The sequence below is a fragment of the Eriocheir sinensis genome, chromosome 14, assembly GCF_024679095.1.
Source record: "Eriocheir sinensis breed Jianghai 21 chromosome 14, ASM2467909v1, whole genome shotgun sequence".
Lineage (NCBI taxonomy): Eukaryota > Metazoa > Arthropoda > Malacostraca > Decapoda > Varunidae > Eriocheir > Eriocheir sinensis.
In genome coordinates this window covers 58878-130966 of record NC_066522.1, presented here as the reverse complement: position 1 = coordinate 130966, position 72089 = coordinate 58878, and positions in this window count along the sequence as shown.

Sequence of the window (72089 nt, the reverse complement as noted above, 5' to 3'; positions counted from 1 at the left end):
AAACCCACACAGATAGACATACACCCTGGTGATCTCCTAGCCTTCTTAACTAACTCTTGGTCATCCTCTCTTAGCCGTTTCGGTGAAACTTTGCTATTGCGCTGGACATATCAAAAGCTTTGATAGGGTCTGGCACAAATCTTTGCTTTCTAAACTACCCTCCTACGGTTTCTATCCTTCTCTCTGTACCTTTATCTCCAGTTTCCTTTCTGATCGTTCTATTTCTACCGTGGTAGACGGTCACTGTTCTTACCCTAAATCTATTAACAGTGGTGTCCCACAGGTTGCTGTCCTATCTCACACTCTTTTCTGTTGTTCATTGATGATCTTCTTTCCAAAACGAACTGTCCTATCCATTCCTACGCCGATGATTCCACTCTGCATTATTCAACTTCTTTTAAGAAGACCCACCCTTCAGGAACTTAACGACTCAAGGCTGGAGGCTGCAGAACGCTTAGCCTCAGACCTTACTATTATTTCCGATTGGGGCAAGAAGAACCTGGTGTCCTTCAACGCCTCAAAAACACAGTTTCTCCACCTATCCACTCGACACAATCTTCCAAACAACTATCCCCTATTCTTTGACAACACCCAGCTATCACCTTCCTCAACACTAAACATCCTCGGTCTATCCTTAGCTCAAAATCTCAACTGGAAACTTCATATCTCATCTCTTACTAAATCAGCTTCCTCGAGGCTGGGCGTTCTGTAAAGTCTCCGCCAATTCTTATCCCCTGCACAGTTGGTGTCCATATATAGGGGCCTTGTCCGCCCTCGTATGGAGTATGCATCTCATGTGTGGGGGGCTCCACTCACACAGCTCTTCTGGACAGAGTGGAGGCTAAGGCTCTTCGTCTCATCAGCTCTCCTCCTCATACTGATAGTCTTCTACCTCTTAAATTCCTCCGCAATGGTGCCTCTCTTTTCATCTTCTATCGATATTTCCACATGACTGCTCTTCTGAGCTTGCTAACTGCATGCCTCCCCTCCCAGCCCCTTGCACTCGACTTTCTACTCATGCTCATCCCTATACTGTCCAAACCCCTTATGCAAGAGTTAACCAGCATCTTCACTCTTTCCTCCCTCACGCTGGTAAACTCTGGAACAATCTTCCTTCATCTGTATTTCCTCCTGCCTACGACTTGAACTCTTTCAAGAGGAGGGTATCAAGACACCTCTCCTCCCGTATTTGATCTTCCTTTCGGCCACCTCTTCTGTTTCTTTTTTAGGAGCAGCGAGTAGCGGGCTTTTTTTTTTTTATTATTGTTTTCTATTTTTGTGTGCCCTTGAGCTGCCTCCTTTGTTGTAAAAAAAAAAAAAAAAAAACAGACAGCCAAAACCCACACAGATAGACATAAACCCACACAGCTAGACATACACCTACAGACAGACAAAACCCACACAGATAGACAAAACCCACACAGACAGACAAAACCCACACAGATAACAAAACCCACACAGACAGACAAAACCCACACAGATAGACAAAACCCACACAGATAGACAAAACCCACACATACAGACAAAACCCACACAGATAGACAAAACCCACACCGACAGACAAAACCCACACAGACAGACAAAACCCACACAGATAGACAAAACCCACACAGACAGACAAAACCCACACACAGACAAAACCCACACAGACATACAAAACCCACACAGATAGACAAAACCCACACAGATAGACAAAACCCACACAGACAGACAAAACCCACACAGACAGACAAAACCCACACAGATAGACATACACCCACACAGATAGACATACACCCACAGACAGACAAAACCCACACAGATAGACATAAACCCACACAGATAGACATACACCCACAGACAGACAAAACCCACACAGATAGACATACACCCACAGACAGACAAAACCCACACAGATAGACATACACCCACACAGATAGACATACACCCACAGACAGACAAAACCCACACAGATAGACATACACCCACAGACAGACAAAACCCACACAGATAGACATAAACCCACACAGATAGACATACACCCACAGACAGACAAAACCCACACAGATAGACATAAACCCACACAGATAGACATACACCCACAGACAGACAAAACCCACACAGACAGACAAAACCCACACAGATAGACATAAACCCACACAGATAGACATATACCCACACAGATAGACATACACCCACAGACAGCCAAAACCCACACAGATATACATAAACCCACACAGATAGACATACACCCACAGACAGACAAAACCTACACATACAGACATATACCACTCCCATACATACACCCACAGTAACAGACATACACAAATCCCATGCATACGCCCACAGACAGACATATACACTAACATAAGACACACTGACACACACCACTTAGTACACACTTAGTACACACACACAGGCGAAGAAATTCACATATACATAATTTTTAATATCTCAGACAGGTGTTGATCGATCGATCGATCGATCGAGAGAGAGAGAGAGAGAGAGAGAGAGAGAGAGAGAGAGAGAGAGAGAGAGAGAGAGAGAGAGAGAGAGAGAGAGAGAGAGAGAGAGAGAGAGAGAGAGAGAGAGAGAGAGAGAGAGAGAGAGAGAGGCAAGGATTGAAACCGTACGAGGGGAATTATGCTGTTATTGACTGACTGGTTGGGTATGACCTGTGTGGCATAGGAAGTAAAGGAGAGGGATTAAGATAGTAGAGGATGGAGGGCGGAAAGGAGGGAGGGAGGGAGGCAAGAAAGGGCGTCTGACTGTCTCGCAAACTGGCTGGCTGGCTTGGATTGGTTATTATAAGACAATTTGAATGATGTAAATGGGTCTTCCTTTTAGAGTTTTTTGTTTACGTTTTCAAAGGACTATGGATAGGAGGATGAAGGCCTTTTCCGATGATTTTCAAGGCAATAGGAGTAAGAGGACTGACTGATTTTGCGGGCTAGGTCATATTAGACGAGGTGTTGGCTATAAATGGGCCTTCCCTTCAGAATGTTTTTGTTTACGCTCTCATAAAGACTGTGGATGGGAAGCTAAAGCCCTTCTCTAGTGATTTTTAAAGCAATAGGAGGGACGAGACTAGCTGTTTTGGGGTTTGGTTATAATGGACGAGGTGATAGTTTAAATGGGCCTTCCCTTGATTCAGTTGTTGTTTACGGTTTCGAAGTACTGTGGATGGGAAGGTGAAGGACTTTTTTGGTTATTTTGAAGGCAATGAGAAAGACAAGACTGACTGACTTTTAGCTTTGGTTATATTAGACAAGTTGAATGTTCTAAATGGACCTTCCTTTAATGTAGTTTTTGTTTACGCTTTCCAAGTAGGTACTGTGGATGGGAAAATGAAGGCTTGTTCTGGTTATATTGAGGGAAATGAGGAACAAGACTGATTTGCTGGCAAGCTAAATTTGTTTTTGTTGCATGAACCAGGATCTCAGGGCCATAAAAGGACCATGTTTTGAGAGCTGATATAACCAAACTGCTACGCTTCTAAGGACGGTGTAGAGGTGGACGGACGTCGTGGAGAAATTAGGAGAGAGGAGAGAGATAAAGAGCCCTGTGACTTCCTGACTAACCGGCTGCCGTGGTTTGGTTATTTGGACAGGGTGAAACCAATGAATGGAACGAGTTTTAAGGGCGCCTACCCACGCTGTTACGCTTCCATAAGATATTGAAGAAGAAGGTGGAGGTCTCGTTTGATGATTCTATGATTATTGGCGTGGATGGGAGATATGGCGGGGAGGGAGGGAGGGAGAAGGCGGCGGGTTGAGAGGACACAGCTCGACGAATCGGTCAGTGGCGGTGAACATGAGTAGACCAAGACCAAAATAAGACCACAGACCAACATCGAGACCAGACTTAAGGAGAAGAAAAAGGTAGAGTGAATGTGAGAGGGAAGTTTTCTCTTTACTTTGCCTCCGTTTAGAAATGTTAATCATATTCCACTCGCTCGTCCAATAAATCTATGTAATGTTATCGCCTTAATTTCACGTCCGCTCAGACTATACAACTGTGTTCGTTATCGCACAGTTATATTATCAAGGAGACTCAGGATGTCACGTAGTTTTTTTCAACAAGGACTTGAAGAAATATTAAAACAGGGGGAGGAGGAGGAGGATATGAAGAGGATTAAGAGAAGGAGGAGGAGGAGGAGGAGGAGGAGGAGGAGGAGGAGGAGGAGAATAAGTAAAGGTATAGGTAAAACGGAAGGGAAAAAGAAAGGGAAAGGGAAGCGTTAAGGCAACGAGAAAGGGAAAGTGAAAGGAAGAGGAGGAGGAGGAGGAGGAGGAGAATAAGTAAAGGTATAGGTAAAACGGAAGGGAACAAGAAAGGAAAAGGGAAGCGTTAAGGCAACGAGAAAGGGAAAGTGAAAGGAAGAGGAGGAGGAGGAGGCGAAGCAAAACATAAAAACGCGCATTACTCAAATAGGACGCCACGTTTAAGTTGCAGAAACGAAAAAAAATATCAAGTTGGTTGTTGAGCACAGCCACTGGCGAGGTCTGGGCTAATGGCCTGTCTTGTGAAAGCCATAAGGTGCCTTACACAACACAGCTCCCTCAGAATGGAGGTCGTTAAAAAAAAGTAAATCGTGTATAGCAGGAGTAAGTAGGAAGACACCTACCGAACGGGCACAAGCCACTCCCGGTGAGGTATAAATGGGAGGTGAGAAGGGAGCTGAAGCCCTCCAAAGACCCTTCCCATGTCCTCACTAACCGTTTCCCTATTGTCTCACCAACACCGGAGAGTAGTTCAGCATGCTCTCTAAAGACAGATCCTCTCTCTATCCACACCACACTACATTCACACAACATATACACCTTTTCCCAAAATCCAAATTTCAAAATGGCGCACCTACATCAATCCTCGGAGTCCCCGCCTGGGGGGGGGGACCACAAGGTCCCCCCCAGGGAGGACTCCCCTTCTGGCTGCCGACCCGAGAGGTGTCTTGATAACTCCTCGAACCTCTTTCTTCTCAATTTCTGCAACATTCGCGGTCTTCGCTCTAATTTTCATTCTGTGGAACACCATCTCTCTTCCTCTAAACCTCACCTTCTCTTCCTCACCGAAACACAGGCTTCTGAGGCTACTGACAGCAATCTCTACTCTGTTCCCTCCTACTATCTCATTCCTAAATTTCAATCCATAGCTGGATGTTGCGCCTACGTGCGCAACGACATCACTTGCTCTCGTGCCCACAACCTTGATTCTTCAGAATTTTCCACCATCTGGCTAAGACATCATTGTCATTCTATTACTAAATACATCTATGCTGTTTATCTCTCACCTAACTCTACTAACGATGTAAAATTCTATGACTATTTGAACTCTAAAGTGGAGCACATCTTGACCCACTCTACCTACGCTGAAATATCCATTCTAGGAGATTTCAATGTTCACCACCAGCTTTGGCTTTCATCTTCTTTCACTGACCAGCCTGGTGAACAAGCCTACAACTTTGCTATCCTCAACGATCTTGAGCAGTTGGTCCAGCACCTTACACGTATTCCCGACCGTCTTGGAAATCGGCCTAACATTCAAGACCTCTTCCTTACCACAAACCCCTCTGCTTATTCTGTCAAACTGTTCTCTCCGTTGGGCTCCTCCGATCACAATCTTATTTATGTATCATGCCCTATCGCTCCTGTACACCTTCTGGACCTACTGAAAAGGCGATGCTTCTGGCATTTTGCTTCAGCTCGGTGGGACGACCTGAGGATGTACTATTCCGATATCCCGTGGAATGATTATTGCTTCCAGTATAGAGACCCCTCTGTGTATGCTCAGCGCATCACAGAGGTGATTGTCTCTGGAATGGAGGCATACATTCCACATACTTTCTTTACTCCTCACGCTAAGAAGCCTTGGTTTAATCACGCTTCTTCTCGTGCTGTCAATGATAGAGAGGCAGCTCACAAAAGGTACCAGAGCCTTCAAACTAATGCTAACTATGAACTTTACATTTCTGCCACGAATCGTGCCAAATCGATTTTCCGACTAACCAAAAACTCTTTTAATAGAAAATGCCAAAATCATGCTTTCTCTAACGCTTCCCGTGACTTCTGATATCTAGCCAAACACATCTCCTCCAACTTCACTTCTTACTCTTTCCCTCCACTCCTCAGTCCTGACGGCAACACGGCCGTCTCATCTGTCTCTAAGGCTGAACTTTTCTCTCAAACTTTTTCTAAAAACTCCACTCAGGACGATTCTGGGCATATTCTTTCAACTCATCCCCCCTCTGACTCTTTTATGCCTGTTATTAAGATTCTTCAAAATTATCTTTTCTTTGCCCCCTCTGGCTTCAATCCTCAGATGATTTATGGACCTGATGGAGTGCCTCCTATTGTCCTTAAAAACTGTGCCTCCGTGCTGTCACCCTGCCTGGTCAAACTCTTTCGACTCTGCCTGTCAACATCTACCTTTCCTTCTTGCTGGAAGTATGCCTTCATACAGCCTGTGCCTAAGAAGGGTGACCGCTCCAATCCCTCAAACTACCGTCCTATCCCTTTATTTTCTTGTCTATCTAAAGCTTTTGAATCAATCCTTAACCGGAAGATTCAAAAGCACCTTTCCACTTCTGACCTTCTATCTGATCGCCAGTATGGGCTCCGCAAGGGGCGTTCTACTGGTGATCTCCTTGCCTTCCTAACCGAGTCTTGGTCATCCTCTCTTAGCCATTTCGGTGAAACCTTTGCTACTACGCTGGACATATCAAAAGCTTTTGATAGGGTCTGGTACAAAGCTTTGCTTTCCAAACTACCCTCCTACGGTTTCTCTCCTTCTCTCTGTACCTTTATCTCCAGTTTCTTTTCTGACGGTTCTATTTCTGCTGTGGTGACGGTCACTGTTTTTCCCCTAAACCTATTAACAGTGGTGTCCCACAGGGTTCTGTCCTATCTCCCACTCTCTTTCTGTTGTTCATTGATCATCTTCTTTCCAAAACGAGCTGTCCTATCCATTCTAACGCCGATGACTCCACGCTGCATTACTCAACTTCTTTTAATAGAAGACCCACCCTACAGGAACCTAACGATTCAAGGGTGGAGGCAACGAAACGCTTAGCCTCAGACCTTACTATTATTTCCGATTGGGGGAAGAGGAACCTGGTGTCCTTCAACGCCTCAAAAACACAGTTTCTCCACCTATCCACTCGACACAATCTTCCAGACAACTATCCCCTATTTTTTGACAACACTCAGCTATCACCTTCCTCAACACCAAACATCCTCGGTCTATCCTTAACTCAAAATCTCGACTGGAAACTTCATATCTCATCTCTTACTAAATCAGCTTCCTCGAGGCTGGGCGTTCTGTACCGTCTCCGCTAGTTCTTCTCCCCTGTACAGTTGCTATCCATTTACAGGGGCCTTGCCCGCCCTCGTATGGAGTATGCATCTCATGTGTGGGCGGATCCACTCACACAGCTCTCCTTGACAGAGTGGAGTCAAAGGCTCTTCGTCTCATCAGCTCTCCTCCTCAAACTGATAGTCTTCTACCTCTCAAATTCCGCCGCCATGTTGCCTCTCTTTCTATCTTCTATCGATATTTTCATGCTGACTACTCTTCTGAACCTGCTAACTGTATGCCTCCCCCCCTCCCGCGGCTCCGTTGTACACGACTTTCTACTCATGCTCATCCCTATACTGTCCAAACCCCTTATGCAGGAGCCAACCAGCATCTTCACTCTTTCATCCCTCACGCTGGTAAACTCTGAAACAATCTTCCTTCATCTGCATTTCCTCCTGCCTACGACTTGAACTCTTTCAAGAGGAGGGTATCAGGACACCTCTCCTCCCGAAATTGACCTCCCTTTTTTGACACTCCTTTGACCTCCGTTCGGGAGCAGTGAGTAGCGGGTTTTTTTTTTTTTTTTTCTTTACCCCCTTGAACTGTTTCCTTAGCTGTAAAAAAAAAAAATCACTATATAGCTTTTCAAGGTGCTCAGTAGTGGGGGAGGAAGGCATTTTGCTTCAGCTCGGTGGGACGACCTGAGGATGTACTTTTCCGATTTCCCGTGGAATGATTATTGCTTCCAGGATAGAGACCCCTCTGTGTGTGCTCAGCGCATCACAGAGGTGATTGTCTCTGGAATGGAGGCATACATCCTTCGTTCTTTCTCTACTCCTTACGCTAAAAAGCCTTGGTTTAATCACGCTTGTTCTCTCGCTGTCAATGATAGAGAGGTAGCTCACAAAAGGTACCAGAGCCTTCAAACTAATGCTAATTATGATCTCTACATTTCTGCCCGAAATCGTGCCAAATCTATTCTCCGACTAACCAAAAATTCTTTCATTGATAGAAAATGTCAAAACCTTGCTTTCTCTAACTCTTCCCGTGACTTCTGGCATCTAGCCAAAAACATCTCCTCCAACTTCACTTCTTCATCTTTCCCTCCACTCCTCAGTCCTGACGGCAACACTGCCGTCTCATCTATCTCTAAGGCTGAACTCTTCTCTCAAACTTTTCTAAAACTCCACTCTTGACGATTCTGGGCATATTCCTCCTACTCATCCCCGCTTTGACTCCTCTATGCCTGTTATTAAGATTCTTAAGAATGATGTTTTTTATGCCCTCTCAGGCCTCAATCATTAGAAGGCTTATGGGCCTGATGGAGTGCCTTCTATTGTCCTTAAGAACTGTGCCTCCGTGCTGTCACCCTGCCTGGTCAAACTCTTTCGCCTCTGCCTGTCAACATCTACCTTTCCTTCTTGCTGGAAGTATGCCTTCATACAGCCTGTGCCTAAGAAGGGTGACAGCTCCAATCCCTCAAACTACCGTCCTATTGCTTTACTTTCTTGTCTATCTAAAGCTTTTGAATCAATCCTTAACCGGAAGATTCAAAAGCACCTTTCCACTTCTGACCTTCTATCTGATCGCCAGTATGGGTTCCGCAAGGGGCGTTCTACTGGTGATCTCCTAGCCTTCTTAACTGACTCTTGGTCATCCTCTCTTAGCCGTTTCGGTGAAACTTTTGCTATTGCGCTGGACATATCAAAAGCTTTTGATAGGGTCTGGCACAAATCTTTGCTTTCTAAACTTACCTCCTACGGTTTCTATCCTTCTCTCTGTACCTTTATCTCCAGTTTCCTTTCTGACCGTTCTATTTCTGCCGTGGTAGACGGTCACTGTTCTTTCCCTAAATCTATTAACAGTGGTGTCCCACAGGGTTCTGTCCTATCTCCCACTCTTTTTCTGTTGTTCATTGATGATCTTCTTTCCAAAACGAACTGTCCTATCCATTCCTACGCCGATGATTCCACTCTGCATTACTCAACTTCTTTTAATAGAAGACCCACCCTTCAGGAACTTAACGACTCAAGGCTGGAGGCTGCAGAACGCTTAGCCTCAGACCTTACTATTATTTCCGATTGGTGCAAGAAGAACCTGGTGTCCTTCAACGCCTCAAAAACACTGTTTCTCCACCTATCCACTCGACACAATCTTCCAAACAACTATCCCCTATTCTTTGACAACACCCAGCTTTCACCTTCCTCAACACTAAACATTCTCGGTCTATCCTTAACTCAAAATCTCAACTGAAAACTTCATATCTCATCTCTTGCTAAATCAGCTTCCTCGAGGCTGGGCGTTCTGTACCGTCTCCGCCAGTTCTTCTCCCCTGCACAGTTGCTGTCCATATACAGGGGCCTTGTCCGCCCTCGTATGGAGTATGCATCTCAGTGTGGGGGGGCTCCACTCACACAGCTCTTCTGGACAGAGTGGAGGCTAAGGCTCTTCGTCTCATCAGCTCTCCTCCTCATACTGATAGTCTTCTACCTCTTAAATTCCGCCGCAATGTTGCCTCTCTTTCTATCTTCTATCGATATTTCCACGCTGACTGCTCTTCTGAACTTGCTAACTGCATGCCTCCCCCCCTCCCGCGGCCCCGCTGCACTCGACTTTCTACTCATGCTCATCCCTATACTGTCCAAACCCCTTATGCAAGAGTTAACCAGCATCTTCCCTCTTTCATCCCTCACGCTGGTAAACTCTGGAACAATCTTCCTTCATCTGTATTTCCTCCAGCCTACGACTTGAACTCTTGCGAGAGGAGGGTATCAGGACACCTCTCCTCCCGAAACTGACCTATCTTTCGGCCACCTCTTTGGATTCTTTTTAGGAGCAGTGAGTAGCGGGCTTTTTTTTTATTAATGTTTACTTTTTTTGTGCCCTTGAACTGTCTCCTTTGCTGTAAAAAAAAAAAAAAAAAAGTGTTCTACAACGCGCCCGAACAGCCAGTTCTGCACGTCTCTTATTTATAGAAGTGATCTTTTAAACTTTCTTCGTTTGGCTTTTTTATCCGTTTATAAGTCCAAGGTTTTCTTCTTAGTTTGACGTCCGCTCAGGCCTTATTTCACACGCCGGCTCTGGCTTGGCTGCAATACGGAGCCAACTCGGGATTATGAAAGGAACGCTGAGGGGTTCCTCCAAGGCGGAGGATCACATTGATTATCATACATATTTATGTTATCAGGGAACTACCCGCGAGACTCGAGACTTTCCCGAACTCATAGTTAGTGGGCGCAAAAATAAAGTTTACCCTATGCTTTTTTGGGTTATAAAACACGAAAATAGTTTTAAAGTTTGTTATATTGTGTCCTTATTGATACAATTAGTACTTTGTCATGTTCCCTCGAGTTTTGAGCACCTGTTCGATCCTCTTTGGCATAGATATTGCTAAATTTTCGAAGTATGAGACGTCCATTGTCACCCACATCTTCTTCAGGGCCTCCTTCAGGGGGACGATTGATGTGGGGCGCGACTTGGCTAGGTCGTTTTTCATCTTGTTCCAGGCGTTCTCAATGGGGTTTAAGTCAGGGGAGTTACCTGGCCAGTCCAAAACCTTGATGTTTTGCTCATCAAGGAATTTTTTGACTGCTCGAGACCTGTGTGCCGGGGCTCCGTCGTGCATGAAAAATTCCGTACCGTGAATTTGATATGCGGGGAGCAGGTGTTCCTTCAAAACATCGATGTAATTGGCTCCCTTCATGGTTACATTCTTTGGGAGGAAGTAGAGACCTCCCCTGCCAATCTTCCCACTGAAACAGGCCCATACCATTACGCTATCTGGGTGTTTAACTGTCTTGACCGTGTAGTGGGTGTCATATCTGCTCACGGTGCTGGGCCGCCTCACCAACTTTGAGCCACCCCTGACGAGCTGAAACGTGCTCTCGTCACTCCACATCACACTTTTCCATTGCTCAGGTGTCCAGTCACGGTATTTCTTGGCAAACTGCAGTCTCTTCTTCCTCATGGTGTCTGTGAGAAGCGGCTTCTTGGCAGCACGGCGGCAGGGCAGGCCTAGGTCTTTTTGCAGGCGGTGTTGTAACGTACGGACAGCGACATCTTGGAGCAGGTCTGGGTGTTTTTTCTTCAATTCTGCTGCTGTAATGGATGGATTTTGCTTCACCTCTCTCACCAACATCTTGTCAGTCCTCTCTGAAGTCTTTCTCTTGCGCCCACATCCCAGTTTGCGAGGTGGTGCCTTCCCGGTAGGCAGGGACGCAGCAGACTTTTTAAGCTTGAAGAGGGACACTCTGCTGACATTTAATTTGGCAGCAACGTGCTTCATCGGCATTCCCTGCTCTATTAGGGCAAGGGCCCGGGCCTTTTCTTCCATTGTAAGCTTCTTCCGACCCATTGTGATGCTGTGGTAGTGTTTGGTTTGGTTTTGTGTTTGGCACGTGGACGGGAAAGTGAGGGCCCGTGGAGCAGTGCATCATAGGTGTGCTCTGCTTCAGCTCTGAGAGCGCACTAACTCACTCATGTGTCAGGGAGTGGTGGGTGAGGTGGAGGTGGGGGAGCACGCGTCATACCACGCTCCTCCCGCCACTCACATCGCGGGTACTTCAAATACAAAGTGGCCTTGAATTATGCGTTAACTTTATTTTTGCGTTACAGGGGTAAACTTTATTTTTGCGCGCACGTTATTATGGAATGTTATGTTAACCTTAACCTAACGAATGCGTGTAAGTACAGAGGGAGGTGAGGAGAAAATCAAAACTCTATGTTACTGCGACGGTACGTTAAAGTCGTACAAATGATAACATTAATATATGTGAAGTAGGTTGGTGACCACAGCCATTAGCGAGGTCGGGGATAATGGCTTGTTTTATGGTAGACAGAAGCTGTCTTGCACAACACATTTCCTTCAGAATGGAGGTCGTTTGATAAAAAAACTAATCAGATTTTCACTGTATAGCTTTTCAAAGGGTAAAATAGTGTAAATGTTAAGGGACTGGACGACAGAGAAATTTACTCGTTATGATAGAGGTGTTATTTGACGAGCCAAGTTTATTTATTTATTTTTTTACAACAAAGCAGACAGCTCGAGGGCACCAAAAAGTAAACAAAAATATAAAAAAAAGCCGCTACTCGTTGCTCCTATAAAGAATCCAAAGAGGTGGCCGAAAGGGAGGTCAATTTCGGGAGGAGAGGTGTCCAGATACACTCCTCTTCAAAGAGTTCAAGTCGTAGGCAAGAGGAAATACAGAAAAAGGAAGGTTGTTCCAGAGTTTACCAGCGTGAGGAATGAAAGAGTGAAGATGCTGGTTAACTCTCGCATAAGGGGCTTGGACAGTATAGGGACGAGCATGAGTAGAAAGTCTTGTGCAGCGGGGCCGCGGGAGGGGGGGAGGCATGCAGTTAGCAAGTTCAGAGAAGTAGTCAGAGTGAAAATATCGATAGAAGATAGAAAGAGAGGCAACATGGCGGCGGAAATTAAGGTAGAAGACTATCAGTAAGAGGAGGAAAGCTGATGAGACGAGGAGCCTTATACTCCACTCTGTCCAAGAGAGCTGTGTGAGTGGAGCCCCCCAACACGTGACATGCATACTCCATACGAGGGCGGACAATGCCCTTGTATATGGATAGCAACTGTGCGGTGGAGAAGAACTGGCGGAGTCGATACAGAGCCCCCAACCTCGAGGAAGCTGATTTAGTGAGAGAGGAGATGTGAAGTTTCCCGTGAAAATTTTGAGTTAAGGACAGACCGAGGATGTTTAGTGTTGAAGATGGTGACACCTGAGTGTTGTCGAAGAATAGGGGATAGATGTTTGGAAGATTGTGTCGAGTAGATATGTGGAGAAATTGGGTTTTTGAGGCATTGAAGGACACAAGGTTCCTTTTGCCCCAATCGGAGATGAAAGGTCTGAGGTTAAGTGTTGTGTAGCCTCTAGCCTGGAGTCATGTAATTCCTGTTGAGAGGGTCTTCTCTTGAAAGAAGTTGAATAATGCAGTTTTTTTATGGAAAGAAGATCATTGATGAATAACAGGAAGAGAGTGGGTGATAGGACAGAGCTCTGTGGAACAACACTGTTAATAGGTTTAAGGGAAGAACAGTGACCCTCTACCACACCAGAGATAGAACGGTCTGAAAGGAAACTGGAGATAAAGGAACAGAGAGAAGGATAGAATCCGAAAGAGGGCAGTTAAGAAAGCAAAGACTTGTGCCGGACTCTATCGAAGGCTTTCGATATGTCTAGCACAACTGAGAAAGTTTCACCGAAACGGCTAAGAGAGGATGACCATGAATCATTTAAAGGAGCAAGAAGATTGCCAGTAGAACGCCCCTTGCGGAACCCAGACTGGCGATCAGATAGAAGGCTAGAAATGGAAAGGTGCTTTTGAATCTTCCGGTTAAGGATTGATTCAAAAGCTTTAGATGGACAGGAAAGTAAAGCTATAAGGCGGTAATTTGAGGGATTGGAACGGTCACCCTTCTTAGGCACAGTGCTTGAGGAAACGCAACATAGGCTGCCCCAGCAACACGCCGGCTTCACAAGGGTGTCTGGAATAAAAGGCCTTTAGATCCGCGTTCCTTTAGGATAGATATTTTTTTTCATGAGGAAACTATTTTACATTACGTAGTCTTAGGGAGTACAGTCCGCGTTAGTGGTGGGAGTTTTAAGGGAAGATGACTGAAGACTCGAAAAAAGATGATTCGAGAGAAAATGACGACTAATGTCAACTGTGTGATGACTGTGGTTGGGTTCATGGCTAAAGCAAAGGGCGAACTGTAGGGTGAGCATCCTAGGAGATTTCAATGTTCACCACCAGCTTTGGCTTTCATCCTCTTTCACTGACCATCCTGGTGAACAAGCCTACAACTTTGCTATCCTCAACGACCTAGAGCAGTTGGTCCAGCACCCTACACGTATTCCCGACCGTCTTGGAGACCGGCCCAACATTCTAGACCTCTTCGTTACCTCAAACCCTTCTGCTTATTCTGTCAAACTGTTCTCTCCGTTGGGCTCCTCCGATCACAATCTTATTTCTGCATCCTGTCCTATCGCTCATGTACACCCTCTGGACCCACCGAAGAGGCGATGCTTCTGGCATTTTGCTTCAGCTCGGTGGGACGACCTGAGGATGTACTTTTCCGATTTCCCGTGGAATGATTATTGCTTCCAAGATAGAGACCCCTCTGTGTGTGCTCAGCGCATCACAGATGTGATTGTCTCTGGAATGGAGGCATACATTCCTCGTTCTTTCTCTACTCCTCACGCTAAAAAGCCTTGGTTTAATCACGCTTGTTCTCGTGCTGTCAATGATAGAGAGGTAGCTCACAAAAGGTACCAGAGCCTTCAAACTAATGCTAATTATGAACTTTACATTTCTGCCCGAAAACATGCCAAATCTAATCTCTGACTAACCAAAAATTCTTTCATTAATAGAAAATGCCAAAACCTTGCTTTCTCTAACTCTTCCCATGACTTCTGGCATCTAGCCAAAAACATCTCCAACTTCACTTCTTCATCTTTCCCTCCACTCCTCAGTCCTGACGGCAACACTGCTGTCGCATCTATCTCTAAGGCTGAACATTTCTCTCAAACTTTTTCTAAAAACTCCACTCTGGACGATTCTGGGCATATTCCTCCTACTCATCCCCCCTCTGACTCCTTTATGCCTGTTATAAAAATTCTTCAAAGTGATGTTTTCTATGCCCTCTCTGGCCTCAATCCTCAGAAGGCTTATGGACCTGATGGAGTGCCTCCTATTGTCCTTAAAAACTGTGCCTCCGTGCTGACACCCTGCCTGGTCAAACCCTTTCGCCTCTGCCTGTCAACATCTACCTTTCCTTCTTGCTGGAAGTATGCCTTCGTACAGCCTGTGCCTAAGAAGGGTGACCGCTCCAATCCCTCAAACTACCGTCCTATAGCTTTACTTTCTTGTCTATCTAAAGCTTTTGAATCAATCCTTAACCGGAAGATTCAAAAGCACCTTTCCACTTCTGACCTTCTATCTGATCGCCAGTATGGGTTCCGCAAGGGGCGTTCTACTGGTGATCTCCTAGCCTTCTTAACTGACTCTTGCTCATCCTCTCTCAGCCGTTTCGGTGAAACTTTTGCTATTGCGCTGGACATATCAAAAGCTTTTGATAGGGTCTGGCACAAATCTTTGCTTTCCAAACTACCCTCCTACGGTTTCTATCCTTCTCTCTGTACCTTTATCTCCAGTTTCCTTTCTGACCGTTCTATTTCTGTTGTGGTAGACGGTCACTGTTCTTCCCCTAAATCTATTAACAGTGGTGTCCCACAGGGTTCTGTCCCATCTCCCAGTCTTTTTCTGTTGTTCATTGATGATGATCTTTCCAAAACGAACTGTCCTATCCATTCCTACGCCGATGATTCCACTCTGCATTACTCAACTTCTTTCAATAGAAGACCCACCCTACAGGAACTTAAGGACTCAAGGCTGGATGCTGCAGAACGCTTAGCCTCAGACCTTACTATTATTTACGATTGGGGCAAGAAGAACCTGGTGTCCTTCAACGCCTCAAAAACACAGTTTCTCCAACTATCCACTCGACACAGTCTTCCAAACAACTATCCCCTATTCTTTGACAACACCCAGCTATCACCTTCCTCAACACTAAACATCCTCGGTCTATCGTTAACTCAAAATCTCAACTGGAAACTTCATATCTCATCTCTTACTAAATCAGCTTCCTCGAGGCTGGGCGTTCTGTACCGTCTCCGCCAGTTTTTCTCCCCTGCACAATTGCTGTCCATATACAGGGCCTTGTCCGCCCTCGTATGGAGTATTCTTCTCATGTGTGGGGGGGCTCCACTCACACAGCTCTTCTGGACAGAGTGGAGGCTAAGGCTCTTCGTCTCATCAGCTCTCCTCTTCATACTGATAGTCTTCTACCTCTTAAATTCCGCCGCAATGTTGCCTCTCTTTCTATCTTCTATCGATATTTCCACACTGACTGCTCTTCTGAACTTGGTAACTGCATGCCTCCCCCCCTCCCGCGGCCCCGCTGCACTCGACTTTCTACTCATGCTCATCCCTATACTGTCCAAACCCCTTATGCAAGAGTTAACCAGCATCTTCACTCTTTCATCCCTCACGCTGGTAAACTCTGGAACAATCTTCCTTCATCTGTATTTCCTCCTGCCTACGATTTTAACTCTTTCAAGAGGAGGGTATCAGGACACCTCTCCTCCCGTATTTGATCTTGCTTTCGGCCACCTCTTTTGTTTCTTTTTTAGGAGCAGCGAGTAGCGGGCTTTTTTTATTATTGTTTTCTTATTTTGTGTGCCCTTGAGCTGCCTCCTTTGTTGTAAAAAAAAAAAAAAAAAGTTGTACGGGCGCAAGTTTTTGCTCATAGAGACCTGAGCCCATATTATGTGCCCTCTCTTCCTTGGCCATTCCCTTGACATCAGTGCCAACATTTCATAATACCAAACCTCTTTCACGACAAGGTTTTTATGAGACACTTATACACGTTAATAGCTACATCAAACATATTGTAATGCCGGACGTGTTACTTGGGTTCCGTGTCGCCGTCAGGAGACTCCGTGGGAGGGAGATATGTAAACACTTTGCACAGCTTCTGTAGTTTAATATTCTTCTTTAGTAGTACACTTCACTCGGACTCTTCACTTACCACTAGCTTACTATGACTGGGACTGACTCTCTCGCCCTCTTCTCCTATATATATCCAGAACAGAACAGTCTAGAATATTACAGTATATTTCAGATCATACAAGAACATGTAGCAAAAATATATGCGAGTTGGCAACACTTCCCGCCTGGCGCCTGGCCGCGCCCCGTGGGGCGCGGACGGCTCGCCTTGCTCCCCGCCCCTTTGCTCGTTTCTCCGGGAGCCTTCTAGAGGCCTATGGTCGCCGGGGGAAGCTTCCGGCACAACACTATCCCCCCCTCTTAATTGTGATCGTCCCGATCACACACTTAACTATGTACAAACATAAGAGAATTAATCAAAAACATAATAATCGTCGTATCGCTGTGGACGCCTGCGTTGTCTCTGTCTTCTGCTCGGTGCTTCCTGCGCGTCTGTCTCCTGGTGCGCCTCGTCGTCGTCCGCTTCTTGGGGTGTCCCTGGAACATCTGCCGAAGCCGGGAGGTTATCTCCCTCGGCTGAAAGGGCCAGGAGGCCTACGTCGTCGTCGACCTCCTCTCGGTCCTGGACGTCCCTTGCGTTTTCGTCGGCTGCTGGGTGTCTGTAGTTGTTCCAGGTGTAGTTTCCCGGACCGTGGTACCTCCATAGGCGGTTGACGTGGACAACTTTCGGCTTGGTCTTTTCCGTTCTCCGGATTCGGTAAGTCACGTCGGAGAGGCGTTCTAGCACAGTGTAAGGGCCTTCCCAGGGGCTCTGTAACTTCGGAGACTGTCCTTTCTTCCTCTGCGGGTTGTAAAGCCAGACTCGGTCTCCTTCCTTGAAGTCAACGTGGCTTGCCCTCATATTGTAACCGCGCTTCATGGCCTCCCCGGAGAACTTCAAGGCACCTCGGACTTGATGGTGCACCTCTTCCAGCCGTTCCTCTAGTTGACGGGCAAAACTGGAGGCGTCCCTTGGAAGGCTTTCCCCAGGAGGCCTTCCTGTCAGTAGGTCCACCGGCAATCGTAGCTCACGTCCAAACATCAGCTTTGCCGGTGAATACCCCGTAGTCTCGTGGGCGGCAGACCTGTAGGCCATGAGAAGCGCAGGCAGCTTCTGATCCCATGAAGACTGATCATTGTTGCACTGCTTGGCCAACTCCTGGCCCAACGTCCAATTAAACCTCTCCACCATTCCATCTGACTGTGGGTGCAGAGGGGTGGTCCGGGTCTTCTTGATACCCAGAAGCTTGCAGCACTCAGCAAGGACTGTTGACTCAAAATTCCTTCCCTGGTCGGAATGGAGCTCGTTAGGCACACCGAAGCGACAGAAGAACTCCTCCACCAAAACCTTGGCGATGGTAGTGGCTTCCTGGTCAGGGGATGGCGTAGGCTTCCGGTCACTTGGTGAAGTTATCCATTGCGACACAAATGTACCTATTTCCGTTCGTCGTCAGAGGCAAGGGTTCTGCTATATCCACTGCCACCCGTTCCATTGGGACTCCAACCTGGTATAGCTGCAATGGGGCACGGTGACGCTTCTTGTGGCCCTTCTTTGCAGAGCACACCTCACATGCGTGACACCATTCTTCCACATCCTTCCTCATGCCAACCCAGTAAAACCTTTGGCGCAGGCGACTCAGTGTCTTCTTTACCCCTAGGTGTCCGCTGGTGATGCTGTCATGCATTTCTTTCAAGACGCCTTCCCGGGACTTCACAGGTAACACCGTGGACCAGTATTGGTCAAGACCATCATGAGAGACCCAGCGTCGCTGCAACACCCCGTCGTCTATCCGAAGAGTGTCCCATTGAGTCCAGTAATTCTTGGTGGTAGGGTTTTCTCTCGAGATTACCTCCCACCCAGGTCGCGTTGACGACTGACTCAGCCACTCCATAATTGGTCGCAGATCTCGGTCCTCCCGCTGCAGTTTTCCCAAGTCTTCCCATGGCACCTCAGCTGTCTGTTCCACTGTAGTGCGGCGGCACATATTCTGGACGCTTTCCCTCTGGAGGCAATGTTGACACTCCGGTAGGCATGGGCGCCGGCTCAAGCTGTCCGCGTTACCGTGTGTTAGTCCAGATCGGTGCACAATAGTGTAGTGATGCTGCTCTAGTTTACCTATCCAGCGAGCAAGCTGGCCCTCAGGGTTTTTCAATGACTTCAGCCACCGCAATGCAGCGTGATCCGTGCGGATGGTGAAAGTTGCACCGTACAGGTAAGCATGGAAAAAGTCAAGGCTCTTGACTACTGCCAGGAGTTCTTTCCGGGTCACGCAATAGTTTTTCTCGGCTGGGGTGAGCTTCTTGCTGAAGTAGGCCACAACCCGTTCCATGTCGGCACATGCCTGAGATAGCACTCCACCAATCCCCTCATCACTGGCATCACAATCCAGTATAAAAGGCTTAGAGGGGTCTGGGTAGGTGAGTACGGACGAGCTGATGAGGGCCTCCTTGAGCTTCTCAAAGGCAACCTGAGTTTCCGCTGTCCACTCAAACTTGCGCCCCTTCTTCGTCAGGAGGTGCAGTGGTGCAGCAATCGTAGCGAAGCCTTTCACAAACCTGCGGTAGTATGAGCACAACCCGAGGAAGCTCCGCAGCTCCTTCACGTTGGTGGGTGTCGGCCAGTCCCTTACCGCAGCGACCTTCTCAGGATCAGTGCGTACTCCAGACTCGCTCACGATGTGTCCCAAGTATTGGACCTCCTTTTGGAACAGACAGCATTTCTTCGGGCTGAGCTTAAGGTGTGCAGCTCTAAACCGGGCGAAAACCTCTGATAGCCTTTCCATCTCCTGCTCGAAGGTCTGGCCAAAGACAATCACGTCGTCGAGGTAGATGAGTGCCGTCTTCCAGTGAAGTCCCTCCAGCACCCTCTCCATCAGTCCCTCGAACGTGGCTGGAGCGTTGCAGAGGCCAAAGGGCATAACCTTAAACTGCCACAGACCTTGACCGTAGGAGAAGGCTGTTTTCTCTTTGTCCTGCTCCGCCATTTTGACTTGGTGATACCCAGACTTCATATCCAGTGTTGAAAACCACTTGGAGCCCACCAAAGCGTCGAGCGTGTCGTCGATCCGTGGGAGTGGGTATGAATCCTTGATGGTGAGATCGTTGAGGGATCGGTAGTCCACGCAGCACCTGAGGGAACCGTCCTTTTTCCTGACGAGCACTACAGCAGACGCCTACGGGCTGCTGGACCGCTCGATTAACCCCTGTTGCCGGAGATCATCCATTACCTCATCCATCTCCTTGCGACGGGCTGGTGCCATCCTTCGAGGAGCTTGCTTCACTGGGCTGTGGCTACCTGTGTCGATGTGGTGCTCTACCAGGTCCGTACACCCCAAGTCCAGGTCTCCTGTGGAAAACACATCTGCATTCCTCACGAGAAGCTCCCTGAGCTGTTCCACTTGGGGCTCCTCTAGACACTTGGAGCTCCTGTCAAACAGGTCGCGCAGGTAGTCGGGCAGCTCCTCTTGGGGCTTCGTCAGGGTTCTCCTGCAGACACAGGTTCTCGGTTCCTGGTCGATCTCTTGGCACAACCCCACCATAGTCCCTTGTTCTATTTTCTTTGGGCACGACGACAGGCACTTCCGCTGCAGCAGGGTCTACCAAAGTACTGCCTACAATCACCCCGTTGTCTACCGGGCATCGACTTCCAATCTCTACCACAAACAGGCTAGTCGGGGGGGCACCCGTAATTTGACAGGGTAACAGCATCTCCGACCTCGGAGGAATAATGGTGGTGCGCTTGACCGTCACTGGCAGGTCTTCCTTGTTCACAGTCGTCAGTGGCACCCTCCTTCCCCCTACAGTCAGCTGCTTAGCGCGGAAGTCCAGCTCGCACCTGTGGGAGACAAGATAATCCATACCTAGGATGCAGGGGTCGTCCATGTCAGCCACGTAGACAGAGAAGAACTCTTCCTTTCCTCCGAGCTCAAACTTCACGTCCACTGGGCCTCTGAGCTCTGCGTAGTGTCCTGTGACTCCGCACAGTCGATACGGCGTCTTAGGAAGTCGACGATGACTCACCACGTCAAGCCGCACCAATGTGCGTTCCGAGCCTGTGTCGACGACCACAGGCCACAGCACTCCGTCAACCTTGCCCTCCACTTGGCAGCTTGTCATGGTGGTTCTCCTGCACACTGATATCTTCGGGGCATGTACAGAACAGACTGGTCGTTGCCCACGTGAACCAGTCCTTCTTAGTTTCCCGAGTGGTGGTCCCTCGTTGGGGGCACATTTTTCCGACACTCATTCTTCCAGTGCCCCTTTTCTCCACAGTTCCAGCACTTGGGTCCTTCCCTGGGCTTCTTCTTAGCGCCACCTTCATATTTCTTCTTCCTCTTATAGCATTCGTTCTCCTTGTGCCCAACCTTCTCGCAGTACCAGCACGTTCCTTGGAACCTGTCTGCGTCGCTGACAGCGCCCTTTCGTGCCCTAAAGCCAGAAGTCGAGTCGTCCCTGTAGCTTGACAAGCTAGACCTAACAAAGGACTCAAACTCCATGGCACGTGCCAGAGCTTCCTGCATTGATGTTGGCTTAGCTTGGTTCACTTGTATCTTCAGCTGAGGGCTGTCCAGGGCATCGATGAATTGATCACGCAGCAAAATCGTCAGCAGGTCAGGGGTGGCACCTGGGTATGCCTTGTGCGCCATGCTCTCAAGGTCCTGAACGAGATCCTGAAGAGACTCGCCGTGCCTCCTGTTGCGGGTTCTGAACCTAACCCTGAAGAGCTCGTTCTGGTGCTTGGTCCCATATCGTTGCTCCAGCGCCTGTGCCAGCCCGCTGTAGCTACCCTTTGTCGCATTGTCGAGCTGAGCAAGGACCTCCAGCGCCGCCCCTTTCAGGCTAGTGGCCAGCTGTACCGCGCACTCTTGGTCATCCCATCCGTTCCGGGCTGCCAACAGCTAAAACTGAGCGCGGTAAACCTCCCAGGAGACCTTGCCATCAAACTACTGAAGCTTTTTTCTAACAGGCGAACCCAGCAGACTCATGGGGCTGGCGAAACTTCTTGCTGGGATAAACTCAGGCGAAACAGGGCTCAAACTACCCCGGACTTGCGTAGGAGAAGCATCTTGGGTACAACTAGCCCCTGCAGGCACTGGCTGTCCGTTTCCAGCCAAGCAGTCTTCAAGGGCCTTCACTCTGTCACTTACGTCACAAACTGCCTGTTCAGTACGGTTCACCTTTCCCTGCACTTCTAATATTTCTTTGTGTGTCGTCTCCCGTACCACCTCCATCTCTTGATGAAGATTCGTGTGTTCTTTCTCCACTTCCATCAGGCGTTGTCCTAACTTCGTGGTCACATCAGTCATTCATCTTCGTACTGACTCACTTCCATCTTGTACTGCTTGTAGCTGTTGCTGTAATCCCGTGAAGCGATCTTCTAGCTGTTCTTTGAGTTCTTGGAGTGTTCCTTTTTGTTGTTGCTGTGCTCTTTCTTGTTGTTCTTTGAGTTCTTGGAGTGTTCTTGTTGTTCTTTGAGTTCTTGGAGTGTTCTTTCTTGTTGTTGCTGTGCTCTTTCTTGTTATTCTTTGAGTTCTTGGTGTGCTCTTTCTTGTTTCTCCCCCTGTAGTCTCAAAGCTTCCAGGAGTTCAGTCAACACGTCGTCCCTCTGGGCAGCTTGGGAAGGAGTCTCAATGGCGAAAAAACAAATGCCTACACTCCTGACGCCAATGTTATGCCGGACGTGTTACTTGGGTTCCGTGTCGCCGTCAGGAGACTCCGTGGGAGGGAGATATGTAAACTCTTTGCACAGCTTCTGTAGTTTAATATTCTTCCTTAGTAGTACACTTCACTCTAACTCTTCACTTACCACTAGCTTACTATGACTGGGACTGGCACTCTCTCGCCCTCTTCTCCTATATATATCCAGAACAGTACAGTCTAGAATGTTACAGTACATTTTAGATCATAAAAGAACATGTAGCAAAAATATATGCGAATTGGCAACACTTCCCGCCTGGCGTCTGGCCGCGCCCCGCGGGGCGCGGACGGCTCGCCTTGTTCCCCGCCCCCCTGCTCGCTCCTCCCGGAGCCTTCTAGAGGCTCATGGACGCCGGGGGAAGCTTCCAGCACAACAAATCAATCAATCAATACTACTGAAGGTAAAACTCGTTTACTTAAAGTATTACTACAATATTAGGCTAATGGATCAAACTCATTGTGGTTTTAATATATGGTAGTAGCCTTTTGGGGTGTCTGGGATGAATTCATGCCCTTGCATTTACTAGCAATTTACGTCTTGATGCTCCCGGCGGGTCCTCCCACGTGTGAACGTACTTGCTCCGGAGAGCACCCAGCTGGTCTAGCCGCTAGATCGTCGCGGCTGTATTACCGGCCAGGAATTGCCAGATGTAAAGCCGCCTTTAAGAATACTAAGCTAGTATTTTGCATTTAGGAAACTAGGCTATTATTTTGCATTTAAGAATACTATGGTAATCTTTAGCATTTAGGGGTACTAGGCTATTCTTTTGCATTTATGAAACTAGGCTATTATGTTGCATTTACGAATAGTAAGTTATTATTATGTATTTAAGAAAACTAGGCTATTATTTTGCAGTAGCTTTTTTCTTAAGATAAATAATTTTCTCTCTCTCTCTCTCTCTCTCTCTCTCTCTCTCTCTCTCTCTCTCTCTCTCTCTCTCTCTCTCCTTCAGGAATTCCACCTCCACTTGTTTCCTCACATCCTTAAAAAATTAAAAAAACATCTTTTATAAATTCTTCGTGGACTTATGAGTGAATAATGTGTTACAGATAGCTATTCAGAACTGGTGTCTAATATGAGTAACAGGGAGCATGAAATGGGATAAGAGTTAAGGATAATAAGTAAAAAAAAAAATATATATAAATGCACTATGTCCGGAGTTGTATTAGGCTAATATTTTCTAGTATAACTACCCTCTCTCTCTCTCTCTCTCTCTCTCTCTCTCTCTCTCTCTCTCTCTCTCTCTCTCATGCAAGAGTGGCTTAAAAAGCAGAAACTGAGCGGGCAGAAGAGATGTTAGTGTTGTGTTTTAGGCCCCGTTCACACTGTGCCGACTCTGGGATAAGACAACCCACCACTCCAGGGTACACGAGGTCTTGGGTGTTGATGTGAAAGGGTCGGGCATGTCTTGAAAGAGGTCTTGAGACTGCTGCGCCGACGTCGTGACGGGAGTCTGGAGTCGTGAGGGGTAGCGCAAAAAAGTATTCAATGCGAAGAAGATGGCGCCACTATAAATACTTGCCTGCGCCATGACGGGCTGGGGCCGACTACCATCCAGGCCCCTCAAGCAAGCCTTCCGGCGCAATAGGCGGAGACGTAAAAAAAATAAAAAAAATAAATAAAAATGCTAAACTTTCACAAGAGTCGGCAAGAGTCTGGACCAATCGTCACTTAAGGTTGAGGTCTGGGGGAGGTCTGGGGCAGTCGTGACGACTGTCGTCAACAGTCTTGACTTGTCTTGAGACAGTCGTGACGACTGTCGGGGCCATTTTTCAAATTTTTACCGTTTCCTGTCGGCATAGTCGTCTGTGCCGACTACTTAAGAATGATGAAGGACTGTCGTGACGACAGTCTTCGCCTAATGAAGGACGTTCGTGACGACTGTCGGCTCAGAAATATTGGCTAACACTGCCGCCATCAAGAAATTTATATATTTATTTTGCAATCACATGCACAATAACAACTGGGCATGGTTGCGTTTCGCTGGCACAAATTTGGGAGCCGCACAGTACGCATGCACGCAATCCTTTTGCCTCGATCTCTCTTGTGTTGAATAACACAACTAGGGTTGCCACCCTGAGGTCAGAAAAATGTGGAATGCAACATCTCACTCTCCAATACGGAATGGATCCATACTTAAAGGAACGGATGGCATCCCTAAAATTTCTCGAGCATGCAATGAGTGACAGCCGCAGCACGCTGCTGGTGGAGGCAAGAGGGAGGGGGGAGGGATGTTTCGTCGCGTATTTTACACGTATTTTAGGACGAACCTTTGACAAATTTTACGGGCTGGTTTTGTGATTAACCGAAAAATGCGCTCATTACAACTTTAAGATACTGAATTTTATCAGCCTGACCATTCAGATAATAAAATACCGTACGGAACAAATTCCGTTCCGTTTTGGTTCAAAACGGAACGATACATTTCATTCTCGAATACAGAGCGATTCCATAGTTTAAGGAACTGCAAGGCTGCCGCCAAGAGTGTCGCCAAGACAGTCGCGAAGACGGTCAGGAAGACCGTCGGCCAACTCCTTGGCAACTGTCGGCCAGCTAGTCGGCCAACCAGTTGACAAACAATCTGGAAGACTGTCGTCAAGACCGTCTGCCAATCGGTCGGCGGATTCGTGGTTGTCATAGACAAGGCGCCATTAAAAAAAAAAATGACAGTTGAGACTCGTCATGAGACTAGTTGGCAGCATGCCGCAGACATTCAGCCAACTAGTTGGCCGAATGTCCCAGACAGTCGGCAATCATGGTAGCCGACACCAAGACGCCAAAAAATTCTTGGAGCGTGGGAGCCGACTTGTCAAATGCAGTAGCCGCTGGGTTGTCTTGGCCCCGAGTCGGCACAGTGTGAACGGGGCCTTAGCGGTGCTTAAGGTTTTTCTATATCTTATTGATACTAAAACGAACTGAAATGAAAATATGATTTCATGGATCCATGCGCATTACCAGTGGGGGGCTACATGCAAAATTCGGTAAGGTTAGGTAAAACAATAAAGTCAGGAAACCTTTTTTTGTTTTGAGAGTTTGCCCGCCTAATATTTAGGCGGTTCCGCCGACACCCGTCAAGGATACGGAGTCTATGATATATATATATATATATATATATATATATATATATATATATATATATATATATATATATAGATAGATAGATAGATAGATAGATAGATAGATAGATAGATATAGATATAGATAGATAGATAGATAGATTCTGTGTATAGTGCCGGTAGACTTTCTCCATGGGGCCTGGTGGTCGGCCGCATCCAGTAATGGGGTTGGCAAGTATTTCATAGTGGCGTCATCTTGTTTGGCTCATGCTGCCCCCCGGAGTTCATCTCTGATTCTCTGTAGAGAGTTTACCTAAAGTCCGGTTTGATAGGCGGTGTTCAGGACAATGTGTCCGTAGTCCTAGGTCACTCGATAATGAAATTGTCAGCTTGTAGCGGCGGGCAGGACCTAAACCCAGGTCCTCTAAGACACCAGTCCATCTCAGGGGCAAAAGAAAAAAAAAGTCCGATACAGCGTTGCTCTAGCAAAGACGATAGTATTTTATTAAAAAGTATTTCGAAGATTGGGTAACATTAGACTTAAACCTCGTCTCAATACTTTAATCATGAAGGCATTCGGGATGGATTATAGAAGAAGGTAGGCTCATTTAGAGTTCACCAGCAAAAAGGATGAATGAATACTGATTAACTTTTTCATAAGAGATTTGGATGGCATAATGTTTAGCTAGAGCAGAGAATCATGTGTTGCAGGGGAACACAAAGATGGCAGCCATTCAGTTAGCATTTGGCATGAAAACCAATGGTAGAAGATGTGAAGAGAAGCAAGATTAATGACTGTTAGTAAAAGGATGAGAATTGATGAGTCGAGAAGCTTTTGACTCTACTCTGTCCGAAGGCGGTGGCTGAGCAGATAGCGAGACGGCCCCGCGTTCAGGAGGACGCGAGTTCAATCCCCGACCGGTGCCACCAAGCTGGGATTTTTCAGCCGCCGCCGAGTGGCTTAAAACTACCCACATGCTGTCCAGAAGACCACCTATCAACCCGGACTCTAGATTCTAGGATTAAAAATGAGCTCCGGGAGGGCAGCATGAGCCAATGCAAGATGGCGCCACTATAAACACTCGCCTGCGCCAGAACGGGCTGGGCCGACCATCAGGCCCCACCGGGAAGAAGTCTTGGACCGACCATCAGGACCCACTGGGAAGAAGCCTACCAGCGCAATAATCCAAGACGTTAAAAAAAAAAAAAAAAAAAGCATCCCTCTCACGCACACACACGAGACGCATACTCCATACAGGGGCGGTGTAGAAGGGAACAGATTTGTGTTGTCCTGAAATATGGGATACATATATGTAAGTTTTTTTTCGATTTGTCAGGCAGAATGATCGAATTTTCTTCGTGTGAGTGTGTGTGTGTATATATATATATATATATATTATATATATATATATATATATATATATATATATATATATATATATATATATATATATATATATATATATATATATATATATATATTACGTTTTGGCCAGTGGCGCCGGTAGGCTTTCTTGGTAGGACCTAATTATCGGCCCCAGCCCGGTGTGGCGCAGGCAAATGTTTATAGAGGTGCCATCCTGCTTGGCTCATGCTGGCCCCCGGAGCTCATCTGTGAGCCTCTCTATAGAGAGAGATTCTAGAACCCGGGGGCAGAATGCTCAAAACTTTAGTCCCGGTCGTATCTCGCCAGCGTGGGACTAGTAAGTCCTCAGCTGTGATCACAATGGCCATTTTGTGATGTCAGTGGGACTATCTCGGGTCGCAGCCCTACGACTGGTGAGGAGCAGTCCTAGCCCCTGTCCTAGTGCGGCTCCATTGAAGGTGTACTTACTCATCATCGATATCTACCCCTCTGCACACAATTTAAGGTACGTGTTTGAACTCCATACATATGTATAGCTATATTTTAACGTGGCATGAGTCACAGGAACTTCTTTCATGCATGATTTGTGCGTTAGTTGTGGAGATTTGGTATAGCCGATAAGGACCGTTTGGATTTTATGGGGTGCGTCACAATTTTTTATCCCATGAAGCTGTAATAGCCTCCATACATGTGCATAGCTGTATTTTAACGCGGCATGCGTCACAGAAACGTATCTCGTAAGTGATTTGTGCTTTAGTTGTTGGGATTTAGATGTAGCCGATGAGGGACCCTATGGGTTTCATGCCTTACTTCAATTTTTTTTTATCCTATGAAGCCGTAGTAGCCTTCATATATGTGAATAGCTGTATTTTAACCTTACATAAGTCACTGGAAAGTGTCTCATGGGTGAGTTGTGCGTTGGTTGTGGTTATTTAGGTGTAGCCGATGAGGGCCCATGGATTTTATGGCTTGTATCAGTATTTTCTATCTGATGAAGCTGTAATAGCCTTTATACATATGTATCGATCTATTTTAACGTGGCACGATTGACAAGAAAGTCTTAGGTTAGTGGTTTACTCAGGTTTTTAGGTTAGGTTATTCAGAATAGTTACATTAGGTTGGGACAGACATTGTCGGGTACACGTTAATATATATTTGCTCCAATAAGAACTTTATTACAAGGTAGTTAGATTAAAAGTAAGGTTGTCAGGTTATCTAGGTGAGGTTAGTTTCATTAAGTTAGGTGGATTGGTTGGTTTAGGTTATTTAGATTATGGTTGGAATAGATGTTGTCGGGTAGTTGTTGTATATTTGCATCAATAAGAACTTTATTACAAGATCTATAAATAACTTCATATGTCATGTTGGCTCATGCTACTGCTTTCTCCATCATCAAGATATTATGTCTTAAATGTCTTAAATAAATGTATAGCAACGGAAGAGTGAATGATGAATGTGATATATTAGGTTTCATCAGTTACATTTGGATAGGTCAGATATTTAGATTAATAAGGTTGTTAAGTTATCTAGGTTAGATCAGTTTAAGTTTGCTGGGCTAGTTAGGTTGTTAGGTCAGGTTAGCTAAGGTTATATAGGTTAGGTTATGTAGATTTGATTGGGACAGACATTATCGGTTACTTGGTAATATATATTTGCATCAATAAGAACTTTAGTATAAGATCTATAAATTACTCAATGTGTCATGTTGGCTCATGTAACTGCTTTCTCCATCATCAAAGTTTCCTGTCATATTATTATAATGCTTTTTTTATTTATCTAAGTTAACATTTCCTCCCACGTATATTAATCTTATATATTACTTTCTGCATCTGCTATTGTGTTGCCCAGAATTAGGGCTTCAGCCAAAAAAAAAAAATAATAATAATAATAAATAAACAAAAAAAAGTAAAACCTGCAATTTTGAAGCCCAATTTTTTTCCCTCTAATGTTTTCATAATGTGTTATGTCACCATTTTCAGCAGGGAGGTTGATCCTGTGCACCTTTGTCAGATACCACTAGTAATGTCTATTTCCTGTTCAAATCCTACTCCTACATCAATGGTGATCTTGTCTCCACTGCATATATTAAGAATTACAACAGTATCCAGCTAGTGAGTGGATTTTCTACTCCATAATCTTCATAAGTAATTCCCTTTTAACTGAATTAACTCACAGTAAAAAGCTTAAAAACATAACAAGAAATTATATTGGCAACATGTTCATTTTATGTCAAACTTTATGTGATGATGAATATATTAACTTTTGTAATTAATATCAGCTTGCTTTTGCATATGGTGAGGTGGTGCCCGAGTGGTCATCTCGTGGTGAGCCTGAGGACCCGGCTAAGAGCCCAGCACAAGACACTGATAATTTTCAACCATTGACGAGTAACGGAAGGTTACCAACATGCTGCACAGATATTCAATCAACCCTAATTAACTTCAGCGGCTTCAGTCAAGAGGTGCACAGAGGGACAGCATAGGCCGAGCATGAGTTATACATCATGTTACACAACAGATCCTCCACACCACACATTCCCATCACCTCCTCGTTTGAAATCCTATCTTGCTATCTCACATGGTCCATGTATCTCATCATTATGCAGTCACTGCTCCTTATTGCCTTCTCCACTGTATTGTTGTTGGCCATGCCCCTGCCTCGTAATATAGCATAACTGGCCTCACACATGCACAATAGACATTTACCCTGTTCCTTAACGGTATTTTCCAGTTGATCAGCAAGCTTGCCTTTTCCATGTTCTCCTTGTTCTCACTTTTCCATGTTTTCCATGTCTTCACTGCAGTCTCTGCTTCACTCACATGACAACATCCCTCACAGATAACAGAACTGATCCACCACTACCCTTATCTACCGCCATTTTCTCCTCCTCCCTTTATTTCCTGTCCCCTCTCTCACAAACTGGGCACCCGTAATTCACCTCTGTTTGATTTACATTTCTCGGCCCTGAGCATATTTTGTGGCACCACTTCTCACCCCTAGTGCACAGGGCAGAGTTAGTACCCACTCCTCTTCCGTAGCAACTGAGTTCCTGTATACATGAATTGTCAGTAATTACTTATCTGTTGTACTGTCTTACCTGGTATGCGCTACTTCAAGCTGTAATACTGCAGGTTAATCCAATTAAAAACAAGTGAATGATTTAGTCATGTGTGATTTTTCCCAAGTTCCACTGGTAATGGCGAGTACATATTATATAACAATAATTGTTCTCTACCTCAATTACCTTTCCCTACCCTTGAAACTAAGCAAAAACACATTTGTAGTTAACCTTTCGTTTTACACATCCCCAAAATGGGGAGTCTAGTAAGAAACAAAATGGGAGCAATTAATGTAAGTACCAAAGGTCTATACTACATACCACATAAGAGATTTATATCACATTAGAGATTTATCAATGGAAAGAAAAAAAAACAGTATATAGGCTTTGTATACACTCTATATGAAAACTATATACTTGCGTATCACAGGAATTGCAGGTATCACATGAAAATTAAACACAGTATATTGATTATATAGCTACTTGGTATGAGTGTCCCAATGGGGGCACTACTCTAGTACAGAGTCGAGTTTGGCGTAGAACACCTTCTCTTCAGTCACGCAAATCTCGGTAGGAGCATACACAGCAACAACTGATATGAAGCCCAGTGTGTGCTTCAACTTCACTAGCATCACCCGGAGTAACCTCAACCACAAACGGCAGTAGTTGGCTGGAGATGTCTATAGCTACCCCCTTAAGACGAACACCATTGCTTATGACGGTAGTAGGTGAACCCGCCCCCCCCCACCCCCACCCCACCACCACCACTACTGATCTCGCCACGGCCTTGCCTCGTCATCTCAGAGAGTCCCACCATGTCCACCCTTAGCCCTCTAGAGCTCATCTTATAGTTAGGGGAGTCGGTGATCCTCTGAGATGCTCAGAACGTTCCAGGATCCCACACGCAAAGCTCTCTGAAGATTAACCCGGGCCTGCTTCTGCGGGCGGGCGCTGCTTCTGCACCACCCTAGCCATTCGCAAAACCAAAAAAAGAACTAGGGGGCCCTTCCTCCTTCGAGATGCAGGTGTCCCATAGGCTTTGCCCTGCATCCTTTGCTGACGTTGACTGGTGTGTGGTGTGTAATTAGTTTTGGTCTCCTTTTGGCAGTTAGTACAGCCTTTATAATGTGTCGCTCCCTCAGGTCAAATCAGAACATACAATACAATGAGGATGGCGGACTCTGTCTCTGCCGTCTCAATCGCTGACAACAGAACATATTACACATTCATTGAACACAACGGCTGTGTGGTTAGCGTCCGGGCCCCGCATTCACCGCGTGATGAACGACACGGGTTCGAATCCGCCGCTACCACCTGGGATTTTTCAGTCACCGCCGAGTGGCTTAAGACTACCCACATGCTGTCCTGAAGACCACCAATCAACCCGGACTCTAGAGGAAACCGTCCAAGTGAATCAAGAACGAGCTCCGGGGGGTAGCATGAGCCAAGAAAAGGTGACGCCACTATAAAACACTTGCCTGCGCCGGGACGGGCTGGGGCCGACTACCATCCAGGCCCCTCAATAAAGCCTACCGGCGCTATAGGCTGGCACGTAAAAAAAAATCAAAATTAACTAGCCTAACCATACTAAATATAACCTAACCCAATCTGACCTAATTATACTAAATCTAAGGTAACCTAACATAACCTGACCTAAGGTTTGCTACCAAAATGCAATAAATGGAAAAAAATATCTTACTTTGTTGATATCGATTTGCAAAATATATATCTGATGAACAAAAGATTGAAAATGACAAGATTTCCACTATGAGACAGTTAAGAATTGTCTACTTGAAGATGACCTTAGCTGACTAAAAATGACAAGATCTACACAATGAAACAGGTCAGTTTTGAAGATGATAGAAAAATAATGACTTTTTCTACTGAATGACAACAATTATTAGCTTTGAAAATGACATCAGCTGAAATAATAGTGCATGAATTTAATCACCCTTTTCACATTCCTATCTAACATCCTATTCCATTCTCCTTTAACTACCTCCCATGTTACTACTATTACCATAACCCCCCTTTCTCTCTTATATACATATATCAATCAAGTAGCTTGTGCTCTATCGTCTCGGCATTCCCTTTTCACATATACATGCATGGCATACCTTGCTTCCCCCATTAAGGCACCCGTGTTTTCCCTTGCCCTTGTCCACTGCCCTTGCCAGACCAGCCCCCAAGACTTGCCTCTTCTAAACACTTTCCAACCTCTTCCTCAGCTCCCTCATCTCACTCCTCAATGCACGTATTATGCATTCCTGAGCCTCTTACTTCCTCTCGTACCCGCACACAACCAATACGTTGTTCACCTTCAACCCAGACCTCTCTGCCGCGCCTGACTCTTCCCGTTCAACATCAGCGTACTGCCACACTTCTAAGGCTATTTCCAGCACAATAACCTCCTCTCCGGCCAATACTCACTAGTCTTCCCATCTCAGATTGGCTGTTAGGACTAAAATAAATACATCCTTTTGGTAGTTTTCGTCCCTGATCCTGATTGGCTGTCTTTGTTTCAATGATTTTCATTGGTTGCTATCATAGCCCGGCCCGGGCAGTCGGCGTGCAGCTCACCCAGCTGTTCATCCTCCCTCTCGGGCTGGTCGATAAATGGGTAACTGGGAAAACGTGGGGAAGGTAAACTGTGGTAACCCGGATGTCACACTGGCCCTATGTCCCGGGGTAATTGGCTCCCTCCCACTACAGGCTCAAGGGCATATGTTACGGAGATGAGCACCGAGGCCACGCGCTGCTACAGCGTATGCCCCCAACTTTACCTACCTTTATCATATCAGCTGGTGAGCTGCCCTCCCTCAACCGCTTCATTCATGAACTATGAGACTAACAAATAGTTCCTTCCTACGACTCACCGCGGCTCGACTGAGCATCGATGGAGGTGGTCACTCGTAAGGCGGGACTAACTTATGACAGGTCTAGTCACTTATGACCACCGATGGGACTAAGATAAGACCACTTTTATGCATCCGGCCCCCGAGATGGTCTTCAGAACAGCATGTAGGTAGTCTTAAACCACTTGGCGGTGACAGAAAATTTCCAGCTGTGGCTATTGCTGTGGCAGTTTACATAATATATTTACGCTGACACGTGGCAAAGTAGACGTAATGTTATGCATTTTATTAAGTCTGGACGTGGCGCCTCCCCAGATACACACACACACACACACACACACACACACACACACACACACACACACGTGTGTGCGTGTGTGTGTGGGGGGGGGGGGGTAGTGGTAGGCGTGAAGTGGATGTTTTCTTTGCCATCATTTTTAAGTTAACACCTCATTTTCACTTCGTTTTTGCATTCCCTCTTTTGATTTATAATCGTTATGTTTTTGTTGCCCTTTATTAACATATGAATAATTATATCAACATAAAGTTTATGTATTCGTAGCCTTGCATCAACAATTGGATCATTCTATTAACCTGTAATGGCGGTTTAGTGTGACGTTTCAGTGTTGAAATATATTTTATTTAAGTTTATTCCGGACCACTATATCACGTGTACGGGCAGGAAGGTTGGCAATTTACAAAGATATTTGCAGGATCACATTTTACCAGAATTTCTTTTCATTTTTTAGATATTTATGCACCACGATAACAAAATACCTGTGATGCTAAACATTAATTTTTATTTGGTCTTTTTATTTTCTTAAGAGTCTCCCGTAATCTTTCTCCCTGAATATCAGTGGACATATCTTCCTTTCTTCGTGTTGCCTTGTAGTGCATGAAGAGGTAAAAACTAGTAAGTTATTTCCTTCCAGCACATCACCCGCGGGTGTAGCTGACACCGCCCAGAGGAGTAGTAAAATTATCCTCCCAAAACCAGTAAATGAACATAAAGTTTTATTCTTTCTGATGTACAAGTATTCGAATTTTAAATACATTTTTCGTTCTATATGGGATGACTGACATATTGTATATCGAAAATGGAGAATATTTTCTTTTAGTCAGTTCATTTCTTTAAACGCCTGATTCTCCTCGCATTTTAACACTGGAGAGAAGGATTTGCTGTTTAACTGGTTGCCATTGTTTCTCTTTCTATGTTCTCAGATTCATTCATATATTTACAAATAGATACATGTATAGGTACATAGCAGATACAAAGATAAAATCAGCCATAGGCAGGAATGTAAAAAAAGATACAAATACAAGTAGAATAAAAAGAGGATTGGATTAGTCAGGAAAAGATATGTATAATGAAGGGAATTTGATGGAGAGAGAGAGAGAGAGGTGAGGAGGGGTGAAAGAAATTGTACTACCCAGCCTGCTGTGGAATGGTATGGCGCGGTTATGGCACTAATAACGCAGGTGGACGTGACATCCATTAACTTAAACGCCTCAGCACCGTCACCACCACCACTATCACCTCCATCACCAACAACACCGCTGCTGCTACAAACCCGCCTCTGTACTGGGTGGCATTGCTCTACTGGGGAGGGAGAGAGGGGCGGTGTGGTGACGTGCTGTGCTTATGGAACGTGTCTGCCATTCTTTGTCATGTGCTCCCCTTCGGCGTGAAGAGACACAAGCATGAATCCCCTGCATCGCGGATGGCATGGCTTGACTTAGCTTGGCTGTGCTGTGCTGCATAATTATATCATAGGGTGGCAAGACACGTGATATTTTGTTGTGTGTGTATCTGCGAGTATAATGTGTGTGCATGCGCGCGCGCGTGTGTGTGTGTGTGTGTGTGTGTGTGTGTATTTATTCATCGATGCGTGGCACAAGACTACCCATATGCTCTACTTATGACCACCTATCAACCCGGACCTCAGCGACACTCTCGAAAGGAATACCTGTAGCTCCGGGGGGCAGCATGACCCAAACAGACATGGCGCTACTATAAAATACATGCCTGCGGAAATACTAACTGGCTGGCGCCAATCAAGATAATGACCTACTGTTGTAATGGAACAAACGTATAAATAAATATATAAATAAATAAATAAATATATATATATATATATATATATATATATATATATATATATATATATATATATATATATATATATATATATATATATATATATATATATATATATATATATATATATATATATATATATATATATATATATATATATATATATATATATATATATATATATATATATATATATATATATATATATATATATATATATATATATATATATATATATATATATATATATATATATATATATATATATATATATATATATATATATATATATATATATATATATATATATATATATATATATATATATATAGTTTAGACCCTAAACTAACATTTGATTCCCACTTGTGGTGCATTGCTTCATCAGTCTCTCAGAAAGTTGGTGTTCGCAAGTGAAAAAGATATTTTATGACGACAGCGTTGTATTAAATTCCTTTTATTCATTTTTATTGCCACATTTTGAGTACTGCTCCTCTCTTTTCCTCTCTGCTGCAGAATCCCATATGAAGCTCTTTGACCGGACGTTTAATCAGATCAAGTTTTTGCTACCTAAACTAGATATCAATCTTGAACATGGCCGCATTGTTGGTTCTCTTAATCTGTTGTATAAGATCTTTAATACTCTTAACCATCCTTTACATTCTAAATTTACTCCATCTTTTCTTCAGTCTCGTTTCACTAGGTTTGCAAGGAATACGTAGGAAGACACCTACCGAAACGGGCGTAAGCCACTCCCGGTGAGGTATATATGGGAAAGGAGGAGGGTGCTGAAGCCCTCCAAAGACCCTTCCCATGTCCTCACTCTCCGTTTCCCTATCGTCTCATCAATTAACACCAGAGAGTAGTTCAGCATGCTCTCTAAAAACACCACACCACACTACATTCACACAACATACACACCATTTCCCAAAATTTTACAAATTCAAAATGGCTAAACAAAAGATAGCCTCGGAGTCCCCACCTGGAGAGGGACCACAAATTCCCCCAGGGAGGACTCCCCTTTTGGCTGTCGACTTGAGAGGTGTCTTGGTAACTCTTCAGACCTCTTTTGTTTCAACTTCTGCAACATTCGCGGTCTTCGTTCCAATTTCCATTCTGTGGAACATCATCTCTTCTCCTCTAGATCACACCTTCTCTTTCTCACCGAAACACAAGTCTCTGCGGCTTCTGACAGAAGTCTCTACTCTGTTCCCTCCTACGATCTCTATCCTAAATTTCAATCCAAAGCTGGATGTTGCACCTACGTTCGCAACGACATCACTTGCTCCCGTACCCACGACCTTGACTCTTTTGACTTTTCCACCATCTGGCTAAGACTTCATTGTCATTCTATTGCAAAATACATCTGTGCTGTTTATCTCTCACTATCTCTACCAACTACGTAAAATTCTTTGACTATTTGAACTCTAAAGTGGCGCACATCTTGACCCACTCTTCCTTCGCTGAAATCTTCAACCTAGGAGATTTTAATGTTCACCACCAGCTTTGGCTTTCATCCTCTTTCACTGACCAGCCTGGTGAGCAAGCCTACAACTTTGATATTCTCAATAATCTAGAGCAGCTGGTTCATCACCCTACAGGTATTCCCGACCGTCTTGGAGATACGCTCAACATACTAGACCTTTTCCTTACCTCTAGCCCTTCTGCTTACTCTGTCAAACTGTTCTCTCCGTTGGGCTCCTCCGATCATAACCTTATTTCTGTATCCTGTCCTTTCACTCCTGTACATCCTCTGAACCCACCGAAGAGGGGATGCTTCTGGCATTTTGCTTCAGCTCGGTGGGACGACCTGAGGATGTACTTTTCTGATTTCCCGTGGAATGATAACTGCTTCCAGAAGAGAGACCCCTCTGTGTGTGCCCAACGCATCACAGAGGTGATTGACATACACTTCATGTACTTTCTCCATTCCTCATGCTAAAAAGCCTTGGTTTAATCACTCTTGTTCTCGTCCTGTCAAAGATAGAGAGGCAGCTCACAAAAGGCACCAGAGTCTTAGAACTCCCGCTAACCATGATCTTTACATTTCCGCCCGGAATCGTGCAAAATCTATTCTTCGACTTACCAAAAGCTCTTTCATCCATAGTAAATCTCAAAACCTTCTTTTCTCTAATTCTTCCAAAGACTTTTGGCACCTCGCCAAAAATATCTCCTCCAATTTCACTTCTTCTTTCCCTCCTCTCCTTAGCCCTGACGGCAGCACCGCCGTCTCATATATCTCTAAGGTTGAACTCTTCTCTCAAACTTTCTCTAAAATCTCATGTCATATTCCTCCTACTCATCATCCCCCCTCTGACTCCTTTATGCCTGTTATTAAGATTCTTCATAATGGTGTATTCTATGACCTCTCTGGCCTCAACTCGCAGAAGGCTTATGGACCTGATGGAGTGTTACGAGTGGGGTCCCACAAGGTTCGGTATTAGGTCCACTTTTGTTTATTATTTATATCAATGACTTAGACACAGGAATTAGTAGTGATGTTAGTAAATTTGCAGATGATACCAAGATCGGTAGAGTAATTGAGTCGGATCAGGACGCTAGTATTCTCCAAGGTGAACTCAACAGATTATATGACTGGGCGGATAAATGGCAGATGGAGTTCAATGTAGGGAAGTGCAGTATTCTGAGTGTAGGTAGGAACAACCCCTCACATAACTATTGCTTAAATGACACTCTCATAAGTAGGTCTGGGTGCGAGAGGGATTTAGGGGTCTTAGTGAGCTCTGATCTCCGTCCAAGGGCACAATGCATTCAAGCTAGAAATCGAGCTAATAGGGTACTGGGATTTATTTCAAGGAGCGTAAGCAACAGAAGCCCCGAAGTCTTCCTCAAACTATATTTAGCATTAGTTAGACCTCATCTTGACTATGCGGTTCAGTTCTGGTCACCCTACTATAGAATGGATATCAAAATGTTAGAATCGGTGCAGAGGAGGATGACTAAGATGATTCAGGGGTTGAGAAACTTGCCATACGAGGAAAGACTCAAGCAGTTAAACTTGCATTCTCTAGAAAGGCGAAGGGTGCGTGGAGACATGATCGAGGTTTATAAATGGATGAAGGGCTTTAATAAGGGAGACATTCATAAGGTTTTGTTGGTAAGAGAACCGGGTAGGACACGAAGTAACGGGTTTAAACTGGATAAATTCAGATTCAACAGGGACATAGGCAAAAATTGGTTTACTAACAGGGTGGTGGATGAGTGGAATAAGCTTAGCAGTCATGTGGTGAGTGCCAATACAATTGTCACATTCAAAAATAGACTAGATAAATTCATGGACAGCGATATTAGGTGGGGTTAGATACACGGGAGCTTAAGGTCAAAGGAGCTGCCTCGTACAGGCCTACCGGCCTCTTGCAGACTCCTGCGTTCTTATGTTATTATGTTCTTATGAGTGCCTCCTATTGTTCTTAAAAACTGTGCCTCAGTGCTGACACCCTGCCTGGTCAAACTCTTTCGTCTCTGCCTGTCAACATCTACCTTTCCTTCCTGATGGAAGTACGCTTTCATTCAGCCTGTGCTAAGAAGGGTGACCGTTCCAATCACTCAGACTACCGCTCTATAGCTTTACTTTCCTGTCTATCTAAAGATTTTGAATCAATCCTTAACATGAAGATTCAAAAGCACCTTTCCACTTATGACCTTCTATCTGATCGTCAGTATGGGTTCCACAAGGGACGTTCTACTGGCGATCTTCTTACTCTCTTAACTGATTCTTGGTCATCCTCTCTTAGCCGTTTCGGGGAAACTTTCTCAGTTGCGCTAGACATGTCGAAAGCTTTCGATAGTCTGGCACAACCCTTTGCTTTCTAAACTACCCTCTTTCGGATTATATCTCTCTCTCTGTTCCTTTATTTCCAGTTTCCTTTCAGGCCTTTCTATCTCTGCTGTGGTATATGGTCACTGATCTTCCCCTAAACCTATTAACAGTGGTGTCCCGCAGGGCTCTGTCCTATCACCCAATATCTTCCTGTTATTCATTAATGATCTTATTTCCATAACAAAATGTCCTATCCACTCTACCCTGCATTATTCAACTTCTTTCAACAGACGACCCTCTCAACAGGAATTACAAGACTCCAGACTGGATGCTGCAGAACACTTAACCTCAGACCTTGCTATTATATCCGATTGGGGTAAAAGGAAACTTGTGTCCTTCAATGACTCAAAAACCCAATTTCTCCACCTATTAACTCGACACAATCTTCCAAACACCTATCCCCTATTCTTCAACAACACTCAGCTGTCACCTTCTTCAACACTAAACATCCTCAGTATATCCTTAACTCAAAATCTTAACTGGAAACTTCACGTCTCTCTCACTAAATCAGCTTCCTCGAGGTTGGACGTTCTGTATCGTCTCCGCCAGTTCTTCTCCCCCGCACAGTTGCTATCCATATACAGGTGCCTTGTCTGCCCTCGTATGGAGTATGCATCTCACGTGTGGACGGGCTCCACGCATACATCTGTGTTGGACAAAGGGAAGTCTAAGGCTCTTCGTGTCATCAGCTCTCCTCCTCTTACTGATAGTCTTCTACCTCTTAAATTCCGCCGCCATGTTGCCTCTATTTTCTATTTTCTATCGATATTTTAAAGCTGACTTCTCTTCTGAACTTGTTAACTGCATGCCTCCCCCCCTCCCGCAGCCTCGCCGCACACGACTTTTTACTCAATCTCATCCCTTTACTGTTCAAATCCTTTACGCACGAGTTAAACAGCATTTTCACTCTTTCATCCCCCACGCTGGTAAACTCTGGGACAATCTTCCTTCATCTGTATTTGCTTAAAACCTGCATTATTGGGTATATAGTTCCATGTACTCTCCAGAGAGGCTGACATTCTGGGCCTATAATAATAATAATAATAATAATAATAATAATAATAATAATAATAATATGAAGTTGGAGTGTTTTTTCTCTGTCTGTCTTTCTTTCGGTATACATACATATGTACATGCCCATCTGTATATTTGTCTGAATTTACCTTTATCAGTCTGTTTGTGAGTCTCTCTCTCTCTCTCTCTCTTTCTCTCTCTCTCTCTCTCTCTCTCTCTCTCTCTCTCTCTCTCTCTCTCTCTCTCTCTCTCTCTCTCTCTCTCTCTCTCTCTCTTAATCGCGCCATCTCAACCTTGTGTTGGATTCACTTTCCCACGCACCGTACAGTTCATAACACTCTCTCTCTCTCTCTCTCTCTCTCTCTCTCTCTCTCTCTCTCTGCTACGCTAGGAGGACCTCCAGACAAAGGTTCATTCTCACCAGCGCGTGACGAACCCAATAGTTGGGAAGGAAAGCATGAGGGGTGTGGAAGGGGAGGGAGGAAGGAGAGGAGGAAGAAGTAGTGGAGGAGGAAGAAGACTCCGTGGGTAGTGGGAGTAAGGTGACCTGGTAAGCGAAGGGGAAAGGAAGAGGAAAAGGAAGATGAAACTTGAAAAGGGTGCAGTAAGGGGCAGAGAAGGCATGAGTGGGTGTAACATCTTTGTGGTGGTGGTTGTGGTGCTAAACTGAATGCGTGGGTGTGAATTGGTGTAGGTGCATGTTAATGGAAGGTAAGACGAGGAGGAGGACGACGAGGAAAAGCAGAGAGAGAGAGAGAGAGAGAGAGAGAGAGAGAGAGAGAGAGACGTGTAATGAACTGTACGGTGCGTGGGAAAGTGAATCCATCACAAGGTTGAGATGACGCGATTAAGAGAGAGAGAGAGAGAGAGAGAGAGAGAGAATTCACGTAAGACAAATGAAAACAGTATTATAAAAAATGGAAAGATAAACATAGAAAAAAGAAAAAAAGACAAACACACAGCCAAATATAAATAGACTGAGTGACTGACAAATAAGAAAATGCAATGGAAAACACAGACAAACAAACAAACAAACAAAGACATTCAAGGAGATATATAAACAGACAAACAGACAGTAAAATACGAGTAGACAAACAGGCATATTGGCAGACAGACAGTAATAGGGATTAGGAATAAAAGGCAAACAAACAGCCAAAAGTGCAGTTGGCCACTAAAATCGACATTTGTATCGTCAAATATACACCGAGTCTAATAAACAAGCAAAGACAAATACATGGGGGGATGTGCCTTAAGAAAAGCAATCAGACAGAGACAAATAAATGGGGAGGCAGAAGCACAAAAGCAATGAGACAGATGATAAATAAACAGGCTGACAGACACACATGAAAAAGGCACAGACATTCACTAGAAAGATTGACAAGCAAATAATAAAAAACGATGACCAAGTAAGAGATGGGCAAGTAAGAGCGAAAGTGAACGAATCCCCTTATGAGTGAAAAGAGAGGTAAGGGGTAGAGAGAGAGAGAGAGAGAGAGAGGCAAAGGAAACAGAAAACGTGAACCTGACCGTCAAGGATGAGAAGGCATGGCATGAACCCTCTTATCTCTCTCTCTCTCTCTCTCACACACACACACACACACACCATCATTATTCCTAGCATATACTATTACTACACACCACACCATATTTTCTCACAATATGCACACACAAATCACACTACACCCACTTATGTAGGTTCCACATTACACAACATCACAAATACCATACCAACACACGACACCCCGCAGCTCAGACGATCTTCATCATCTTCATTCCCACTCACTACCGTACTCCCCATCACTCCCACAATGCCTCATCACTGAAAAATAGGACTCGTATTGAGGTAGTAGTCGAGTGTGGATATTAGGTCCACACGACACGCCGGAGAGATAATCTGCCACCTCGTTGCAGGTAAAGAAGAGAAGAGGAAAGGGCAAAAGGAAAAGGAATGGGAAGAGAAAAGGAAAGCCAAATCATGTGTAAAAGGAAAATGTAGAGGGAATGACAAGGGGTTAAAAATATTGTTATGAGAAATGGATGATTATTATTGATCAACCGAAAGATAAAGTATACCGGAGAGGATGAGCTGAGGGAGCAAAGACAAAGGAGAAGGAATAAAGGGAAGGCAGGTTGGAAGCAAGGAGAGGAAGCAAAGGAGGAGAGGAATTAGCGAAGGAAGTGCTAGGAGTAAGAAGAGGAAGCAAATGAAATAGAGAAGGAATAAGTGAAATATTGGGATCAAGAAAAAAAGAAAGAAGAGAATGATATATATATATATATATATATATATATATATATATATATATATATATATATATATATATATATATATACATTGTAGATTGTGCTGGATATTTGAAATGATTTTCCTGTCATCTAAGATCTTGACTAATTAGTCTCAGGTAATCGTCTCAAGCAGCTTACCTTCTGATGATTGTCAAGCTTCTTGGTGTATATTTTAAGTCCAAACTTTTCTTTCATTGTTTACATTGGTGTCGAGTTACCCTCCTCCTGGTCTTCAGGGACCATGTTCACTCGTAATGACCGAATAAAGAATCTGGTAAGTGTGTGAAACATTTCCTGCTAAGTTACTTTTAACAGTCCCATTAGAAAGTTCAAGGGTACTGTTGGAGGAAATGAAGACGAAAGGAGAAAGTAAGAAAAATGTTATTTAAAGTTATTTGTTAACTTAATTATTTTTTCCTCCCTTATCTCTTACCCCATCTTGTTCTTCTCTTAACATTTTCTCTACAATCATTTTTTCACCTAACCAACCTGACCTCCATTGCCTGTCTTTTCCACAGGTCATCAACCTAAGCCCTGCTGTACACACACACACACACACACACACACACACACACACAAAATGGACACACACACACACACACACACACACACACACACACACACACACACACACACACACACACACACACACACACACACACACACAGAGACTTCAGCACGTCTCAAATGAGTACTTTTGAGAAGACTTTGGGTGCGGAGTTTCGCTCACAAGATTTTCAAGAAAGATGCACACAAACATGGGCGCGTGCACAAGCTGATGTGTACACACCCTTGTGCACACGAACAAAGTAAAAAGAGTCGAATATAAACCGGAGCCAACCCCATCTATCTTCTCCCCCCACCCACACCAACACACACAAAAAAAGCGATTCAAGAAAGTAAGAAAGATATTTTTGAGCAAATATTTACTAACTTGCACTGGCTTGCATATATTTGAGAGAGAGAGAGAGAGAGAGAGAGAGAGAGAGAGAGAGAGAGAGAGAGTGCAAATAAGAAAGAGTTCTTGATGAGGAAGAGTCGAGAGGTCAGACAGGGAGGAGGAGCCGGAGGAGAAAGGGAGCGAGAGAGGAAGAAAGAATGGACGCAGAGAAATGGTTGGGACCAGGAGAAAAAAATATGGAAAGAGAGAATATAGATTAATAGAGAGATAGATATAAAGATGGAGACAGAGGCATTTCTGTACTCTAAGTAGAAAGCTAAGATGATAACTATATGTACATGTGAATGTATGTGAAAGCAAGAGAGAGAGAGAGAGAGAGAGAGAGAGAGATGAGGCTTGGGGGAGGAAGGGTCAAGGTGGCACGGGCGTAGCCATGCTGTGAGATGACGTTGGCTCACCTCACCTTCCCCCATCCACACACACACACACACACACACACACACAAGCGCGCGTGCGCACCTACACATAAACATATAAGCGCACACACACACAAACACACATACAAACACAAACATACATGCATAATACATACACCCACACAAATTCTCTCTCTCTCTCTCTCTCTCTCTCTCTCTCTCTCTCTCTCTCTCTCTCTCTCTCTCAAAGTCTTGCTTCCACCTTATTTACAAAGAGAATATTCAAGAAGGTCCATCTTTCCAAAAACACTTGTAAACACGTCAGTTAGTAAGATTTCTGCTCAAGCCATGCCATTGTTTCTACTCAGAGCACTACGATTATCATCCTCTCTGCTACTTCCATCATATCCATTATCGCCATCCCCGCTACCATCACAACTAGAACTTGTCGACCTTAAACCTCGTGTATATCCAGTCCATTAACATACAGTGACATTTCCACAGCTACTAATGAGTCATACTGTGTCTACATTTAAGCATTCACCATCATGACTTACTTCCCTCTATTCTTTTGCTTTCTTCTTACGAACACTGCCACCACACCACACAGAAGACATACGCACGTACTCAACCAACCAGCCAGCTGTCCCATACACGAAGGTAACGAGGAGAGGTATTTAAATAATAGATGACTAAAGCGGACAAAGGACCAGCAGGAAAATAGGGCATCCTTTAGATAATTTATCGGTACTTAAATTTCGAGATTTATTTTGAGGTTATTATATCTTATACGCCTCTCTTGGTCGTGTTATTTAATTACTCTTAAATCGTGTATGATCTATTTTTATTTTTATTTATTCCTGGTTTTGCTCACCCTCCTTTTCCTTTCTTCCTCTTTCACCTTGGTATTGATTTTTTTGTCATTTGTTTCCATACCTCCCTTTTTTGCTATCCTCGTTTTTGTCTTTATCTTCCTCCTCCTCCTCCTCCCCCTCCTCCTTCTTCTTCTTCTTCTTCTTCTTCTTCTTCTTCTTCTTCTTCTCCTCCTCCTCCTCCTCCTTATACTACTTCCTCTCTTCGCTCTCTCCAAACTCAATACCTTTCCTCACCCGAACTCTTTTACCCCCCCTCCCCTTTCCACTCTCCTCCTCTCCCTCTGCACGTACAGTTGTCACGCTCCTGAGTTTCGTGGCTGCTTCCCTCGGGGGTTCTTGGTCCATAGTTCCCTCGTTCATGGATCACTGCCTCCTGCTTTAACCCTCCATCCCCCTCTCTACCACCCTCCGTCGCTTCACCGCCCTAATACCTCTATCCCTCTCTCCCGCTCCCTCTTTCTCCGCTATTTCCTTTTTTTTTATTTCTCTTTCTTTCTTGGTTTTGATAATGTCGTTTGCTTCTGTCTCTTTTTATTTCTTCTGTGTCCATTCTCTCTCTCTCTCTCTCTCTCTCTCTCTCTCTCTCTCTCTCTCTCTCTCTCTCTCTCTCTCTCTCTCTCTCTCTCATACACACACACACACACACACACACACACACACACGCGCGCGCACTAATCACCGCCCTCAGCAAACAACGTATTCCCTTTTGGCAGGGTGAGCAGTAAAGTTGAGTCGCGGCACAAAGACAAAGAAGTAATGAAAACACTCAGAATATCAACCGCGACGTGAATCAAAGGAGGTGGGCAAAAGAAGTCGATGCAGAAACCATTAATTAAATAGGATCAAAGTAACAGAAGAGAAAAAGAGTGGAGATCCCAACCCCTAAAGAAATATTTAGCGATCTTTCACCATCTCTTTTTATATTGTATTCTTGCACCTTTCCCTCTCTGCAGTTTTCTCTCACCTTATCCACAGTGCTTTATTATATACTTTTCTGTTCTGTGTATTCTGGTTTAGAGTGAAGGTCAATATTCTTTTCCTTGCCAAGAGACACATTGTGTGGCTAGACTGTAGGTCTTAACAGAGTGACGAACTACTCTTCCCCTTCCTCTTACACCTCCACCTCCTTAATATCTTTACCTGCGTCTTCCTTCCCCTCCTTCTCCTCCTCCTTTTCCTTCTCGTCTTTCTCCTCCTTCTCCTCCTCCTCCTCTCTCTCTCCTCCTTCTCCTCCTCTCTCTCTCCTCCTCCTCCTCCTCTTCCTCCTCCTCTGCCTTCTTTTCCTCCTCTTACACCTTCTCTTACTTCTACTACTGCTACTACTCTGCTACTGCTATAACTACGTACTACCACTACTACTACTAATAATAATAATAATAATACCGCTGCTACTACTACTACAACTACTACTACTACTACTACTGCTACTACTACTACTACTACTACTACTGTTACTTTTACTACCTGCTATATTTTCTCCCCTAATAATCCTCTTTTTCCTCGTTTTCTTCTTCCTTCTCCTTCTGCTCCTCCTGCTCCTCACTATCATCCTCATCCTCCTTCTCCTGCAACTCAGTCCCCGCCGCCTGCCACTCCTCCTCCTCCTCCTCCTGGTCCTCCTCTGCACTAATATAGCAAGTTTCCTTGCCTCCACCATTAGTTTCTGACGCCGCGGCACCGTTCCATTATCCCCCTTCATTTCTCGGCCTCCTAGATTAGTCTCTCTCAAACGCTCTACACATACCCAGCCTCCTCCTCCGGCAAAATGCCGCTGAATCTTCTACAGAATACTGACGTGACAATGAAAACTTGGCTGCTGCTTCCCAAGCTTTATTCAGCTCAAACAAGTAGTCCTGTAAATAAATTAATAAATAATATCTAACAGATCTTATACAGCCTATGGTATGAAAGACATAAATAACATATGGGCATAGTCTATACTAGGCATAAATAAACAAAGAAATGGAGAGCAGCTTACACATCATGATATCCCAAGTCTCGCCAATGGGAATATAATCAAGTATGGCGGTGTACCCAGATAAACGGCTCAGAGTATGAAAATAACATATGACGAACTAATATTATAACATTCTTCACTTCTAGATGAAAATAACAAATAAGAAACCAATATTATAACATTCTTCTCCTCTAGATAATAAAAAATAACTTCATAGGCAATCATTCCCAACCATATCGATCCGGAGCCTTTAACACAGGAGTTGATCTCCTTCCTGGAGGTGTTGCTGCATCTGCCTCCTTCTCAGCTTCTGGGTGGGGTTCAGCGGCTATACCCTCTGAAGCCTCCATGCGAGTCGCTACAGGTACTGCTGCTGGTGACAATGGCGATGAGGGTGACTCCGGATCTTCAGCAGTAGAGTAGTTGGCTTGGTTCCTGGGGCATGGAGCCAAGTCGCGAATGGAAACTGTTGCCTCTCGTCCATCCTGATGTCTAATGTCAGCATATGTTGGATTAACATCCAACAGCTACAACATCCAACAGCTCTACTTGATCCACCTGAGGCTCATTTTGTTTGTTCTAACAAATCTTCTCAGTAGTACCGGTCCTGGTGTCATGCATGAGTCATGGAGGCAGAGAGCTCCCGGACGATGAACGGCGTGGAAACCCAAAGAAGCGTTCGTGTGGTGTGTCATTTGTTGATGTAGACAGCAGAGATCTAAGCTGGTGCAAAACATCAGTAATCACTAGTTCCCAGTGCGGATCAGGAAGATTCCGTGACTTGAGAGCCAATTGGATTGCTTTCCATATAGTAGCGTTGAGCCGTTCCACTTGTCCATTGCCAATTGGGTGATAAGGAGTAGTTCGACTCGATGCAACTCCTTTCTGTGCAAGATAGGTTTTGAGATCCTTGGACATGAATGATGTTCCTTGATCAGAGTGGATATAATTAGGCATTCCACATAAGCCAAATATTTGTTCCAAATACTTGATCACTGTTGTCGTATTCATGTTGGAACATGGAAAAGCAAAAGGTAAGCGGGAATATTCATCAACAACAGTAAGTAGATAGGGATTGCGTGAGGCGGTTGGAAGAGGTCCCTTAAAGTCGATGCTTAGTCTCTCCATTGGTTGCGTTGCCTTGATGAGTTTTCCTTCTTGTGGTCTATAGAACCTTGGTTTCAACTCCGCACAAACATTGCAGAAGGCACAAACTTTCTGGACATCCTCAGTGGAAAAAGGAAGATTCTTGGACCTTACAAAGTGCAGTAGACGAGTCACTCTTGGGTGACAGAGGCCATCATGGAGTTCACTAAGTGTAGATGGTGTGGAGACCGTGGAACAGCAGAAGGCTCGAGTGAAGGCATCAGGAACCACATTCTCTTTACCAGGGCGATAATGTATTGTATAACTGAAGGCTGCGAGTTCCATCCGCCACTCCTGAATTTTGCTGTTCTTAATCTTGGTGCGTTTCCGATTATCACACATGAAGGCTACAGAACGTTAATCAGTAATGAGATCAAAGTGCTGTCTAGCAAGGAAGTGACCCCATTTACGTACAGCTTCTATTATGGCCATGGCCTCCTTTTCTACAATGCCACTGGTCTTCCACCCTGGTTAAGTACTGCAGAGATTGCTACTTCTGAAGCATCACATTCTACTTCAAAAGGCATGTTTTCATCCACTGAGTATAATGTTGCTCTTTCAAGTACCTGTTTGAGCAGACTGAAGGCTTGTAAAGCTTCTTTATCTAAAGGAAACCTTTTTGCTTTTGCTAATGGTTGAATCTTGTCTGAAAAATCAGGTATCCACTTGGCGTAGTAGGCAAACATACCCATTGCACTCTTCAAGGATCCTAAACTCGTGGGAGGTGGGCATTCTTGTAGTGGGCGAAGTCTTTCTGGATCAGGTTTTATGACGCCATTTCCTACCCAGTAACCAAGAATGTTGATGGAGCGAAGACTTAATGGTCTTGGAAGCATTGAGGGTTAGGTTCCTCTTGCTGATGACTTCAAGAAAGTGCTCTACATTACTATCGTGTTCTTCTTGACCGTGTCCAGCGATGGTGATATTGTCGAGGTATGGAAATGCACACTGTAAATTTTCTTCTTTCACCAACTTGTCCATGGTTCGTTGAAAGACTGCTACCCCATTCGTTACTCCAAAGGGAACTCTAAAGAATGTATATAGGCGTCCGTCGGCCTCAAAAGCTGTGTACTTCTTGTCTGATTACTTTAGTGGAACTTGATGATAAGCACTTTTCAAGTCAAATGTTGAGAATACACTATATGATGAGAGTTCATTCACAATGGTGTCTATTCTTGGTAATGGATAGGCATCCAGCTCAGTATACTGGTTTACAGTTTGCGAGTAATCGACACACATCCTCTTCTTGTGTCGATTCACGGGGTCCTTTACCTCCACAACCTGAGCCCTCCATGGAGATAAACTATGTTCAAAGGAAACCCTTTTGCTCTTGCTAATGGTTGAATCTTGTCTGAAAAATCAGATATCCACTTGGCGTAGTAGGCAAACATACCCATTGCTCTCTTCAAGGAAAGCAAGCAGCAAGCAGAAAGCAACCCTCAGCAAGAAGACAGTTCGTTTCCTCTTCAATGAATTCCTTGTCATCTTTACTGTAATATCTTGACTTATTAGCAATAGGTTTACAATAAGGTAACAAATATTGGAAAAGAGAAGGCTCATCTACAGCAGCCGCTGCTAGAGAATAAACTGAATCAGAACCAGGCAGGTTGAGCGCAGTTTTTGTTCCACCATACTCAATAGTTACTCGCTGATGCTGTTTCTGGAAGTCTTGGCCAAGTAGTTATCCAGAACACAAATCCTTCATTAATGCAAGACGTGTAGATGGGTAAGTCTGTTCATTAAGATGAAGAGCCAAGTCTACATTGGCATAGCCTTGAGAGTTTGTGCACAATGATTTGATGTACCTGTAGTTTCAAGTCGCTGTCGTCACTGCATGGATCGACAACTGCAGTTAACTTACGCCCTTTGATTGTCGTTGAGGTGGCCGCTCGGTGGAGGCTCTGAGGGAAAGTGACTCCAGTGACAGTGGCAAGGATAGATGGCTGTGAGGAATCGAACACTGTAGCCATTGTTTTCTTGCCAGCAGATGCTGATGTCTTAGACAGACATGCACGAGCGCAACGGCCTTTCTTATCACACTTATTACAGGTGGATTCCCGTGCTGGACAGATAGTACGACTATGATAGGGACCTCCACAAAAATAACACCTTTTCTTCATGGATAGAGTAGCTGCCAATACTTGGTTTTCAGTTGTCTCACAACTCTCACACATAGGCCTGTCCTTCACAGCATCATCCCCTGGCACCTGTGCATGATCAGGGGTCACCACAGCAGCAGTATGTACTAACTGCATTGCGCTGAGCTAATTCCAAAGAGTAAGCCTGATCATAGGCTGCTTGTAAGTCAAAAGTTTTATTTTCTAGAAGGCGTTGGCGGATGAAAAGGGAAGCTAGCTTATTAATAAAGGCATCTCTAATTAGCTCCTTCCTGTACTGCTGACGAGTTGCAAGTAGATGTCTAGCAAATATTTCATTAGGTGTCTTTACTTTTCCAAAATGGAAATGGCAGAATCAAAATCACTGCATTCTTCACAGTACTCATAAACATTGTGGCTAACACAGTTAACAAGAGTCCTTAGCTTGTCTGGTGCCTTAGCTCCACATTCTTGAATGAAGTTGGAAAACGTCTTGTGCCAATGCCGCCACTCCTTCGTTGCGGTTGGGGAGCTGGGGTCTAAATCCAGGCGGGCTGGCTTAAATAGTTTCTCCATTGCAGAGCAGAATAAATTGACGTGGCAGTGAAAACTTGGCTGCTGTTTCCCAAGCTTTATTCAGCTCAAACACAAGTAGTCCTGTAAATAAATAAATAAATAATATCTAACAGATCTTATACAGCCTATGGTATGAAAGACATAAATAACATATGGGCATGGGCTATACTAGGCCTAAATAAACAAAGAAATGGAGAGCAGCTTACACATCATGATATCCCAACAGTCCCACCAATGGGAATATAAACAAGTATGGCAGTGTGCCCAGAAAACGGCTCAGAGTATGAAAATAACAAATGACAAATTAATATTATAACATTCGTCACCTCTAGATGAAAATAACAAATGAGAAACTGATATTATAACATATACATTTATCTTTGTGTACTCTAAACAAGAGCATATTTTGCAAGTTTTCTTTTCAAAGCCATTCCCTTGACATGAACCGGCACAATGTTCAGCTGATATTTCTTCAGAGCTTACAACGACTCATTCATATAAGTTGTTAAGTGGGACATCCAACGTGATGATATTTTGTGTTGGCAATAATAGCATGACTAAAGTTTGAAAATAAAGTAGGGATTGAAGTATGAGAAACATGACGAAGACAAAGTTTACAAGCTACCGTTGGGTTGTTCAGATGGCTATAACGTACATCATTTGGAAAGGGAGATCTGAAAACAAGAAACTTAATAAGTATCACATGCGTACACACAACACACACACACACACACACACATATATATATATATATATATATATATATATATATATATATATATATATATATATATATATATATATATATATATATATATATATATATATATATATATATATGGATACTCTCTCTCTCTCTCTCTCTCTCTCTCTCTCTCTCTCTCTCTCTCTCTCTCTCTCTCTCTCTCTCTCTTCTCGCCCCCTACTCATAGTTCACACAAGGAAAAACCTGTTATGGGGCCTACGTGAGGTGGCTTCTTTCTGCTTTCTGCAACTCATACTCTCTCTCTCTCTCTCTCTCTCTCTCTCTCTCTCTCTCTCTCTCTCTCTCTCTCTCTCTCTCTCTCTCTCCGCAAAAAAAATGTACGGTCTTTCTCCGTTTTTTTTATTTTTTTTATTTTAACATATGAATATAAGAATTTAAGAACGTAAGGAGTCTGCAATAGGAGGGTTGGCCTATACAAGGCAGCTCCTGTAAGCCTAACCCCACCTAACCTCACTATCCATGAATTTATCCATCCTCTTTTTGAATGAATCTATGGTATCGGCACCCACAACATTACTGCCAAATCTGTTCCACTTATCCACCACTCTATTAGTAAACCAATTCTTGCTTATGTCTTTGTTGAATCTCAATTTATCCAACTTAAAACCATTGCTACCTGTCCTACCTGGCTCTTTTACAACCAAAATCTTATTAATATCCCCTTTATTAAAACCCTTCATCCATTTATAAACCTCGATCATTTCTCTTCGTAACCTTCGCCTTTCTAGAGAGTGTAGATTTTAATTAATGCTTCTGTCTGCTTTCATTCGGCAAATTTCTAGCCCCCTGAATCATTTTTGTCAGCCTCCTCTGTACATATACAAACATCTTGATATCCATTGTATTGTAGGGTGACCAGAACTGAACCGCGTAATCAAGATGAAGTATAACTAGTGCTAAGTTAAGTTTTAGGATGACTTCGGCGCTCCTATTGCTTACGCTACTCGAGATGAAACCCAGTACCCTGTTTGCACGATTCGTAGCCTGAATGCATTGAGCCCTAGGACGGAGGTCAGCGCACACTAAGATTCCTAGTGTCTCTAAAGTAAAGTGCAACCCCTCTCCCCTTATTCCCTTTCTATCTTAGTGAAGCATCTGAGAACCATCTAATTCCAATCCCGACATGAATTTTTTGTTTGCAGTATCCACCCATGTTTCCGTGGTTGCTATAATGGCGAATTCCTCAACTCATGCTTTCTCCCTCAGTAGGTCTATCTTATTCCTGAGACTAATGCTGTTGGTATCATAAGCCGTTAGACAATCTTCTTTATTGCACCCTTTCGATTAATCCTGAGCTCCCTACTTACAGTCTGCGATACATAGGTACTGATGTTAGGGCCTCTCCCCTCGCCTATCCTAAATAATCCTGCAAGGTGACTAACTTGAAAAAATTGTCTTATTGCTGTTTCTGATTTACTGAATATTATTATCATTACTATTATTATCATTATTATTATTACTATTATTATTATCATTATTATTATTATTATTATTATTATTTTATTATCATTATCATTATTATTATTATTATTATTATTATTATTATTATTAGTAATAGTAGTAGTAGTAGTAGTAATATTAGTAGAAGTAGTAAATGTATTATTATAATTATTGTTATCATTATTATTAGTAGTAATAATAGTAGTAGTAGTAGTAGTAGTAGTAGTAGTAGTAGTAGTAGTAGTAGTAGTAGTAGTAGTAGTAGTAGTAGTAGTAGTAGTAGAAGTAGTAGTAGTAGTAGTAGTAGTAGTAGTAGTAGTAGTAGTATAATTATTATTATTATTATTAGTAGTAGTAGTGGTAGCAGCAGCAGTAGTAGTAGTAGTAGTAGTAGTAGTAGTAGTAATAGAAGTATTGGCAGTAGTAGTAGTAGTAGTAGTAGTAGTAGTAGTAGTAGTAGCAGCAGTAGTGGAAGTAGTAGTAGTAGTAGTAGTAGTAGTAGTAGCAGCAGTTGTAACAGCAGTAGTGGTAGTAGTAAAAGGAGTGGTGGTGGTGGTGGTGGTGGTAGTAGTAGTAGTAGTAGTAGTAGTAGTAGTGGTGGTAGCGGCAATAGTAGGAGTAATACTAGAAGTAGCAGTAAAATCATAATTGGAAAGTTACTGCAGAAGTAGTAGGCTACATTCCTTCATCAGCCTCATCTCACTCCTATCTTCCCTCTTACCATCAATCTTCTTTTTTTTTCCACCCTTTTTGTTGCTTTCCATTTAAGTTTTATGTGTCCTCAGCTACGTAAAGGTAACAAACGATGTTTATATATTGTTGTGCCTGAAAGGAAACTGAATCTTTTATACACTGCGGCGTCTCACCGGAAACTCCGCCTTATCGTGTTGCTGAATGTATTCTTCAGATAGTGAGAGTGGTCCATATAATTTATAATCGAACGCAAGACAAGCAAGTTGATTTTGTGATGAGGAGGATGACAAAAAATATTCAAGGGGTGAGAAACTTCCCGTATTGCATTCTCTAGAAAGGCGGAGGTTACGAGGAGACGATTGAAATTTACATATGGATGAAGAACATTAATAAGGGGGATGTTAATTGTGTGTTTATTGTAAAAGGGCAGGGTAAGACACGTATTAATGGTTTTAAGTTAGTTGAATTCAGAATCAATAAAGGCATGGACAATAATTCTTATACCCGTATAATCGTGGATGAATGGAACAGGCTTCACAGCCATGTTGTGAGTGCCAATACAGTTGATGTATTCAAGAAAAGATTAGATAAATTTATCGAGAGTGAGGTAAGGTGGGGTTAGGCTTACATGAGCTACCTTGTAGACTAACAGGCCTCTTACAGACTTCTTACGTTATGTACGTATGCAAATATAAAGCTTCTTCTCCCGCATTTTCTTGACCGAGGTCAGCGTTCTCACGCAAACATTGGGACGAGGCAAACCAAACTTTAACATATAGACACCACATTTAATGTGGAATCTACTATCTTTACTACTATTTTATTGTCACTTATGGCGTGGCTAGCGGGATTAGCAGATATGCCACATCATCGCTGCCACCCTCTCGCTCTCTCATATTGTAAGTCATTTAATACTTCAAAATAAACTTTACGTACTCTGTGTACATTTAATCATATGATAAGAGCTTATAAGTCTATGAAAGATTCGTTTTCTGAGGACATAAAAGTTTTTTTTTTTAAATAAGTTTTTTTTCTTCTTTTCTATACATCTGGCACAAATCTTTGCTTTCTAAATTACCCTTCAACGGATTAGATCCTTCTCTCTGTACCTTAATCTACAATTTTCTTTCCAGCCGTTCTATCTCTACTGTGGTAGACGGTCACTGTTCTTCCCCTAAACCTAGCAGCAGTGGTGTTCCGCAAGGTTCTGTATCACCCACTCTCTTCCTGTTATTCATCAATTATCTTTCCACAACAAATTGTTCTATCCACTCGTACGCTGATGACTTTACTCTGCATTATTCAACTTTTTTTTACCAGAAGACTCTCCCACCAGAAATTATTAGACTCCAGACTGGGGGTTGCAGAACGCTTAACCAAAGACCTTGCTATCATTTATGATTGGGTTAGGAGGAACCTGGTGTCCTTCAACGCCTCAAAAACTCAATTTCTCCACCTATCAACTTGACACAATCTTCCAAACACCTATCCCTTATTCTTCGACAAACCTCAGTTACAATAAACATCCTTCGTCAATCCTTAACTCAAAATCTTTGGAAACTTCATATCTCCTCTCTTACTACATCAGCTTCTTCGAGGTTGGGCGTTCTGTATCGTCCCCGCCCGTTCTTTTCTCCAGCATATATGCTGTCCATATACAAGGGCCTTGTCAGTCCTCGGATAGAGTTTGCAACTCTCTCTCTCTCTCTCTCTCTCTCTCTCTCTCTCTCTCTCTCTCTCTCTCTCTCTCTCTCTCTCTCTCTCTCTCCTGATATCTAGGAAATTTCCCCTACGTTCCCCTACGAAAAGGGGATTTTCACCGTAGGTATCCCCTACTCCCTACAAAGACCCGAAATCCCCTATCGTAGGTGGAAATCCCCTACGAGTGGCAATACTGTCTAAGGGCAGTAGCAGCGAAAGATCGTCCTTTCTCGTTTAATACACGTTAGCTACAGGACGCGGTCAGGAATTGGACGTGTCCATCACGCGCGGTACTGTTCCTAGTGGTCGAGCGGCCGCCTCCGACTTCCTGATTTTCAATGGCAAATTTAATTCCAATAAGCAACCCAGTACCACTTCAATTACAATTACTTACTATGATTACATTTTAAATTACAAATACAATTACAAAAAAGTGGAACTAATTACATTTCAATCAAATTACAATTACTCCAACCCTGACTGCCACCAAGCCATCTGACGTCACGCAAAAGCTCCTCCTTCCTGCGCGTGCTCCATCTTGGTATTAGCAAACGTCACCTGTCCTCCAAAAGTTGAACCTATATAAAAATATATCAATGTTAATGCCACTAATACATTGCATTTCCACATCAGTTAATATTTCGTTGAAGGAAGTGTCAGTCGAGCTTGTTTTTAATTGAGGCAGTTGTGTTGCTCTTGACCACTGAATGTGGAAGCGTATTTTGTTCTCGCACTTCAAGGTTCGTGAAGAAAAGTTTGGTGGTCTGAATTTATTTGTTTACACTTATTTTTTGCCATAATTTATCGTTCTAAACGTGTCATCAATCATAAACAATTTGGATTTGTCTGCTATGGCTTTCAGAGGCTGTGTTATTTAGTTTTTTTTCTGGAATATCTCAGTAAGTATCTGTTGGATCACTATGATACTTTGCCACAGTTTGTTTCACACCCTCCGCTAATATTTGTCAACACAGTGCATTATCAGAGAGGTGTGAGTAAGGCACATACTCTTGAGACTTGAAGGGAAATAGCGAAATGAAGTGACAGTAATCGGACAGGGCCAGCGTGACGTCATTATGACTTCAATCCCCAGGCCCCACCCACCTCTCTCTCTCTCTCTCTCTCTCTCTCTCTCTCTCTCTCTCTCTCTCTCTCTCTCTCTCTCATGGAAACACCTACCACTGGTGCATGCTGTATTTGTCATTTTATAATAAATTTTGAGTGACATTACGTGGAAATAAAGGCGAGGATAGGGTAATGTGGAGGGTGATAACGAGCGTGAAGGACGGCAGTCAGATAGTTTGGTGATGTTGAGCAGTTTGAGGAAACCCGAGATTTTTATATTTTTTTTTGACACGGGCTTACGGCTGCAGTCCAATAAACTCGGACGTACACGACGGTGGCTCCAAGGCTGCACGATATGGCATACATGATACGTCATTGTCCCCGTGGCTGCAGGAACGGATTTGTCATACGGCTTTTCTCCCTGTATGCCATGGAGAAAGTAGACAACCGGTTGAGGATCAGTTAGAGAGAGAGAGAGAGAGAGAGAGAGAGAGAGAGAGAGATTTACATAGATTTACATATAAAATCAGACCACACAGACCCCATGGTCCAGACTTGGTGGTCTGTCCTTAAACCTAAGTGATTTTACATTAATCAGAAGACTCCAAAACGTTGCATTTCTAATCTAGTTGATATTAAGTTGAAGGAAGTGACGGTCGAGCTTATTTTTGAAGGAGTCAATCGTGTTACACTGGACCACTGATGATGGGAGCTTATTCCATTCTCGCACTACAACGTTGGTGAAGAAAAATTTGGTGCAGTCTGAATTTACTTGTCTACATCTGAGTTTTACGCCATTGTTCCTCGTGCGCAAAGTGTCATCGATCATAAACAATGTTGATCTGTCTACATTCGTGAAACCATTAAGTATTTTAAAACATTCGATCAGTTTTCCTCTGAGGCGACGTTTCTCAAGAGATAACATGTTAAGGGTAGAAAGCCTTTCTTCGTAGGATTTGTTGCGCAAGGAAGGGATAATTTTCGTTGCCCGACGCTGAACACCTAATTTAGCAATATCCTTTGCATGGTGGGGAGACCAAAACTGTACCGCATATTCCAAGTGGGGTCTGACTAAACTGTTGTAGAGCAGTATTACATCTTTATTCTTAAATAAAAGTTTCTTTTAATGAAGCCCAACATTCTGTTCTCTTAATTTGCTGCATCGATGCATTGCTTTGATAATTTAAGGTTTGACGCGATTTTGACCCCAAAGTCCTTGACGCATTGAACGCTTTTGAGTTTAACGCCGCGCATTTCGTAATCAAACTTCTTATTCCTCGTTCCAACTTGAAGGACCTGGCACTTGTCTACGTTAAAGGGCATCTCCCATCTATCCGACCAAGCTGAAATTTTGTGCAAATCCTCTTGGAGGCTTTGCCTGTCTTCGTCAGTGAGAACCGAGTTACCAATCTTTGTGTCGTCTGCAAATTTACTAATGCGGTTATTGAGTCCAACATCCACGTCGTTGATGTAAATAATGAAGAGCACTGGACCAAGAACCGAGCCCTGAGGGACGCCACTAGTGACCGGCGCCCACTCTGAGTTAAATCCGTCAATCACTACTCTTTGTTGTCTGTTGCTCAACCAATTCGCGATCCATTGGTTTACCTGACCGTCAATACCTATTTGCTTTAATTTGTAAAGTAATTTATGATGCGGGACTTTATCAAACGCTTTCTGGAAATCAAGATAGACTACGTCCAGTGATTTGGTTACGTCATAAACAGTGAAGAGGTCGTTATAAAGGGTTAATAGATTTGATAGGCAGGATCTTTTGTTTCGGAAGCCATGTTGTGAGTCCCCAATTAATGAGTGGCTTTCAAGGTAACTCACAATTTTGTCTCTAATTATGCCCTCAAGTAGCTTACCTACAACCGAAGTTAGACTAATGGGCCTGTAATTACCTGGTACTTTTTTGTCTCCTTTCTTAAAAATCGGTGTCACGTTAGCCTTTTCCAATCTGAAGGGACAATGCCTTGTCGCAAGGACATATTGAATATGGTTGTGAGGAGGAGAGTATTTCGCTCTTTGTTTCTTTCAGCAGAGTTGGATATACTTTATCAGGTCCAGGACTTTTATTTGTTTTAAGTGATTTGAGGGCTTTAAGGACTTCATCGGGTTTTATTTCAAAGTTAGACAATGCATGCTCGGGATTTACATTAGTACTGGTGTTGGTGGTGGTGGTGGGAGGACTATTATTAAACACCGAGGAAAAGTAATTATTTAATAGGTTTGCAACGTGTTGGCTGTCAGTCACTAGTGCACCGTCGCTGTTTGTTAAAGGTCCAATTCCACTTCTGATCGCCTTTCTGTTGTTTATGTAACTGAAGAAGGATTTCGGATTATTTTTACAGTTGGCTGCAATATTTTCTTCATATCTACGCTTTGCCTGATGCACTAATCTTTTTACTCGTCGCCTTGCATCATTGTAAAGTCTAATGTTTTCGGGCGTGCTTTGGTCTTTCTTTAACCTGTAAGACAATTTTCTCTCCTTGACTGAGTGTTTAATTTCGCTATTAAACCAAGGTGGACTTTTATTAGTGTTAATTCGCTTCTCGCACAAGGGGACAAATGTGTCCTGCTGAGTGAGTAAGTGATTTTTAAAGTTTAGCCAGGCGTCCTCTGCATTGCCGTCATCTGATAGTTGCATATCTATTAGTTTTCGTCGGATTTCTACGAAGTTGGCTCTTTTGAAATTGGGCACCTTAACTTTATTTTCAGTCACCGATGTTTGAGCTCTAATGTCAACGCGCACTAGTTTATGATCGCAGGAACCGAGGTGTTCTCCTACCGTGACATTACTGACTAGGTTATCTTGGGTCGCTATAACAAGGTCAAGTATGTTATTTTGTCGAGTTGGTTCAGAAACCATTTGGCTTAGATAATTTTCCTCTAGAAATTCGATCATTCTATGGGACTCACCTTCTGTACCCGACAGTGCCGCCCAGTCGATATGGGGGAGGTTAAAGTCTCCTACTATGGGTTTCACTGGCCGTGTTACACTGTTTTTCGCAAATAATTCCTAAACAAATTGTCGGATCAGTATGGTATTTCAACACCAAGCCTTGTACACCCCTACATAATTTATGGCCCACATAGCATATTGCTATATGTGTTTACGAAGGAGTTTACTCCTGTATATTAAGCCGAAGCCAGGCATGGTCACTAAGGTCGTATGCACATTCGAACGAATGTGGGGTACTCGTCTAGCCCCGCCTTCACCCCTACCAACCCCCAGACTATTCCCTCCCTACCCTTATACCTCACCCACCCCCTCCCCGTCTCCCTTAACCCCTTTATCACCGTCCCGCACACGTGTACGTGATAGGGAGGTATGGTACTACATACCATCACGTACATTGGTACGGAATACATTCGGAGTAAATATTAGAATGGTTTTGCTACCTTGTTTGGCGTCTGGGGCGGTGATAGTAGTTACTAAGATGCTCTACTAAAAAAGTAGTGGGCTCCGCCTACTCTGATAGCATGAAATCAGTGAGTGATACGTCATGTCACGCCACGACCGGGGTGGCGTGAACGAAGTGACTTAACGTCCTGCATTGAGGACCGAGGCACAAGCACAACAACCATCAACGATGTCAGGCATGTTGCTCCATTGCCCACGTGGATGCAGGACGGCATTTGTTCTTCGCCTCGCCACATTGTACAGGGTGAGAGGACCCGTGGTCATAAAATAATACAATGTATAACATACAGTAACTTCATAATATCCCACAGCATATTTTGTATATTTATTGCCTCAAATGTACTTGATAAAGCTACAACGCCATTATTACCATTAGGCATCAATAAACAAAGATGCAGTGATGCAGAGAAGAACAAGTGTGCAATTTATATGGAACCCTGTGGTTATGAACGACACAAGTCAACAAAATAATATAATGTCAACTTGACCATGTTGTGTGATAAATACACTATGTTCTAAAGAAGAACAAGTTATTACAAGAAAGTCAAGGCCACAGGTAATACAAATAGAGCGTGTTCATTCGGCTGGCCATAGGACCTACGTACAGCACATTTGCCTCCTACTACATTTGCGTAAACATGATGTTATACAGTAATGAACAACGTGATATACGTTTTGCCTCCATGAAAGCTTGCAGTACTCCCATGTTACATGTTAAGTAATATTGAAAGCTGCACACACTGCATTACTTAGATGCATACCTATATGACATATGTAGCTATAAGTACAGTACATAAAGTAAACGGTATAACATAATGGAAGAGGCAGGAAATTGAGTAATGAGGGGAGGGGAGGGTAAGGAGGAGACGGGGAGGGATACGAAAGGAGGATGGAGGAAATATGGGAGGTGGTGGGGTGTTTGGGGGTGGGGACGCGTCCTCTGAAAGTGTAGACGTGACCTCCTGGCTTCGGCTTAATATACAAGAGTAAACTCCTTCGTAAACGCATATAGCAATATGATATGTGGGCCATAAATTATGTAGGGGTGTAAAAGGCTTGGTGTTGAAATACCATACTGATCCGACAATTTGTTTAGGAATTATTTGCGAAAAACAGTGTAACACGGCCAGTGAAACCCACAGTAGTATCAGTGAGTCGCTGTTATTAAGTGACTGCCTTAAGACGCTGTACATTTCAAGATCGCCATCAAGTGATTGCCCCGGAGGCCTGTAAGTGACAGATATATTTAAATTGACTTTTGCAATGTTTACTCGCACGCACAAATGTTCAACGTTACTGTTTCTTGGTGTTTTGTCAGTAGGTTGCAAGTAGCTTTTTGACAAAGGGCGACACCACCCCCTCTACGGTTTACACGATCATTGTTGAAGAATCTGTAGCCATCTATGTTGTATTCGGAACTTAAATCAATATTAGTGGTGTCGATAAATGTTTCGGTTATAGCAATTACGTCAAAGTTTTCTGTCAGAGCAAGACATCGCAGTTCATCAAATTTATTTCTTAGGCTACGCGCATTGAAACTAAGGACTCTTAGGTTATCTTGAAGCTTGGTAATAGAGGTACTGGAGGGTTCAATGTTACGAGTCTGTTGCGGTGTATGGTATCATTTACACGGGCGGGAGAGAGAGAGAGAGAGGCGGGTGGGGCCTGGGGATTGACGTCATAATGACGTCACACTGGCCCTGTCCGATTACTGTCATTTCATTTCGCTACCTCCCTTCAAGTGTCAAGAGTATGTGCCTTACTCACACCTCTCTGATAATGCACTATGCTGACAAATATTAGCGGAGGGTATGAAACACACTGTGGCAAAGTATCATAGTGATCCAACACATACTTATTGAGATATTCCAGAAAAACGATATAACACAGCCTTTGAAATCCATAGTACGTTGTGTAACCATTGAATCTAAAACATTCGAGCAGAGAGAGAGAGAGAGAGAGATCCCCCTCGATGTCAGAAGCGGCGTACCTCAAGGATCAGTGCTTGGCCCCATGCTCTTCTTAATTTCTGTTAATGATATCGATGATGGGCTCACTTGCAAAGTATCAAAATTTGCTGATGACACAAAAAATGCAAGTAAAGTAACTGCGACACTCGACGAAAAAGCTTTACAATCAGATCTAGATCGGCTTGCACGTTGTGCCATTCAATGGCAAATGAAATAAATTTTAACGTTGACAAATGTAAAATATATACACAGCATGGAAGGAGGCTAATGTTCAGATATGTCACTACATATACACTCTCCATAATTTATTAGATATGAATTTGTCAGTTGTGCACACTGATAACAACTTTTAAATTCGCGGACGAAAATGTCTCTTTACATTTCGTTCAAATTTAGTCAGGGACAGCTAAAGATGTTTACAACGCAATTATGCATTTGAATAAATATTGTATTCATTCCTGCAACGTCTTCGCTAAGAAAATACGAAGAAAACATTGATAACGTGCACAAACATTCTGATATGGTTTAAAAATATATAATAATACCACCATTTAACTCTCGTTTGACAATGTTATGCAATGACGTCATCGACCATGCCAGCCGGCGCATTTAAGAAACTAGTAGGCTATTATGAATTGAAATGAATTACAAAGCTATTATTTTGCATTTGAGAATACTAAGCGATTCGTTTGCATTTATGAAACTTGGCTATTACTTTGCATTTACGAATACTAAGTTATTATTATGCATTTAAGAAAACTAGGCTATTATCTTGCAGTGGCTTTTTTTCTTAGGAGAAATTAATCTCTCTCTCTCTCTCTCTCTCTCTCTCTCTCTCTCTCTCTCTCTCTCTCTCTCTCTCCAGAATGCACAATGGCGACCAAAGCCAAGCAAGTATTTAGCTAATGGAATGCAGAAACTCTTATTACAGATCGTGCACTAGTGGAAACAAGAGCATTCATAGCAGATTTTTTTTTAAAGAAACATAATCGTCGTGCAGTTGATGCTCACAATTTCGTAAGAAACATCCTTACTATAAATAATATCTCTCTCACACCCACTCACACTCTTTGATCCTTGCACACACACACACACACAGACACACATACGTCTTATATAACTCGAATGCAGCACTGCTGGATAGTTGCCGTCTTTCGCTAGCGGTGTCCGAAACATTTTGGAAACTGTGTCAACACTTGTGTCCCACGACTGCTCACGGTCTCACCTCCCACGGCTCCGCTTCACAAGACGTTCTACTCACGCTCATCCCCATGCTATCAAAATACCTTATGTAAGAGCTAACCAGTATCTTCATTCTTTTATTCCTTCCGCTGTTAAAGTCTGGACTAGTCTTCTATCCGTTATTTCCTCCTGCTTACAACATGGACTGTTTACGAAATGGAAATGTCAAGCTACGCTCCAAATGCCTCCCGCCTCTATTTCGGAATATTCAGCAAAACAGTGTTTGTTTGAGTAGCGCCATTATATTTTTTTGTTGTTGTTTCCTGTTATTTTTGCGCCCCTGAGTTGCCTCCTTTTCCAAAAAAAATAATAAGGGGGTTATTTATGCTCAGGAATCAAATCCAGTATCATGGTCGTGAGGTCAGCGTAATAACCATTGCACTGCAGAGCTCCGTGTGTGTGTGTGTGTGTGTGTGTGTGTGTGTGTGTTGCTGCTCATATTATTTTTGTGGTTGAATGTACAGGTAAAATTGATATTTATTTTTAGTTTCCACCTGCGCGCTTCTTTCCGATTTTCTTTATTTTATTTTCTTCGTGTCTCTCTCTAAGAAAAAACAGCGCCTCATATCCTCACCCCTCATGGTCGTGGCTACTCAATGTTTACAGCGCAACGTACCCGCCACTTCCCTTTCCCTCACTTATACATTTCCCCGCCCTTTCTTTTCCCTCCACTGCCTTCCCCACCTACCCTCCCAGGTCTTGTAGCAATCCTTGTAGCGTTTCGTCTGTCTAAGGTACCGCAGAATTGCATAGCGCTGCCTAATACGTTCACCTGGTCTTTACTTCTCTCCACCTGTTCGCGTATACTAAGTGAAATCATTCCGCCAGATTTCATCGATAATAATTGTTCTCCATTTATGGATGGTTTGTTTGGGCGAATGTTCTCTCTCTCTCTCTCTCTCTCTCTCTCTCTCTCTCTCTCTCTCTCTCTCTCTCTCTCTCTCTTTGTTTATCTTTCAATCTGTTTATCTCTCCCCTTGTCTGCCGTTGCGTCGTGTCCTGCATCTCGTTCTGTGTATTCCGCGGACTGACTAATGGACTCCGGCTGTCTGCTCTCTCACGACGTACCTGGTCTTGGGGAGAGAGAGGAGAGTAAACAGAGGTTGTGTGTACTGGGAGTGTGATACTGGCGTCGGTCCTCCCTCTGCCCTCCCTCCCCCACTTCCAATCCTCTCCCCCCTTCTTTGTTTTTCCTCCTTCTTATACATCTGCCTTATTCCTTTTTTTTTTCTTCATTTACCCCCAAACCAATACACTACTTCTCACCCTTCTTAATCTTTGTTGCTCGTCACTCTCTTTTTTTTCACATTAATTTCTTTTGTTCTGTTTCATTTCTCTTTTGTTGTTTTCATCTTCCGTCTTTTATTCTCTCCCCTCGCACTCCTACACTTCTCTTTTAACCTGTCTCTCCCCTTCTGGTTTATCTTTTTTTTTCCTCTCTCCACTCGCAACCCCTTCGACTTATCCTTTTCCCTCCCCCATTATTCTTCCCTTGCAAACCCTTTCCATACGAGTGACTGCAACGTAACGCAGATGTGTACCTTGTGGGAGTCGTAGGTGATATCAATAATGTTTTTATGTCAACACACAGAGGCAGCGGAGCGCACCCCACGTTGAGCCTTATACAGACTATTCTTTTGTGCATTATAAGCAGCTTTATTGCGAGTCATAGGTGGAGACGGTGAGGTGTGCGATTCTGCCTTTCGCACATCTTCGACTTTATCAAAATTCATCGTTTAGGAAACAGATAAAAGAGAAAATTGATTTGTACATTTTGATTGGCTCTGCGCGTCGTAGCATCCACCCATTGGCAAGTGTTTCTCTTGGCTACGGCTTGGCAAGTAAGGTCAGGTGTCTGTGCACAGAGTTCACCTCTGCTAATTGCTGGTCACTGGGAGATATAAAGCCGTTGGTGTACCCTCGTCACCGTGCCCCGCTCAAAGCCCCACCTCACTTTCTGTGGTGCTAGAAAAATAGCTCTCTTTCTACCTGCGCTTTGTTAACTAACGGCCATGTAGCTTGTGTCCGGACATACTGCAAGCCTGAAAAAAGGCGCGACAAGTATCCTCTCTACCTTTTTGTTGTCTCCATTATCGTGCCCGGAAATTCGGGGCACTAAATGATGTAAAAAAAAAAAAGGGGAATTCACCTATGGATATCTGAGGAAAACAAGGGGGACTCACCCTGGGGGTAGTTTTGCTGCCACCACCCTGAGATCTACCGATGAACTATGTCACCGGTAGCTCACTGGGAACCTTATGAGTATGTGTATATACAGGACTAAGGATTTAATAAAGGATTAAAATGACCCAGAGCGAGACTCTGATCCCTTGGGCAGGGTAGCGAGGTGAGCGGGGCAGGCTCGGGGCCGGTAAATGGTTAGTTTAACTCACTGCCGGCCGGACAAATCTCACAACGGGGAGTGACAAGAAATAAAGGCCTATATATAGGAGTGTTTACATTTATTCCTGTGACTTAGTTTAGAAGGTAATACATAGGCATACCTGACGACACGGTTTACAATTAATTCCTCATTGAAGGCACGATTTACCCGAAACTGACGGAAATGGGCGAATGGACACACGACTGATTTCTAGTTTTCTCCTCTCACAATGGTAACCAGAATAAGGCTGAGGATTCTCCACGAAATCTTTACCCTTGGGCGGGTGTACAATTATTGTAAAAACCAGGTACATAATGATTTATGAAAGAGACTCAGAGAGAGGGAACAATACATTTCCGGGAAAAAAAAAAAAACATACACGACGAGAACCATCTCCGTCGTAAAGACCAAACATACAGCCTCTTATTTCACTAACACTTCTTACACTACAGATAAAGCACAGATTACTGGCCTGTATACTCCCAAAATTACTTCCCGCAATAGGGGGTGCAGGAGGGAATTGTAAGGGGGACTCGACTCCCCGTTTCCTACCCCTGGTATGGCTCCAAGAACGCATACAGGGCTCTCTCCTACAACTCCTACTGCGGAAAGAATATAAATATTGAGTTTAACAACTAAAAGAACACATCGGGGTGGATACACCGGTTCGTGTGTGTGCGTGGGGTGTGTGTGTGTGTGTGTGTGTGTGTGTGGCAGAGACTGGGACGCCCGACCTGTGAGTAGGAAGAGGGTGAGTGGGCGAAAGATCAAGCTTATTTCATTTACTGGGATCAGAAATGCATTTACAGGATAATTAAGACACACATTGGCTAAAGGGGAGACGGTAATTAACCCTGGGGGAGCAATTTAAGGGGGAGAAAATGGGATGGAGGAGGGAAAAATCACGGAGTACAATACCTGTGAGTAGGAGGAGGGTGAGTGGGCGAAAGATGCCCTCAAACGACGCTCCCCGCGTTTTATACCAGCCCTGCGGCGGCCCCATAGAGGCGGGAAGAGGGGCCAAGTAGCGGATTAATAATCTATCACGTTTTAATTCAAAATGAAGAGAAGTCTATGGTAGTTTATACATGGGTATGGTCTCTTAACGTGTAAGGTGACGAAATTTCCTGTGGAGCAGCGGAAAAAATCTAGGTAAGGGTGGATGATTTTAACTGATAGGGGATTGACAACCAAGGGCTGGTAACAATTCCGAGGTGCGTGCGCTGGTAGGGAGGGGTGACCGACGCTAGGTTCCCGGGCGGGAAAATACTTGGTATTGCGCCATATGGTGTAATTGTAGTCTGAGGGGGGGGGGGGGATGTATTCTGTTATGGGTTGTGATCAAGAATACCTACTACAGTCTTACATATCTATGATGGCCTTACAGTGACTTATAATTACTTATAACTACTTGTAATCACTTATAATGACTTAAACTACGTCTTGTCCTTGTACTTCTAAGGTTCTTCTCCTGCCTGCACATCCCGGCATTACACGAGACCTTCCCCCGGTAAATAGATTTTTTCCGCGGCTTGTCGGCACCTTGCCTCCTCACATACATGTTCCAACAAACAAACGAACGAACCCAAGGAAACGGTGTGTGAGAGGGGAGAACCTACTACCAAGGGGACTTCCTTTCCCCGACTGCGCTGACACATCCCTCTGAATCACCCTCGTGGTACCTGTCGGTCCACTAGCCCCTACGTACCCCTGGGGGTCGTTTCTCTGCCTGAACTGGGCAAAGTTTGGGAGCGGACATAAATATCCCAGCCAACCTCACACCGGGGCCATAAGCTGGGGAACAGACTAGTCCGCCCGTAGCATTCTCGCTGCCGAGTTATCCCCTGGAAATAGATGCTCAAACATCCTACCTGTCGCTCGTTCACAAACATTCACCCAGACACACAACCTTGCACTGCCCACCCATTCCTCAGCAACTGGGGAGCGCCCGACAGGTCCTGAAATACTGACTCTGACCCCGAATGGTGTTGGCTGTCAAGTTAGACTTTCTCACCAAACTCCCGAATTAAAATACCCCGGTCCACTCCCACACTAATCCCTGATAGCTCTGATAAGACACCTGAAAGAAACAATATGGGGGGGGAAGTAGCCCGGCCTCAATTCTCCCGGCTCACACACGCAGGTCCTTTTCCCACGCCTAAACCCATACATCCTAAGGCATGCAGCATTAACACTCCTCAATCAACCCCCGGGGGGGTCTGCGCACTCGCGGTGACAATTGTTCGTCTTCTGGCTCGGGTTCAAAGGTACAGTCAGGCGGTTCGACCAGCCACTCCTCTTCCCCTATGTAGGGTTTTACTTGTCCAGCAACTCGTTGCACCTTTCTTCCTGTGAACAAGTTTTCCAACACGTATACACTCCCACCCAAATGTTTTTCTACCACTCGGTAAACCCCATCCCACCTGGGATTTAGCTTCCGGCAGGTGCCCGGTATTGTGGTTTCCCTCTTCACCCATACCAGTCAGCCCACCTCCACCGCTTGGTTGACCCGCCTTCGATTGGCAACTTGGCGGTAATGTCTGGACATGCGTTGGTGGGTACTGCGGATAAGGGCGTGTGCCTCCGCCATCTCCTCGTCTCCGCCGTCGACCGACGGGAGTACCGCACTCACTAACCTGGGTGGATGTCGAGAGAAGAAGGCGAAGTACGGCTGTTGCCCCGTGGAGGTGTGCACCGCCTGATTCATGGAGATCTGGCAGGGTTGTAGTAGTTGGGGCCAACGAAGAGGGTGGCCCTGGTACAGGGCGGAGAGGACCGCCTTGAGAGTCCGATGCATCCTTTCCGTGATGCCGTTGCCTTGGGGGTGGTAGGGAGTCGTGTAGAACAGGGTGATGTGGTGCTTGTGACAGAACTGCTGGAGCTCTCTGCTGGTGAATTCCCCTCCGTTGTCCAGCACGATGCCACGAGGGGTCCCGTAGTCTGCCAGGTACTGCCATAGTGCGTGTGTGATGTGTGTGTGGTGTGTTTTGTTTTAAGGGGGAAGAACCTAACAAACCTACTGTAATGGTCTACTACCGTGAGGGCATAATGGAAACCGTGATTCCCTGCAACCATGTCAGTTAGATCGATTCCTACCCTTTCCAATGGTTTTGACACGGGTGGTAATTCCTTCCATTGTTGTTGAAGTCCTGACTCTCCTTTAAACCTCTGACAAGTTATACATCCTTTGACATAATTGCATACATCCACCTTGAGATTGGCCCAGTAAAACATTTCCTCGCCCTTCTTAATTGTTTTCTTCTGACCGAGGTGTCCTGATAATTCATGGGCATGTTGCATGGCTTGTTTAGTTAACTCCCGAGGGACTATGAGGCTATAGTGCAGGCTACCATCAGTCTTTTCTTGCACAAAATACAAGAGTTCTTCCACTAAGGTAAATTGATCAAGGGTTGTTTTGGGTAGTCGTTTACTGGGAATCCTCCCACCTTGGAGGTAAGTAATCAATTCTCCCCAGACCGTTTCTTCCCTCTGTTTAGTCATGAATGCTTGTTTGTCCAGGCCAAGCCAAGATGTCTCGGGTGGTCTTACTATGATTCTTACTGGGCGGGAGAGGTGGTCCGCTACAAAGTTATCTTTGCCCTTCAAGTATTTAATCTCATAGTTGTACTCCCGCATCTCCAAGAGCCAACGATTCATCCACAGCGGAAAAAAATCTAGGTAAGGGTGGATGATTTAAACTGATAGGGGATTGACAAGCAAGGGCTGGTAACAATTCCGAGGTGCGTGCGCTGGTAAGGGAGAAGGGGGGGGGGAAGGGAGGGGTGACCGACGCTAGGTTCCCGGGCGGGAAAATACTTGGCGTGATATTGCCATATGGTGTAATTGTAGTCTGAGGGGGGGGGAAAGAGATGTATTCTGTTAAGGGTTGTGATCAAGAATACCTACTACAGTCTTATATATCTATGATGGCCTTACAGTGACTTATAATTACTTACAACTACTTGTAATCACTTATAATGACTTAAACTACGTCTTGTCCTTGTACTTCTAAGGTTCTTCTCCTGCCTTCACATCCCGGCATTACACCATCAACCATTGCAACCTGCAGCGTCCAGCTCTAAGATGTACCCAACGTGCCCAGCTTCACTTGGACATGCTTCGCACGGCTCTGCCACCTTATCCGCTTGACTCTGAAGTTACCGGAAGCGCTTTATGATTATCCGGAGCCTCGCCAGACCTACTTGGGCCCTCAGCCTCACCAATGTCAGCATCATGATGATTTACCTACGATACTCCCTCCTACAGCAGGAAATTTATGTGCTTATTTACACATATATGAAGGCGTGTGTGTGTGTGTGTGTGTGTGTGTGTGTGTGTGTGTGTGTGTGTGTGTTGCATTGTTTGGGTGTCTCGGGATAGCGCGTGTTTGTCTTAATGCACCCACTCCCTTCCCCAATGTATAGTCTTCATTTGGCGACACTGACAGGACAGGCTCGCCAGCAGCAGGAACAGCAATACCTCTCCTTGGTACCTTACAATATTCACGCAACCCCACCCATCCTACCGTCCTGATGACATAAGAACATAAGACATAAAGAGAACGCGAGTCTCTGCAAGCCGGCCCTGCTGAACGAGGATCCCTTGACCTAAGCTCCCGTGTATTACCCCCCCCCTAATATCTCTAATATCATGAATTTCTAGTCTATTTTTTTGAATGTGAAATTGTTGTGGCACTCCACCACATGCCTATGTTTCTTATTCCACTCACCCACCCAGTATTAGTCAATTTTTTTTTGCCTGTGTCCTGTCCTATTTATCATTTAAACCCGTAACCCCGTCGTGTCCTCCTACCCCTGCTTCTTCCAACAAAAAACAAAACTTCATGAATGTTAGCCTTTTAAAGCCCTTAAACCTCGATCATGTCTCCACCATGTCTTCGCCTTTCTAGAGAATACAGAGAACTGCTGTTTTTAGTTTGAGTCCTCTTTCTCTTCTGAATGAATTTTCCCTGAATCATCTTAGTCATCCTCTCTCCCACCTCCAAGTTCTTTTCTATCATTCTGATAAGGGCCAGAACAGAACTGAACTCCATAACTGAGGGTAATGGTAATACTAAATAAAATATATATTAGACCTGGGCTTCTATTCATTATCTCATTCTTATATCCCTCAATCTATCAATCCCCTATTGCTCGATTTCTAGCTTGTGACCCCAGAGCATATCCTATATCCCCTTACCCCTTCGCCTCTGCCTGTCAACATCTACCTTTCCTTCTTGCTGGAAGCATGCCTTCATACAGCCTGTACCTAAGAAGGGTGACCGCTCCAATCCCTCAACCTACCGTCCTATAGCTTTACTTTCTTGTCTATCTAAAGCTTTTGAATCAATCCTTAACCGGAAGATTCAAAAGCACCTTTCCACTTCTGACCTTCTATCTGATCGCCAGTATGGGTTCCGCAAGGGGCGTTCTACTGGTGATCTCCTAGCCTTCTTAACTGACTCTTGGTCATCCTCTCTTAGCCGTTTCGGCGAAACTTTTGCTATTGCGCTGGACATATCAAAAGCTTTTGATAGGGTCTGGCACAAATCTTTGCTTTCTAAACTACCCTCCTACGGTTTCTATCCTTTTCTCTGTACCTTTATCTCCAGTTTCCTTTCTGACCGTACTATTTCTGCCGTGGTAGACGGTCACTGTTCTTCCCCTAAATATATTAACAGTGGTGTCCCACAGGGTTCTGTCCTATCTCCCACTCTTTTTCTGTTGTTCATTGATGATCTTCTTTCCAAAACGAACTGTCCTATCCATTCCTACGCCGATGATTCCACTCTACATTACTCAACTTCTTTTAATAGAAGACCCACCCTTCAGGAACTTAACGACTCAAGGCTGGAGGCTGCAGAACGCTTAGCCTCAGACCTTACTATTATTTCTGATTGGGGCAAGAAGAACCTGGTGTCCTTCAACGCCTCAAAAACACAGTTTCTCCACCTATCCACTCGACACAATCTTCCAAACAACTATCCCCTATTCTTTGACAACACCCAGCTATCACCTTCCTCAACACTAAACATCCTCGGTCTATCCTTAACTCAAGATCTCAACTGGAAACTTCATATCTCATCTCTTACTAAATCATCTTCCTCGAGGCTGGGCGTTCTGTACCGTCTCCGCCAGTTCTTCTCACCTGCACAGTTGCTGTCCATATATAGGGGCCTTGTCCGCCCTCGTATGGAGTATGCATCTCATGTGTGGGGGGGCTCCACTCACACAGCTCTTCTGGACAGAGTGGAGGCTAAGGCTCTTCGTCTCATCAGCTCTCCTCCTCATACTGATAGTCTTCTACCTCTTAAATTCCGCCGCAATGTTGCCTCTCTTTCTATCTTCTATCGATATTTCCACGCTGACTGCTCTTCTGAACTTGCTAACTGCATGCCTCCCCCCTCCCAGGCCCGCTGCACTCGACTTTCTACTCATGCTCATCCCTATACTGTCCAAACCCCTTATGCAAGAGTTAACCAGCATCTTCACTCTTTCATCCCTCACGCTGGTAAACTCTGGAACAATCTTCCTTCATCTGTATTTCCTCCTGCCTACGACTTGAACTCTTTCAAGAGGAGGGTATCAGGACACCTCTCCTCCCGTATTTGATCTTCCTTTCGGCCACCTCTTTTGTTTCTTTTTTAGGAGCAGCGAGTAGCGGGCTTTTTTTTATTATAGTTTTATTTTTTTGTGTGTCCTTGAGCTGCCTCCTTTGTTGTAAAAAAATAAATAAATAAATAAATAAATAAATAAATAAATAAACCATCCACCAAGTCTGTGTTTGCCTCACCTAGGTGTAAGCAGCCCCCCCACCGAGCACTGTATAGCTCAGCCCTTAAAAGAAACCGGACCAATGACATTCTTCCTTTTGTAATCCATCACTGTCAGAAGGCTACTGATCGTGTGTTTCATCGCCTCGCAATATTGATAAGACCTTTGATTAATCAGCACAGAAAGGATGAATTATTGATTGTTTTTCGTCTTCTTACAGATGTTCTTGGAACAGGGTCACTCCACCTGGAGGGCGGAGACAGGACTTCTATCACCTTCCTCGCCTCCGCTTACCTAGACCAAGCCTCAGGGTCACTTCCAGTCAGTCATGTGGATCTTGAAGGCCAAAAAGAACAGATTGCCATGCGAGAAAGTGGCATCAGCGGTCCAGGATATGAAACCCGGCAGGATAGCATGCACTGGCCACTTAACAACTCGCAATTATATGAAGACACCAACAGCCCCATGGCACCCTCAATAGCGTGTCCAGTGTTTGTGGTAGCCGATGAGGAAGATGTGGACGTCTCACAGGCGCCTGACTACGATCTGGCGTGTAA